Source organism: Silene latifolia, chromosome 9 (genome assembly GCF_048544455.1).
Source record: "Silene latifolia isolate original U9 population chromosome 9, ASM4854445v1, whole genome shotgun sequence".
Lineage (NCBI taxonomy): Eukaryota > Viridiplantae > Streptophyta > Magnoliopsida > Caryophyllales > Caryophyllaceae > Silene > Silene latifolia.
The window spans coordinates 224,115,520-224,187,608 of record NC_133534.1 but is presented as its reverse complement, the minus strand read 5'-3'; the positions used below and the strand labels follow the sequence as shown (position 1 = coordinate 224,187,608).

At 39.6% G+C, this 72,089-nt stretch overlaps 2 protein-coding genes and 1 non-coding gene across 3 annotated transcripts; 1 reads left to right on the top strand and 2 right to left on the bottom strand.

Annotated features, from left to right (window-relative positions):
- Positions 1-9,850: 9,850 nt before the first annotated feature.
- On the bottom strand, positions 9,851-13,396 carry LOC141602296 (protein SRG1-like). The gene is made up of 4 exons (XM_074422598.1): positions 13,166-13,396; positions 12,215-12,486; positions 10,546-10,873; positions 9,851-10,123 (listed from the first exon to the last, which is right to left on the bottom strand). Exons 1-4 carry the CDS (start codon positions 13,394-13,396, stop codon positions 9,851-9,853), a joined length of 1,104 nt encoding a protein of 367 aa, XP_074278699.1.
- Positions 13,397-26,949: 13,553 nt separating this feature from the next.
- On the top strand, positions 26,950-27,056 carry LOC141602902 (small nucleolar RNA R71). Its single transcript, XR_012524809.1, has one exon. It is a non-coding gene; the product is annotated as a small nucleolar RNA R71 (small nucleolar RNA).
- Positions 27,057-60,893: 33,837 nt separating this feature from the next.
- LOC141602295 (uncharacterized) lies at positions 60,894-61,538 on the bottom strand. Its single transcript, XM_074422597.1, has one exon. It carries the CDS (start codon positions 61,536-61,538, stop codon positions 60,894-60,896), a length of 645 nt encoding a protein of 214 aa, XP_074278698.1.
- Positions 61,539-72,089: the final 10,551 nt, after the last annotated feature.

Genomic DNA, 72,089 nt, shown 5'->3' with positions numbered 1-72,089 from the left:
GGTTCTTTATCTTGAAAGAACTTTCTGGTTGTTTATCACACAACCAACGAATTTGTGGTGGATGATATAACTTGCACTGGTCAAGTGTTCTACCAACTCACAATGCACTAGGTATATGTTTTGTAGAGTCTTGCAACAATTGTCAAGATGATTAGCCTAGCACTTCTCACAAGTCCTAGCATATTAGAAAATATTAGTTTTGAGTAACTTCTTACTTCAACTAAGTATCTTTCCAAACTTCTTATTTCTCCTTTTAGCTTGAAAATCTTAGGATTTTCATAAATCCTTACGCGTGTTCGAACTTTAATATGTGCAACCTCTTGACACATAACAGAGTGTTCTGTCCAACACTGAAATCGCTCATCGGATTCTCCTCGAGAATTCATGACGATTCTTCTATGGCTTGCCAATGATTCATCATGCTCTTATGCATATGATTCATTATTGGACATGTGCATGATTATTGTAATGGCGGAAACATTAGTAAATAATAATCATGTGATCAACCATTCTTAGGTTCAATGAACGAGCATGACTGCTAATGGCAATTCCATTTTCATTGACATGAATAACCTACGTTTCTCGTTGATTCGATGTGTATATCTCAATACCTATCCAACATCTCATGATGTGATTGGATTCATCATAGTCCATTTTCATCCAGAATTGAAAACTCAAATACTTCTTTGTGAAAGAAAGTATTAGCTCGTCATTCTCAATGAGTAATGAGTTATAAACTTTTACAAGATGATTGCTCCCACTAAATTCCATGTCTTCACATGATAATTTCCAACTCCCACTTAATTCCACATGTTTCGCAATTGACTGCTCAATCGAAACATTTCAAGAATTGAAATATATTTTGCTTTGCTAAATTATTAAGATAAAACCATATATGTTCCCATCATATCCTTTCAAAATACCTATTTTGAAAAGGTTTCAATCTTAACCTTACGGAAAGAGATTTTAATCTCTAACTCATTCATTTTATAATGATGCGTAGCAATGTCATTATTTAAATGTGAATTATATCAAATATACGTCCTTCTCAAAATACTCTTTTCGGAAGGAGGTTTAACCATTTCATTTTCATAATGAGGTTAAGTAATGACATTAGCGTGGTTAATACATAACTTAGCTCTTGTGGATATCGGCATATCAATCTTTGCCACTTTTAGTCATAAATCTCATTTATTTTCTAGGATGCAACTTTGATTCATTTAGACTCTTAAGTAAATATCAATATTGAAACTATTGGTCAAATGTTATCATAAACTAGTCAAATCTATTGATAAGACTTTACATTTCCTTTTGGTCTCCTCGTATAGTTATCTGGAGAACATATTCTTTTGATTACTTCACTTGGTCTCTTTTGACATGTAGATTTCATCTATTCGAGACCATAGATCTCATCTATTCATGTATACTATCTGTATAGTCATACAAATCATTCTTTCTTGCGTAGATCTCATTTACACAAGTACACAAATTTTGCTTGGTGTTCTTTGTGTCTTCATTTTCTCCCACTCTATCTTTAGAATGAATACACTAGTGATTCAAAGATAGCATATAAGACACAAATAATGATTTATGAAGTATAAGGAGGACTATCTCATAGGTTGACTAATTGTTTTAGATTTGATGAGTGTACTTGGTGATAGACATTCCTTTAAGAGAGTTCATCAACTCAATATCACTTTATAATTGATCATACACAAGCCTTAAGCTTGTGGACATATAATGAATCCCATCATTATAGTTGTCCATTAGATCACTTTAAGTGAATGATCATATGTTTCTATGAGCAAGCATATAAAGACGAATTTTTAGAACAAGGATAAAATACGATAAAACGGGTGACTTGGGTTGCAAACCAAGCCACCATAATCCAAAATACAACAATTGTTTTAGAAAGGATCAAACATTTCCATGTCGAACACGGAAATCAAAAGGTTCTAAAAATCCGAAACATAAATTAAAATAAGACAATAAATAGCCAAGCTTCATGGAAGCTACTCCTAGCTTCTTGATGGTTTCTCAAGCTTGCTTTTCCTTTCCCTTGTCCTTTCTTGGTGGAGGCCCTATTTACAATAAAAAGGGGATACATTATCACAACTTTGTATCACAATACCATATTTGAATTAGAAACATAAAAGAAAGGATAGTCAATTACCTACCGGAGTGATCTTTCCAGCTTTAATGTCACCAAGATATTTGGAACAATTTCTTTTCCAATGTCCAACACCATTACAATAATGACATTTATCAAGAGGATCCTTCTTGATCTTGGAAGTGCTAGCTTCATAAGTCTTAGCTTTGGTGAAAGTGGGAGCTTGCTTCTTACCCCTCTTCCCATTCTTCTTGAACTTCCCCTTGCTTTTGGTGCTTATGTTAAGCACATCCTTAGGTGGGTTAACATTTAACCCCATGTCTCTTTCGGCTTGCACAAGTAACTTGCGCAACTTTTCAAGAGACACGTCCTTGTCTTGCATGTTAAAATTCACCCGGAATTGAACATATGCCTTGACTTTGGATAAGGAGTGTAGAATCCTATATACAATGAGTTCTTTGGGGATTTCAACCTTTTGAATCTTCAAAGTCTCGACTAGCTCCATTAGTTTGAGCACGTGAGGGCTAACCTTTTGGCCCTCTTTGAAGTCGAGATCCAAGAATGCCGCGGCCGCCTCATATTGGACGATCCGCGGAGTTTGTGAAAACATTGTCACAAGCTTGTAATAGATTTCATTAGCGGTGCCCATCTTAAAGGCTCTCCTTTGGAGATCCGCCTCCATCGCAAAGATCAACACATTTTTCATTGCGGCGGACTCCTTGTGGTAAGCCTCATATGCTTCCCTAGTAGCGGCACTCGACCTAGAATTAGGTTCGGGTGGAGAGGCCTCGGTGAGGTAACGAAACTTGTCGTCACCTTGGGCGGTTAATTTGAGTTGGGCATCCCAATCGGAGAAATTTGACCCATTCTTTTCAAGTTTACAACGATCCATGAAGGATCGGAGCCATGAAGTATTAGTGAGAGGTGTGGCGTTGGTGTTTGGAGTGGCCATTTGTTATGAGAAATAGATGTGATCTACAAAAACGAATATTAAAGGAATAAAACATATGTCGTTTTCAAAAATAATAATACTCGTAAAAATTAATTTAAACAAGTTTTATTGCATTTATCTAGTGACCTCTACCCAACTTTGATAAATGATTCCAAGACCCAAATTCATATTAATTTAGGCATCGGTAAAGCCGAAAAACAACCCTTATCAATATAACTCGGTGGATTAACCTTTTAATCGATTCTACTTTTAGAACTCTTGGTCGATAAATTTACATTAAAATTTATCTTTAGCCCGAAACACATCCGGCAACCGCCGAGAATACTTTCGTTGAGTTCAACCCAAATTTCGAATAAACGTGTCCATGATCTAAATTTACATCAATTTAGGCATCGGTAAAGCCGAAAACAACCCTCATCTTTATAAATTCGATGGGTAGACATTTATCACCCACTTCCCCTACGTAACAAGGTTTGTACCACGGTAAAGCCGAGTGCACTCCCTCACGAAATAGGTTTTCATTGTTTCTACTTTTTGGTAAGGCTATGTCTCAATTGATTATTTTAGCGAGAGGTCATGTCAATTTATTATCTATCACGTTTTAAGTGAACTAAAGCGGTGAACTACGATAATTATAATTGACACGGTCGATAAACTCGATTAAAAAGACAATGCATGTTTTAGTTATAGCGATTTAGCGATGCATGTAACATATAAATAAAATGCAAAGCATAAAATAAATCCTAGTATGGCCTTCCTAAAATAGAAAATCTAATTAACTATTACATATTCGGAAACCAACTCCATTGGTCCCTTGAACTTCGGTTTTGGCACGCATCTCGAGGTAACACCGTCTTTATGTATCGCCTTCTTGAGTGACACCGTCTTCAAGGAACTCAGGAATAAATAAATTACATAACAAATTACATAATTTCCTATTATACATTTGTAATTAAAATAAAATAAATCTATTAAATTACAAAACGGTGATACGAGATCACAATAAATTACAACCGAATCGATATTCCCATACATTTCGGGTAATACCAATTAAAAACTAAGGCCATACTAAGTAAAAATTACATAATTCAAAAATTACATAAAATAAAAATATGACAATCATAAATAAAATGCAGCATTATAATATGTATGAACATGCCCAATTTTATGCTAAATCGCCTTTAAGGAGCCAATATCGTATATTAAACGGTTTTTACGGATTTGTGTGATTCAACTTTTTAAAATCACACTAAATTACATAAAATCATATTTATGCACAAGTTAATTACCTTAACCAACTTAGGACTCAAAATTAGTTTCCACTAACATATTGACAATAATTAACTTATATTTCTCAAAATTTGTTCATTAATGGACTCAAAATTACAATAAAATGCCATAAACTCCAAATAAATCATAAAAATTTCAAATAAATTTGAAATTTGAAATTTAAACTCATGAACATTCTGAAAAAATACCATGACAATCATAATGTTCAAAAAACTTAGGTTAAAAATTTCGAAATTTATCGGGAAAAACAATGTTGCGGTTTATCGGATTTAACAAATATAATCATAAAAATATGAGAAAAATTATACTTATCAACTTTTCAATTTTAGATCTGAAATATATGATAAAATGGAAGGTGTGACGTTTTTCCTTAGTCATGACGTATGTTTTAGCAATTATTCACTAATTAAAGTCACTATTTATGCTATTTTTCATCAAAAATTCATAAATCATGCATAAAGACTTCATTATAGCCTATTATTTTAAAAAGATATTGTAAAATTGCATGTGACCACATACTAAATTTATATGACCAGATTCAAAATATTTCTCATATTAACCCATTTTATATTTATATTCGATTTTTATCATGAAAAATCCATATTTCGAGCATAAAACTCCAAAAATTATGAAAATGTACAGATCATCTTAGAATAATATATGTGAAAACATATCCAAAAACCACTGAAAAATTCGAAGTTTAGCTAATTTTAGTCCGAAAATGACATTTTTATCATAAAATCACATTTTAATGTCATTATTATATAAAATGAACAATAAAAATCCATAAATTAACCAAAATATCCTAAATACATTTTAGGACCAGAAAATTTAACATGCATAATGATTTCGTGATATATCATAATAAACACAAATTTATAAGTTTTATATGTTAATCGTATAACTCGGAAAAACTATAACCGATTTGCATGCAAACAACCTAAGGCTCATGATACCGCTTGTAAGAAATCTATATCTCATTTACATTACATATTCATATATGTTTCAAATTAATTTAGTCATAAAATTAAATGTTGATCTTATGCATGCAAACAATAATAAGAATAAGGAAGAAATCTTCATTCTTACATTGGATATTTCGGATTAATGGGTACAAGTGAGTTCTCCTACTCACTTGTTCTTGAGCTCTCCAAATATTGGATGAACAAGGATTCAAGTATAGAATCCCTCCCAAAGAATAATACCCAAGGTAACTCTAAATAAAATTAATATTATTGATTCTAGAACAATATTAATTTGAATAAAATTGACCCAAAAATATTATTTTGTTCTCTTAATTTTCGGCTAAGAGAAGGGGAGAAGGAAGAAGTTTTTATCTCTCTAAAACTCTTATTTTAGATGGTTGAATGAATGAATAATGCACTAGTATTCAAGTAGTGTATAAGGTAAAAATTGTAGAGAAAAATCCATGGTTTTCTCTTAATAAAACCGGGTAGGGGGAGAGGTTAAGAGGGCCAATGCATGAACAAGGTGTTCGTCACAAGAGGCACTAGGTATGCATGGCTAGTTTTAGGAAGAATGATTATGTTTTCCACTTAATTAATCAACATAATTTTTATCCTAATGCTCCCACTAATTCGGTCCATATAAGATAAAATAGACTCCATTTTATCTTTTTCAATTTATCAATTTGTCACATGTCACATGTCATGTAAAATTGTTATGTATTTTTAACATATTAAAAATCAACGCATTAATAAAAATACGTCATATACAAAATTGACTTAGTAATTCGTAATTACTTGTACCAAAATATTTTACCAATTATAAATCACAACATCTTGTATTTATAATAAATTATTTATTCAAATGCAATTGTTTCCTTAAACAATAATTTCATCTAAGTAACAAAACAATTCGATCACTTAGACCGTATCTTATTTAATCAAATTATAATGAGATACGTAAATATTACTTCTAAAATCGTCCGTCAATTTTAAGTAATTTAATTAACCCGTATCGTCATACGATCAATTAAATAATCAATTAAGAGTGTTACCCTTTAGGTATGACCTAAGGGGATCAACTGATCACCACCGTCGCACGACAGTAATGTCAAACTCTAGTCAGCCAATCATTACCGATATGTGTGGACCAAATTGACAAGAAAAATATTACTTCTCAATTGTATTCTTTAAAATGAGACTTAAACATGTGATCATCATGATCGGCCGTTGTGATCGCATTATTGTCGGAGGACACATTTCCAACAATTACTTATAGTAATGTATAGTGGTTATCAGATTTATTCTGGCCGACGATTATAATCGTGAATTCTTGAGGCAGGCCCCAGGCTGGTTCTGCAGACCGTCTGGTGGATATTTATAAACAGTGTGTTGAGGCAGACATTACTTTATAGTAATGTAGTGTGTTTTCTCACCTTCGGGTTGAGGCTGCTCCGACCACGGATTGGCGGGATGAATAGTGTTGCGAGTGATAAACTCGGCTGGATGGTTCTATAAAGTCTTATCTTGCATATTCATATTATTGTTGTCATCTACTATTGTTAGTTATTCTACTCAACCTCGTGGTTGACAGTGTATTCGTGAACACCTTTGATGAACCATAATGGGGAGCAGATTTGACAGGTACTAAAGATTAGCTGACTTGGGAGCATTTGGACGTGAGCTCGACTTGGGACCATAGTTGCTGTCTAGATCACTTAGTTGACTTATACAACTTTATTTATGTAATTTCCGTTTCATAGTGAATTGTAATGTAAAGGTTTAAATTTAATCGGTTGACAATGTAATAAAACCGTTATTTCAGTTAATGTTATTAAAGTACTTTGGTTTGTTTTAATTTGTATCATTTACCTCGGAAAACCGAGATGGTAACAGTCTTATTTATTGGGAATGTCTTGCTAAAGGCTCCTAAATAAATGGGGGTGTTACAATTATTCACAATAATTAATAAAAGTAATTATTTCTAATTAACTAGTAAATGAGCTATTAATCGATTAAAGCATACAAAATCAAGTCAAATATAAGATAAAAGCATGGATAAAACAACACTAAAATATTACTTATCAATAGCTCGGATTGAAGTGTAAAATATCTGATCTCACCACTAGGTTTGATCGCACCAATACTCATATTTTCGAATTCCTCTCTCAATTTCATCCTCGAAGTAGCCTCACAAAGTGAATGCGCACAATTCCTACTCAAAGTATCGACAACTACATTCGTTTTTCCTTCATGGTATTGTATCTCCATGTCGTAGTCGCTAATCAACTCTAATCACTTCCTTTATGTCATGTTTACCTCATTCTTAGTGAAGATATACTTCAAACTCTATGGTCAGATACTATCTTAATGGTGACTCCATAGAGATAGTGTCGCCATATCTTGAGTTCGAACACAATTGCTCCTAGATTTAAGTCATGGGTCGGATAGTTCACTTCATAACGTTTCAACTGTCTAGGGGCATATGCTATCACTTTCCTATTTTGCATAAGCACGCAACCTTATAAAAGAATCCTAATGGTTTTGTAGTTTAGTTGGTATTTATATGGTGAGTTTAATTGATTCTTAGCTGCAGTTTTTATGATTGTTAGAGCATTTTTTAGCTCTTAGGGCAAGAGAAATAGAAGAAATTTTTATAAAGATCTTCTTTTGCCATGTCATATTTTGTCAATCTCAAACATTAACAACTTTTTGTCATAATGGAAAGACTTTAAATAAAGTTCTTTTATGAGACCCATAATTAATTTGGTATGTCTACCAAGTTTCTTGTTTTTTGGAAGAACTTGTTCATCTTTTCAAACTTAGTTTTTTTATTTAAGAATAATCGTTTTTTTGCAACGAGACCAATTTTTTTAGAGGATCTTATTTACAACCTTAATAAAAGAACATGCCATTGCAATTGTTCTAGGGGTTCTTCTCTCACACTATAAAAACACTTTTACACATATAAAAAAGGAAAAATTGACATGAACAGTCTGACCTTTTACCTCTCTTTCGAAAACAGTCCCACCTTTGATTTCTCCTAATAATCTCATCTTTATATCATATCTTCTTTAAATGAGTCATGTGACTGGTTACCTAGTAAGCCAGTTATTTTTTTTCTTCTATATTTCTTGTTTGTTTTTTTTCCCTAATTCAGTCATACTCCATCCCCCTCATGCTCCTCTAATATTTACCTGTCGTCATTTTTATTTTCTGGTTTTAACTCCCCATCACTAACACCACTATATATCCCTTTGTAGTCCCTCCACCATTACCACCGTCATTTATCCCTCTTTTCCGCTTATTCTCTCTTTCATGTAGAATATTAAAAAATAATAATAATTTTTCACAATTTTTAATTGAAGAGGATATTTACTTACAATTAAAAGAAAAGATGATTAAATTAGAGAGAAGATGACATGAAGCTAAGCATATTGGACTTTTGGTTTTACCCCCAAAATCACAGGGTAGAAACATGAAGTTCTATAGATTTCGAGACTCAATGCCCATTACACCATTGCCGAAGATGAGGAAAGAATACATGTTTATGGGTCATTTGTGGTAAAAATGCACTAATCCGAGCAAGAGTTCTAAATAATTCAGTGTTGTTGTTTATGTTGGGATAATTTTATACTTCTAATAAGATTGGATTACTACTCGGCATACCTAGTGATCTAAACTGGGTTTTCTTAAATTGAATGAACAATGAAAGTATTAATAACACAAAAACCAAAGTATTTATAATAAAACAATCCATGTTGTTGGTGATTGTGTTAATGCTACTACAAACGATGGTTATGTTGTTGGTGATAATATAATACTCCATATTAGAGAAACTAAAATGGAGGATACTTTTTTTGTCTTCCGAGCTCGATTCTAGTAGGCGTTGACCGGACGTTAGCATGGAGATTTGATGGTAATGATGGAGGTGTCAAAATGGCGGATTAATTGAGGTGGGGGATGATGAAACAGGAAAAGGGGAGTGACTAATATGCATTTGACCCGGTATTGTAGTTAAAATTTTCATATCGGTTGTTTTAGGAAGACATTGTATAAAGGTTGAACTATTTTCAGATCAATGATAGGTGGGATTATTATAGGAAAGGGAGTGAAAGATAGGATTATTCCTGTCAATTCTTCCTATAAAAAAATGATGTTATTTTCGTTTACATATGTTTTCATAAAATATATGGAGCACGAAAGCAGTTGTACCGTATACACAGGCTTGTCAGAAATCGTCCCTTAGGACAGTGCTAATTTAGGACGCAACAATTCCATACTATTTTTCCAAATAAGTTTGTTCTAACATAATTTCGCTAAGATTATCTAATTGTCATCATGTGGACTCATTTTGCGTAATTTGTTTCATATATACCTAATTTTTTCAATTTCATTGACGTTAAACACCATTTAAAAGAATAAAAGTTATCTTTTAATGTAGATCCTCATACATGTAAAACAAACAATCAAACCACCATAAAAATGTGAAAAGACAGCTATTGTGAATATGAGACGTCATCATTTATTATTTCATGATGCAAATTGTTGAGACAAGATATTTGGTCCATACTTTCGGACTTCTCTCATGAATATTTTGCCTGCTGCGTAATAATTGGCAGTTACATCTGCAGAGTTTTTAAGATAAGGGTAAAGTTGTGGTCTCTCTTCAGTAATAAACTCCTTTAATGGCCCTATTTCAGTGTTTGGGGGTGCACCGATTCCAGTGGCTATTGATATCCGACCTTTCTCTGAATTTGTCGCTACCCTGTGAACTGGGCTCTTTACTCTTCCATTTGTCATTATCTGCATCATGCAAATGTAGCTTTCAACTCGCTTTCAATTTGTCATTATCTACATCATGCTGATGATTCATATTTAGACATGTTTTAACTTCTACAAGAGTTGTTGGGTAAAAAATCATAGATTTAAATTCGACTTATTAATACTTAGTTGAACTTATATAAAGCTAGTTGTGATTACTATCATAGAAATGGTTTTGTCATCTTCAAAAATAAGTGTAAAATTTTGTTGGAAAAGTCGAACAACATTTATTTTTTGGGATTGATATATAAAGAATAATAAATTTGGAATGCATAAAAAAACCATCCAGGTAAGTAATACAAGCATAGTTTTAAAAAGAGTAAAATTTTAATCGATAAAATTTAACGCGAAAAACAAATATTTCATATTAAAAAATTTCAAATAAAAGGTGAAATAAGAACTACCTCCAACATATCAGCAACATTGACAATTAGCGCATAAGGGATAATTGGTACTTTAAACCATTGACCATCTTTCTCAAATTGGAGACCTTCAACCTCATTGTCTGGCAGCACAGTGGTAAACATGTTTGTATCTGTATGTGGACTTGACCCAAGCATTCTATCTGGGTATGGAGATGCTGGATAGTAAGTGATTCTTGAAATCATTGTTCCGTCATTTGCATACTTATTTAGCAAGTTATCTTCTGGCAACTTCAATATTTTTGAAAGTGCTTTAAATAACACCTCTTTGATTCTTTTTGTCTCCGATGCATACTCTTCAAACACTTTCCTGCTTATATGAAATATTAGAATTATATAGGATAATTTTTTGTCTGACCATAAGTGGCCTAATAAAAAATAAAAAATTAAAGAAAACTGCCTTTATGAAACAATGTAAAAAGAAAAATAAATAAACAAAACTATCGTGATAATAATAATAATGATATTATTTTTCTAAAAACTTTATAATAATGAGATTTTTTTTCTAAACACTAAATGTATGTGTAATTTTTATAAAACAGTGATGGTTAACAGCAATTATAGGATATTAAATGACCAACCAAGATATTTTTACAATTTTGTTGTCAAATAAATCACACGGGAAAAGATAATAAATGGAGACGTGAAATTCTAACATGTAACGTATTTTCTATAACGTCTTCATTTTAAATTTTTAATTACTTAACTAAGACTAGACTGACACGCTAAATTGGCCAAGTTTGAATAATCCGGCTTGGATAACCTGATACTCGAACTCAGAACCTGAGCGTGACCCGCCCAATATCACCTGAACCAAATGTTTATTGTTACACACTAACGGTCATCCCTATATAATATGATAATAATTGACCCAAATTAACCTAAACCCGAAGTGACCTGACGCTTCCTGTTCTGACCAGAATTCTAGCAATCTCAAATTTGATCTGAATTAGACTGTCAAAACCTTACCAAATCCAAAAACCTACCGTAACCTAACCCGGAATAAACCGATGTTTTTTACCTGAAATCGAACAGAAATGATCCAAACCTAAAATGATATGTAAACAGCATGTTCAAATCCGGCGGAAGATCTATATTACTCAAAATATATCAAAAACTGTTTCAAAACTCCAACTTAAGTGACTTATTCATCTATTTTCTTTTTTTTTTAACTCTCCCTCAATTTTTCTACATAATTAAAACTTTCACAGGATAAATTGGCTAAGCCACAAACAAAATAAGTTCAAAAACCGACGGAATAAGTTACTTAAATTGAAGTTTGAAAGTAATTTTTGATAAAAGTGTATTTTAAAGGAGTAATTTTAGAAAAAAAAAAAGTTATATAAGGAAGTAATTTTAAAAAAACTAAATTTTAAAAGGGAGTAATTTTTAAATTACTCAAAAAAAAATAAGATTTCGTAGTTCTCGCCAATAATTTGGTCAAAAATTATAATTCCAGCTTGTCTACACCGGAATGTTGACCAAATTTGTCGAAAATCTGCAGTTGGTAGTGTGTGACAAAGAAAGCGAAAAAAAGTGTTAGGTAGTGTATTTTGAATTGAGATAAAAGTTAAGTAGTTTTTGACAAAAAAAAAAGAAAAGAAAGAAAACTCAAATAAATATGATGTTCTCTCATTATATAAATGTTTACCTGAAATTTGGTACGCTTTCAGAGGGCCAATACTTGAAATTACGAAATTGAATAGGGTACATGGTAAGCATCAGCCTATCATTCCAATTGAATGCTTGAGTCTCAACCATTTGGTCAGTTCCCCAACCTTGCAGTTTATCATGTTTCCACCCTCCTAACATTGATACAGATCTCGCATATTTTTGTTTCTCTTCTATTGGAAGAGAAAAAAATTGTTTGCTAATGTTCAGTACTTGATCAAATTTAAAGCTTTCTATGCCGTGATTAATAAGCTGCATTGCCAAATCATAAAGAAAACATAAACATTAGTCATTGCACGAAATGTGGTTTACTATTTTTAAAATTTCCATAAATTTTGTAAAAGCAAATAGAATGTGTTATTTATGCTATAACTTTCATGATTTCTTGATTCTATAAAAGAAAATATTATTTTCCGAAGTTGTGTCTTGTTTATTTGTTTAAAGTTATGGATTTGCAATATTTGTCACAATTGTTTAAAAAATAACTAGAAGGGGATTAATAACAGTTATATATTTATCAAGTATGACGAATGTTGATTTTAGTACATTGATTAACATATTGTAACCCGCACATTTTTTTAATTGAAATTTTTGTTTCTTCTATAAGATTTATCAAATAGTGAAATGTAAGAGAATAGATATGAATGACAAAAAAAAAAGTTACCTACGTACAGAGAGAGTATAGTATGGTGTCATTGCCACATTTGATGCAATAAATATTTTGAGAATCATGCTCATACACTACTAAGCTTAGCTAATCATAATTGAACCTTCAAAGGAAAAATGAAAAATCTATACAAAGATAAAAGGAAAATAAAGCCATACAAAATATTTTTTAACCCCAAAAGCTTATTATATAATTAGAAAATCATGAATAATTGATAGGAACATCAAGAATCCATCCATAAATCATAATCATGTTAAAACAAACCTGAAAAGCTCCTAAAGAGCTAAGAGCATGATCAAACTTTTGTAATTCTTCATCCGAGTCTAGGAGTCGTTGAAGATCAATGGTGGGAAACTCTATGTATGGAAGTGAGGAACTAACGTAATCTTCAGTTGATTTGACAATGTATTTTTTTATCATGTTTTTATCTTTACTTTTGCTTATCACCTCAACTGGAAATTGTGCGATAACAAATTTGGATGCAAGGTCTGACATGTTTAGAGTAATGTTTTGTTGGTAAAAACAAGTCAAGTGGGCATTTGAGAGATGATGTTGTATGTGTTTTGTGTGAGTGTCATATTTATATTTGAGTCTTTTTCGTAAATTAATGTTTAGGGGAGCGTGTCTTGTATTAGAAAATAAGATTGAAATATAATTTTCTTTTTATAAAGATTTATTTGGATAAGATCTTTGATTCACATTGATTTATAATTAAAAAAGTTTGAAATCTAAAATTCAGAAATGACATTAAATCATTCAAATATGAAAACAAACTAGCAATGCTATGTTCCCATATAAAGAAAACACTTAAATAATATAATTTGTTTCATATTTGTATCAAGCACTTTAATAATTTGATTAGTGCATAAACATCAACCAATACCATTATCTTTTAAGGAAATTGTTTTTCTTACGTAAGATTAAATTTATAAATAATTTGAAAGACATCGTTTAAAAAATCCCCAAATACGATTAAATATATATGTACAAAATTTAAAATACAAAGTGGAAACAAAAATACATTAAGGCTGTAACACTCGCGAATTTTTAGTTTAAATAGTTTTTTGTATTATTTTATTATTTTGTTAACCTTATTTTATTAGAACCATGTTTTTAATACGCATGGGTAAAAACCACTATCAAATTTCACAAATAGAGCTTAGAATCTGATTTTACGCTAAATTTGAGTTGAACCGAGTCGATTGGGTCATGGACCAAGCTAAGTCATATTGGGCTATTGTTCTAGGTTTTATTCTCATTTCCTCACAACTCACTTCATCCCCTACCTTCTCTAATTTCATATGTTTCCCATAAAACCCTCCAATAAACCCCTCTCTTTGAAATCTTAAAACTTACATATCTCCGTCATTCCTCAACCAAATCAATCTGTAACACCCCCTTCTTACCCGGCCAAGGTAATTGGGAGATGTTACCATCTCAGTTTCCCGGGGCGGTAATCGGAGATACAATCAAGAAACTTTTATTATAAATGATAAGTTTAGGAATTACATTGTAGATACCCAGTATCTGTTGAATCTCCAATAAACACCCGATGATTATCGGACTACAACATGCTTAGGAATCGCTGCGTTTAATCGACAATTTTGTATAACTATACGTCGGAAAACTCAAAACGATTTCGAAAACAAAACATTTTCAAAACTTTTCAAAAGTACCTGAAGTGTTTTATGCACGACGACGGGGTCGCAATGACACTAATCAGAGTCAAAACTGACCCCGGACCAAAAACCGACTCAAAATTCAAATCCCGACTCTAACAACGAGTCAAACCGAGCCAAACACAAAAAAACAAATATTACAAAGCTTCCATGTTAAGTGTACCCGGTATACTTAAATGGTCAAGTACTACAATCATGACATCCAAAACCTAGGATAGAACAAATCATAATTTCAAGTGCGTGATAGTGACAAGACAGCTCGAAGACCCGCGAAATGGCTCGCGCCTCTTCGAGTAGCCCATGCGGCCACGTCGCTCAAAACCCACACAACTACTCAAGCCTCTATAAATACCCCTCAAATGCCACCATTTGAAAGTACGCGAGTGTCCGCCCTTCATTTCTCCCTTAAAATTCCAGACTCGACTTCTTAAGTCACAAACCGACACATATCTTTAACCTACCGATCGGAAATACAAGCCATACACATTGTTTGGTACCGTCATCGTGCATTAAATCACTTGACCGACCACTTCGACAAACTACAAAATCACTAAATAAAACAAACACTCTTTACATTGCTAAAACAGTTTTTAACTGAGTTTTCCGACCAAATAAGTTTTTACACTTCCGTCGATTTCTCGTCTTTCAACCTAGCATGTAAGTATGAGGGTGTAACTAATCCTCTTTTATCTGTTTTTATGACTTTTATATGCTAAAACATGGATAACATGGTCCAAAATACGGATCGAATGAGCCAAAACCAAGTTTTGACCTGGAACAGAAGCCCCTAGTGACAACTAGGTGGCTTGCGCCTCAATGGGCTATCCATGTCAGAACTCAAACGTGTTTGAGTTCATTATTTCCATTTTCATTTAATTTTGCAACTGGTTTTACCATTTTAAATCATTTTTATGATGAAATCTTTTTAACCATAAACATGTTCACCCTGGGTTCCTCATACCATGACGGTTTAATCCGTGTTTCGGTGATAATATTTGGTTAATTACATTTTAAAAGGTATTTTAAAACGTTTTATTCATTTGTTTGCATTTTAAAAACAACCATATTAGTAACACATGCATAATCATCCTTGGTTCCACATACCATGTTAGTTTAAACCCGAGTACGATGATGAACATTGGCTAATTCCAAAACAATGAACTTAACATAATTAGTTCATAATAAATGTTTTTCAAAACTATTCATGTCAAGCTTGAAAAACCGAACCTGACATCGAATATCATCAATTCAATGATGATTATTCAAGTCCCGTTCTTCATATTGGCACAAAATCGGTCTAAACGACATTTTCAACAAAGACGGGTTCATATACCCTTTTAGAAACCATTTCACAAACGCTTTGAACAACCAGGAGACAACCCTTTGGGTCATCTGCTGCTTCACGCCTAAACAGGACAACTGATTTCCAGTTTTCAAACCAGGACAGGGCCCTATGCATCAACCTAAGGCTCGCGCCTCAATAGGCTGCCTGATGCAGGTTCTGCTTCCTTTCCAACACTCGTCTAGGAGGATCCCAACTTTGATTAACCCGAATACAGGACGGATCAGATTGACAAGTCCACATTTTATTTTGTATTTGCAAAACGCCTTTCTAAGACGAATGGATCACGTTATGCCCTAGAAACCTAACTCGGTAAATGGATGTTTAATTTCCGTCTTGCATGCAAATCAACACTAAATCCAACTTGACATCAATTACTTGATATTTGGGTAAACAACCGACATAAAAAGCTCACATGTTAGGTTTAAACTTGTGGATGCGCATTCATGCATTTACCCGTTTTATCAACTTTTGCATTCAACCAACCAAGATCGATCAGTAGAGGCCGCTACCGTGGGCGGGATTGGGTGTCCGATTAAAGGGCTTCCCAATACGTACCTTCACCTGTTACTCAAAAACTTTGGTTAGTGGACGACCTTATCCAGGGCGAACGAGAGTCATTCTAGAGATAGGATGCTAAAGAGGGACGACTCCCTATGTAAACCCCCATTTATTCAGAGCTTTTAGCAAGACATTTCCAAGTACATAAGAGCGATACCATCTTGGTTTCACGAGGTCGTGAATAACAAAGTCCAACTCTCCAAAAGTACTTTAATAACTTTAACTGAATTAATGGTTTTAATACATTGCCAACCGATTAAATTTAAACCTTAACATTACAATTTACTACGCAGCGAAAATTACATAAATACAGTTCTATACGTCAACTAAGTGATCTAGACAACAACTATGGTCCAAGTCGAGCTCGCATCCCAATGCTCCCAAATAAGATAATCTGTAGTACCTGTCAAATCCGCTCTCCATTATGGTTCATCAAAGGTGTTCACGAATACATGGTCAACCATGTGGTTGAGTAGGATAAAATACATTATAGCAACCAATCTATAATAATCTCACAACTGTCAATATGCCAAATTCTAATCTCAACTGTCCACATGTCATATCTCGACATCAACTGTCCACGTTATCGACCAGCGACTAAGCCTGGGGCCTTCCAATCATTCACACACGTTATCCACCAGAGACTAAGCATGAGGCCTTCCAATTATTCACACACGTTATCCACCAGAGACTAAGCCTGGGGCAGTCCAATAACCATACACATTATCCACCAGAGACTATGTTTGGAGCCGTCCAATTATCATAAACCATTCCACAATATAATCGTATAATATATGCACAACTCCAACAACTAACAACATTAATTACTCAATTAACTTAATTAAACAAGTAGTCATAAACCAATCATCCCTCCAATAACATCCATGTATTAAACAAGGAAAATAGATATAGTTGAGTAGATTATCCTACCTGGCAAGCAATATCCAATTATGAAGCTCAAGCAATCCAAATAATTAAACCAACCGAACCCGATTATAAATTCTTCACAAATCTTCACCTAACATAATATTATAATTTTCCATCAATTATTAATTATTATCCTCCATTATTATTTACTAATTTATAAATTATCCTCATTATTCAAATTAATTAATTATTATTATTGTTAAAGGTCCACGATATTGAAATTAGACTCAAATATAATCCCTAGTCACCCAAGCATAAACCCGTCTTAAACAAACAAGTCAACCCAACTACCTAAACCCCCAAAACACGTGAAACAACCCCCACACCCATACAACATTCAAGGTTTTAAAATCGTGATCAATGCCTCACCAAAATCTGCCTACCACGACACCCCTAGCCACCGTCAGCACCACCCAATCCTGCCATTCACTAGCCCGCACCACGGCGCGTCCTAACGACCACTAACGACACCCTGAACCGTCCTAACCAGACCATAAAACCACGCCTTAAACAGCCCCTCAAAAACCCGACACAAACACCTCAACACAGCCACTCATCACCTTGCACCACCCCACGACCACCAGTAGCCACCGCCGTGGTCTCCCTTGACCCACGTTTGTCCCACCACTGGCCACGACCCCTCCCGACAACCCACAACACCAAAACCGACACCAACAACCACTATATCACCATTCTCTTGTTTTCGCGTTTTCCGACTGCCACCACAACAAACCACCACTTGCAACTGCCAAAACACATCCAACATTGTTGACTCAACCACCCGGTTCTATCCCCGTCATAACAAGGTCAAGACAACGAGTATCCAAATGGTTTCATCGTGTTTAAACACAATCTGCCCTAGGTCGTAATTCCGGCAACCACCGCGCAAAACACCACCAATAACCACCCACGACACCTCCCTCATGGTCGACTCTCACCCCTTATCTCAGCCCAAGCCCCGGTCAGGTCTGGGTCACGCGAAACAAGGGTCTAAACCGATTCCCATGAATTATTTACCCAAACAAACACCACTATAAAACGCCGGTCAAACACTGCCTCCCTGATGGTCAACTTGTCCGTGTTCCCTCGTGGGGTTTAGTTTTTCAGTACTTGTCGTTAGGAGCACCTAGACCAAAACACAATTTATAACTTCACCAACAACTCTACAATTAGTAAAGAGGCAAGTAAAGGTCGGATCCCAAGGGACGGGAATTGAGATGAGATTTCTATTGCAACTAGTGGTGTCTAAGGGGTGTCACAATTGGGGGTTGAAGTAGAAGTTCACTAAACTAAATAGTAATGAAAGTAAATAAGCAAGATGAATTAAAAGGGATGTAAACAATTGATAAAAGGCACTAGGGTGTCATGGGGTCATAGGGGATTCATGGGAATTGATCATACAAACATATTCTCAAGTTATAAGCAAGCAATTATTGTTGTGATGGATAGAGTTGGTTTATATCTTACAATCCTAGGAAAGTTTGGGTCCCGGAGCCGAATCGATTAGATTGTACAACACCTACAAGTCGACTTAATCTTCCCTACTCAACAATATGCATGGTCTAATGAGACTCGAGTTGGTTTATGTCTTACAAGTCTCATTGAAAAGATAGGTGATGCGTAAAAAATGCAAGGATTCATAGGCTCACATTTCATCAAACATAACATGTGCATAAGTTGAGATCACAACAAGCAAGCAAATAAACTATGAAAGCATATTAATTTAAGCATGAATCATTCCCCATGTTGGTTTCCCCTAATTACCCATTAATCCTAGCTAAGGAAACTACTCACTCATTATCATGTTGAACATGCTAGCAAGGTTGTCAATCATACCAACAAAGTGAAACATGATGAATTAATAAAAGTAATTAACAATAATTAAAAAGGGATTAAGAGAATTATACCTACTAATGATTCCAATAATAAAGCAAAGAATAAAAGATGTACTTGATGCTTGATTAGAAGGTTGTCAATCTCCCAATAATAACCCAAATAATCTTCAATTACCTAAAATAAAGGATGAACAAGAGAGAGATTAAGGAAATAAAACTTGTATTAAAACTTGATTCAATGTTGATTATAAGATTAAAGAGAGATTTTATTGATATTAACTACTCTAAAGATTGCTAAGAAGAACATGCTCTTCTAATTAGACTAATGGGGTATTTATAGTGGGGATTAAGTGCATGAATTAGGGTTAACTAAGGGCTTAAATGACGATTAAGTCCCTTGTTGAGGAATCGCCGGTCTCTTATTGAGACTCCGGTCTCTAGAAAAAGATGTGCATCCTTCCTTGAAGCTTGTAGAAGACGAAATGAGACTGTCTGGGAATCCGAGCGTCTTTAGCACGGGACGGGCGGATTTGGCAGCTTCTGGACGGGCGTCCAGAAGGGAAAGACAGGCGTCTTCTGGAGCTTTTGCCCGGGCGTCTTCTGGAGCAAGACGCACGGGTTGTGGGTGAGGGACGGGCGTCTTGAGGGGAAGACGTACGGATTGTCAGGCAGTTTCTTTCCTTCTTCTTTTCTTCCTTTTTCTTCATAAAATCCTTGAGGATTTCCTCGGGGATGCAAGGATCTTTTCTCATCATTGCCCATCTACTATAGTATGTAAAAAGGCCTTCTAATCTTGTCTCTCCTTGATGCTTGGTCATTGAATTCAATCAATTTAGCCTCATTTTGCCATGAAAATGCAAGGTTTGCACTCCTTTCCTACCAAGGACACAAAACCTCAAAGAATATGCAAAACAAAGAACTAAAGACAATAAATGACCCAAATATGCACTAAAAAGCATGGGAACAAGGCTAATTCGGGGACTAAATATGCTCTAATTATGGTCACATCAAATATCCCCAAACCGAACCTTTGCTCGTCCCGAGTAAAGAGGTGACAAAGACTAGGACCATTATTTAAACTAACCTAATAACATATCCGATATGAGACAATTAGCGGGTCTCACTCCGCCCTTCAACTCACAACAAGACAACCATGAGGTAGGATGCCTTCTTGCAAGGCAAGGTGGGTCTTGCCTAAATGGCGACACATCCAAACATTAAGCACACAAAATCAAGTAATGGATGCATCTACAAAAGAACAGCCACTTTCCTCATCTAAGTGGCGGAAATTATCTACAAGGGAAGTAATTCAAGGGTACACACTCCTTCATAGATGCAATTTCTTCAAACTACTAAGCCTAGAAGGATACCAATAAATCATCTCCAAATTGTGTCAAGCTAGGGTACCTTTGTCCTTAATCGTTAAATGCTTTTGTCAAGAGTAGACTCCCTATGGTGTTAGAAACACTGGAGGATCGCGGAATTCCCCCTCTTGCCTAGAGAAGAAGAAGGGTCGTCCCCTCTCTACTATGCACAAAAATGGATACGATGGATAAAGGGATCGATAGTATTTGAGTTTCACTTTGGGAGTTTGCTTTGTTTTTGTTTTTCCCCCCAATTTCTTGTGGCATATAACATTTTGAGAACACATTCTTTTGCCATTTCTTTTTTATTTTTGGCATTTCAACACTTGACAACTTTCAACTTTTTGCATTTCTTTTTGAACATTTTCAAAGTCACCCCATATGCAGTGAGGATGCCTTATATTTGAAGCTTTAGGAGTTCTATTTTTGCTCCTCTTTGCATTTGATGCAATTTTTGCAAACTTTCTTTCACTTTTCATTTTATTGAACTCAAATTGATTTCTTTTTGTGCCCATTCCCTTTGATGACAAAAATGTGGTAAAACATGGATGATGGATGGATGCATGGTTTCAAGGGTCACCTTGGAATAAACGGTACCTAAGGAGTTATCACACCACAAGGTACTCTTGACTAGGCCTTAATCCATGGGTCAAAGGATACTAGCATGACACATCCTAGGGTGTTTTACAAGTATTCTAATAAGCAAAGTCTTAAGAAGAAAAAGCATCTACTAGGGCCTATATACACTTGTCAAACTTCCCAAGTAGACGGTTTCGCAAAATTTTTTTCTAACATGCAACTATATGCCATGATGTAACTAGCATTTATACATCCTAATGCAAATGATTCTAACAACTAATATGACATATAAACTAAATGAAAGTCCTAAGTTCACATTGTTATACCGCATCAATCAAAATAAAACCACATAGTCATTAACATAAAGAGAAAAAAGGAGATTGGAAAGATCATACCATGCGGTCTTCAATATCCTCATGTCTCGGATGTGGCGTAGTCAATCAATGTGAACAAGGATAAAACAAACACAATATATAAAACAATATATACATGACAACACTACAAAGGAAATGAACTTGTTTTTGGTTTTTCAAATTTTCAAATTTTTATGGTTTTTCGAATTTTTTTGATTTTTTTGGATTTTTGAATAAAATATAAGTTAGAATTCCCCATCCCCACACTAATATGGGCATTGTCTTCAATGGCCAAAATGATGGGAAATCATGCAAGCATGATGCATGAATTCTACACTAAATGCAAGCTATACTAATCTACACTAAATGATGCATGGTTTTTTTGTTTATGACGGAGAGCGTAATTTAGATTACCTCCCGTTGCGTATGCATGTACTTCCCCAAACCGAGATAGACATTACTTCTAATGTCCTAAAGTTGGGGTAGTTCATGCACACAAGATGCAATGTATGAAACTAAATTGTTATTTTGGATTTTCAAAAGTGGGAACAATGAAATAAGAACACCTCAATGGGGTTGAGGTGTTAGTCCTCTATGTTGCTAGGACTCTCCAACCATGATCAAGATAAATAAATAAAACAAAGAAAGAAGTAGACAAACCTCATGAGGGTAGGAGCCTCCAAAGCTTGCTAGTCTTCCACCATATAATCATTGTCATCATCTTCCTCAATAGAAGTGGACTCAGCACCACTTCCCTCTTCACTTCCGTGCTCACTTCCTTCATCATCCTCTTCTTCTTCTTCATTAGTCTCTTCATCAATGCTATCATCAACAACCTCATCACCGATAACCTCATCGTCACCCGGAATCTCACCCCTAGATGCACTTGGAAAGAAGACTTCCCTATCCACCCAACTAGGCAAAGGAGATGAAGGATCAAGTAGTCCTTGCCTAGCTAAATGAAGGAGGGGTGGATATTGGGCTAAGTATGCATCTTCCCAATCCTTAAAAGCTTGTTTGTGCATCTCTTGCATAAGTAGAGTCATGTAGTCTTTGCTTGCTTTAACACCTTCGGGTTTGAACTCTTGATACTTGAAAGGATAGGGTGGTGTGACAATGGAGGAGGAGGGCATTTCAATTTCACCCCTTTGTTGACGGATGATGTATTCGGGTTCTTTTGAGAGGGGAAGAAGGTAGTTGGTCTGATGGACACTCAAACGGCATATCTTGGAAGGCAAAGTAAAAGATCTAGCCTCATTGGTGAGCCACCCATATTTGGTGTCAAGAGGGTTATGAGTGACCCACTTTTACTTGTTAATCATGGCATCCATGTCAATGAGATGACCCCCTTTTTTCGCCACATACTTGCTATCCTTGTTGAAATTAGGATCAAAGTACTTAGCCAAAAGAGTGACTAGACCTCCATTTACAATAAAAGTGGTGCCTTGCTTTCCACAATCAACATTGAGCTATCTTTCCACCAAAAGCCTTAGAGAATTGTAAGGCTTGGTGAATTCCCTTCCACTATTTAAGGTCGACTCAAGTAGAACACAATCGAGCTTGGTAAAGTGGTTAGTGTCTTTTCTTGCAATGATAGTATTCCCGATGACCTTGTGCCACACTCAAATGCCCGGATGGTGGACTAATAGAGCGCGACTAGCATGATAGTTCTCAAATTTCCTCCTGGAAATTGCCTCCAAAAGAGGAGCGGGGTCATACTTTTCGGGATTCTTGTAATAACTAGGTGAATCACTAAGACCCAATGCTTTACCCAATTCATCAAAGGTGATGCGCCTACTCACATTAGCAAGGCGGAACTCGATGTTTTCTCTAGTCTCTACCTTAGTAACTTTCAAATAACTCAAGAATTCTAAGGTAAGGGAGGGGTATGTCAATTCTCTTGTAGCAAATAATTTTCCCAACCCCATGGCTTTAAAGAAGGCTTTCATTTGTTCAAGGCATCTTCACATATGAATTTGGTGGATATAAAGGATTTTCTAGCATACTTGGCAAATGTATCCCTATGGGAGTTAGAAATGAAAATTACCTCCGGATAGTTTGATAATTGAGCAATTACCGGAGTTGTTGATGTTGTTGTTTCCAAGGGAGGTTGTTGTTGTTGAACTTCCAAGTTTGTACTAGCTACCACCATAGCCAATGAGGCTTTGTTTGCTTGAAGACATTTTTGTCTTGTTGAGAGTGCCTTTGCCTTAGGTGCCTTTGTTGATCCTTTTGTCCTTGCCATTGATGATTATACCAAGAAAAGAGTGAAAATCTTCAATTTCCAAGTATACCCAAATCGATTTTAAGATGAAAGGCTTTGCCTTTATAATTTCAAAAATTGACTCAAAGGTTGAAGATTTTGGTGCTTGGTTTGATTTTTGTTGGAAGATGAGTGATTAATTGTTGTTAAAAGGAAGTTTGGATTTGATTTTGTTGAATTTGGTTGAGAAAATCTTGTTTTGGTGATGGAGAGGATGAGGGTTTTGAGTTTTGGGGTTTATGGGTAGTGATTTGAATGAGTGAATGAAGAAATGAATGTGGGAGGGGTATTTAAAATACCCGAAAATTTCAAAATCGCAGGGGAAGATGGGGCGTCTTTCCTTCGGACGCTCGGATTACGCCTTTTTTTTGGTTCGGGATGCTCGCCTAAAGACGGGCGTCTTTCAAAAAAGACGCTCGGATTTATCGATCGAGAGGGCGTCTTCTCAAGACGGGCGGATTCTCGAGACAGTGAGCTATTCTTGTTTTACACGAGCAAAAAGACGGCGTCTTTCCTTCCAAGACGGGCGGATTTATGAAGACGAGCGTCTTCTCTACCAGGACGCTCAGATTCTTTAACAGTCCCAAAATTTCAAATTTTCAGCTCAGATGAACGGGAGGATTTTGACAAAGACGTCCGGATTGCCTGAAGACGGGCGGATTCCCATGAAGACGCTCGGATTCTCCCTGTTTTACCCGGATTCAGTTCCATCCGTGCACTTGCATATCCCTTGTCATTTTTCATTCTTCAAATCCCGTGTTCTTCATTGTAGGGGCACTACTAAGGCATGAATAGCCTAGGCAATTGCTATCCCCACACTAAACTAAAGCACTACACATCAATTAAATCATTAGTCCCTCCCTCACTTCTCTCAAAAATGATAATTATCTTGATCAAAGCATAAAAATCCAACAATGACAAAAATGCAATGTAAGAATTAAAATGCGAGTTAGGGAGTTAGAAATATTTACAAATGGTGGTTTAGGGAGGACTCCACCAAACTCTCATCCTTAGTGAGATGTCATGGAGGCATGTCCAAGGTGTTGTTGATGTTGCTCAACACCTTGAAAAAGTAGTCAAAAGCTTGTTCATTATCATGATAAAGATCTTCAATAGACCTTTGCCCTTGTTGTGCTTCATGTCGGTCTTTATCGATAGCATTGCCAATATAGGGATTGAAAATCCCTTCAAACTCATCGTCCCAAAGACCACAAACTTCATCTACTTGATCACTAAAGATCTCTTGAGTTGATAGAGACAACTCTCCCACTTTCTTATCTTGGCCAATGAGGCCATCCTCTTCATTGCTTGACTTTGGTGAGCTTTTCAAGCTCTCTTTGTTACAATTCACTTGCTCTTTGAATGGAGCATCTTCAATTTTCTTCTTCCATTGGAATTCTGACTTCTTTCTATCATCCTTCCGGCTATAATGATCAACCATAAAACATGGTTCATGCAAACAGGTAGCTCTCATCGTCTTGTCAAGATTGAAAGTTATGCTCTCATCTCCCACTTCTAGAGTGAGCTCTCCATGCTTCACATCAATCACCGCACCCGCGGTGTGTAAGAAAGGTCTTCCTAGAATGATTGGAATGTTAAAATCTTCTTCCATGTCAACAATGACAAAGTCCACCGGGATGAAAAATTTCCCAACTCTTACGGGAACATCTTCCCATATCCCTAATGGTGTCTTCGTCGATCTATCGGCCATTTGGAGTGTGATATTGGTGCATTTTAGCTCTCCCATCCCCAATCTTTTACTCACCGAGTATGGCATAACACTCACACTAGCCCCTAGATCACATAAGGCTTTGTTGATCGTGGTGTCGCCAATGGTACACGGTATTGAGAAGCTTCCCGGATCTTTGAGGTTTGGAGGTGAACTCCCTTGAAGTATTGCACTACTCACCTTAGTGAAGGCGATAGTCTCAAGCTTCCGGATCGACTTCTTCTTTGTGAGGACGTCCTTCATGTAGTTTGCATAGGCCGGCACGTGATTGATTAATTCCGTGAAAGGAATCGAGACTTCCAAATTCTTCACAATTTCCATAAATTTTCCAAGTTGATCATCAAATTTGGGCTTGGCTTGACGACTCGGAAAAGGAAGTCTAATCACAATGGGCTCCTTCTCCTTGACCTTGTCTTCATTTTTCTTTGAAATTTCTTCTTTTGATGGTTCTCCATCCTTGGAGTTTTGCACAATTTCTTCTTTGTCACTAGCTTCTACAACTTCATCCTCAACTTGCTTCTTCGGTGCTTCATTCCTTGTACCACTCCTCAAGTGAATGGCACTAACCGTTTCATGTCTTGAGGGATTACTTTGTGGTGGTAATTGCCCCTTTTGTCTTTGTGACTTGAAGATGTTAGTTGAGTCAATTGGATTTCCAACATTTTGGTGTGAGCTAGGATGTTGTTGATGGTGATTTCCTTTGCTTGACTATCTTTTTGCATTTGAGTGAAAAACTCTTGTTGATTCTTTTGCATTTGGAGGACCGCTTTTTGAACATCAAAACCTTGGTCATTTTATTGATTGTATGGAGTTTGATTTTGGTAACCTTGGTTTTGGTTGTAAAAGGGTCTTTGATTTTGGTTTCTCATGGGAGGTGGGGTGTATGTTGGTTGAGGGTTTTGAACATTTTGGCTTTTGTATGAGAGATTTGGATGGAATTTGGTGTTTTCATTGTAATAGTTTGAATAAGGGGTACCACTCTTGTATGCTTGGAAAGCATTCACTTGTTCATTTGTTCCCCTACATTCACTTTGGTCATGTCCCAAAGTTCCACAATTCTCACATATCCCACTTGGGATTGATGAAGATGCCGTCATGGCATTAACATGATGCTTTGGTGATTTTGAGGCTTGTTCAAGTCTAGCCATAGCTTTTTGAAACTTCAAATTGATGGTATCAATGTGAGCACTAAGTTGAGCACCCAATTGAGTAATGGAGTCCACTTCATGCTTTCCTCTTCTAGTAGCCTTGCGAGGTCTACTATATTGTGAGTTATGGACCGCCATTTCCTCAATTTTGTTCCAAGTTTGATTGTCATCAACTTCGGTGAACATTCCATTTGATCCCATGTTGAGAATGTTCCTTGAATCTTCATAAAGACCGTTCCAAAATTGTTGTACCAAGAACCACTCGCTAAGTCCATGGTGAGGACATGAGCGACAAATTCCCTTGAATCGCTCCCAAGCTTCATACAAAGATTCTTCATCCCTTTGCTTAAAGCCCGTAATTTGAGCTCTTAGCATGTTAGTCTTTTTCAGTGGATAGAACTTTTTGTAGAAAGCTAGAGCCAACTTTTTTCCAAGAATCAATTCCGAGAGTAGCCTTATCAAGGCCTTTCAACCATTGTTTCGCGGTACCAATTAGAGAAAAAGGAAATAAGACCCATCGAATTTGGTCTTGAGTTACACCGGTTTGAGAAATTGCATCACAATAGTCACAAAAAGTCTCCATATGAGAATGAGGGTCTTCACTAGGCATCCCCTCAAATTGGCTTCTTTCGACTAATTGGATAAATGCGGATTTGGCAATAAAATTTCCGGTTAAGTGTTGTGGTGTGGGAGTACCATTGGGTAGGTTCTCCTCGGTGGGTACGGAATGTGATGAAAACTTAGGCATTGTGGGTTGATTTTGTGTTGGATTTTGTGTTGGGTTCTCCTCACCTTCTTTTGCAAAAGGGTTGATGAACTCAATAGTATTTGGTTGAATATCTACAACCTCACCAATACCACTCAAAGTTCTCCTAGCAAGTCTTCTATTGGTTGTCAAAGTTCTTTCAATTTCGTGATCAAAGGGTAACAAGTCACCTTGTGACCTTCTAGACATGCAAAATATCAAACAACTCGAAAATAATTAGAACAAACCTTGAGGAGTTTTACTTCCCCAAGGCAAAGAAAGACACAACTAATAACAATATAAGAAAATCTAAATCAAGTTAACACCGTCCTCGGCAACGGCGCCATTTTTGGTCCGTGTTCTCTCATGGGGTTTAGTTTTTCAGTACTTGTCGTTAGGAGCACCTAGACCAAAACACAATTTATAACTTCACCAACAACTCTACAATTAGTAAAGAGGCAAGTAAAGGTCGGATCCCAAGGGACGGGAATTGAGATGAGATTTCTATTGCAACTAGTGGTGTCTAAGGGGTGTCACAATTGGGGTTTGAAGTAGAAGATCACTAAACTAAATAGTAATGAAAGTAAACAAGCAAGATGAATTAAAAGGGATGTAAACAATTGATAAAAGGCACTAGGGTGTCATGGGGTCATAGGTGATTCATGGGAATTGATCATACAAACATATTCTCAAGTTATAAGCAAGCAATTATTGTTGTGATGGATCGAGTTGGTTTATATCTTACAATCCTAAGAAAGTTTGGGTCCCGGAGCCGAATCGATTAGATTGTACAACACCTACAAGTCGACTTAATCTTCCCTACTCAACAATATGCATGGTCTAATGAGACTCGAGTTGGTTTATGTCTTACAAGTCTCATTGAAAAGATAAGTGATGGGTAAAAAATGTAAGGATTCATAGGCTCACATTTCATCAAACATAACATGTGCATAAGTTGAGATCACAACAAGCAAGCAAATAAACTATGAAAGCATATTAATTTACGCATGAATCATTCCCCATGTTGGTTTCCCCTAATTACCCATTAACACTAGTTAGGGAAACTACTCATTCATTATCATGTTGAACATGCTAGCAAGGTTGTCAATCATACCAACAAAGTGAAACATGATGAATAAATGAAAGTAATTAGCAATAATTAAAAAGGGATTAAGAGAATTATACCTACTAATGATTCCAATAATAAAGAAAAGAATAAAAGAAGTACTTGATGCTTGATTGGAAGGTTGTCAATCTCCCAACAATAACCCAAATAATCTTCAATTACCCAAAATAAAGGATGAACAAGAGAAAGATTAAGGAAATAAAACTTGTATTAAAACTTGACTCAATGTTGATTACAAGATTAAAGAGAAATTTTATTGATTTAACTACTCTAAAGATTTCTAAGAAGAACATGCTCTTCTAATTAGACTAATGGGGTATTTATAGTGGAGATTAGGTGCATGAATTAGGGTTAACTAAGGGCTTAAATGACGATTAAGTCCTTTGTTGAGGAATCGCCGGTCTCTTAGGGAGACTCTGGTCTCTAGGGAGACTCCGTCTCTAGAAAAAGATGTGCATCCTTCCTTGATGCTTGTAGAAGAGGAAATGGGACTGTCTGGGAATCCGGGCGTCTTTAGCATGGGACGAGCGGATTTGGCAGCTTCTGGATGGGCGTCTTCTGGAGCTTTTGCCCGGGCGTCTTGTGGAGGAAGACGAACGGGTTGTGGGTGAGGGACGGGCGTCTTCAGGGGAAGACGCACGGATTGTCAGATAGTTTCTTTCCTTCTTTTTTTCTTCCTTTTTCTTCATAAAATCCTTGAGGATTTCCTCGGGGATGCAAGGATCTTTTCTCATCATTGCCCATCTACTATAGTATGTACAAAGGCCTTCTAATCTTGTCTCTCCTTGATGCTTGGTCATTGAATTCAATCAATTTAGCCTCATTTTGCCATGAAAATGCAAGGTTTGCACTACTTTCCTACCAAGGACACAAAACCTCAAAGAATATGCAAAACAAAGAACTAAAGAAAATAAATGACCCAAATATGCACTAAAAAGCATGGGAACAAGGCTAATTCGGGGACTAAATATGCTCTAATTATGGTCACATCATCAACGACGGCCCAAAGTGGGTCCGGTCATCCCCTGGTGTGCCATGGTCAAGGTCACGGTCCTAGCTAGTCTAGAGGCGGTCTAAATTACGAGTTATATAAGTTATAAAATCGATACATTATATTATAAGACGGTCTTACCTTTTATCGCTAATTACTCCTTTCCTCTTTTAAATCTCCTTCTTCTTTCTTTGTGAATTATTTTCAGATATCATGGTATTTATAGTCTAAGTTTAGAGAATATATGAGGCTAATTAGGAAACTTTTGCCTTAATCCGATTATTATTAGGAAATACCATAATATTATTACACTTATTATATTATTATTATTAAATTCCCGTTTCAAATCCCGACCACTACTCATACTAGGCCTAATATAATCAGGCCAATTATCTACATCACACGGCCTAAGGCAACTGGCTCTAAGTCCAATTCCCGACTCGCTTACTTACTTTATTATTTAATTATTTAACGTCTTATTTGGAATTATTATTAGAAATGCCATTAATTATTTAAATTACATAAATTATTCTTATAAATTATTATTAAATTACGGGTATTACACCCTCCCTTTAGTACCTATGTCAAATGCCACTTTTTGCCTTGAGTGACCTAGGTATAAAGTAGATTCGAACGATTTCCATGCATCCCACAATTGCTTGGTGGCGACTCCGAACATCTCTAACATCATTTCGAAACCCTTGTCGAGACGAAACTGACTGATCTAAAGCCATCTGGTCGAAAGCATTTTTAGGCCACCAGGCGTGGCTTTCAGACTGCCGCATGTCCACGGATTGGCTTAGTGTTGCGGGTGGCCTATGCCCACAGACTGGTGACTCCACTGGGGAAAACTAGGACACTTGTGTCTTTGTGATTCCTAGATACCGAGACTCAAACGAGGTCTTGGTTGAAATGCATTAATTGATATTACGGTCATAAGTGGGATTCCTTGTCCGGGCCCAAAATCTAAGCTTTATCGACCAATTGGCTCGTCCAATCGGCGTGAGTTTTCTGATCCCCGCGTTTCGAATCCCGATTGAGTCAAGCATACCATTGACGTTACATATTTCTGTTTCGTCAAAGAAATTTCATTTCCTTCGTGCACGAGGCTAGGGCACCCTCCTTACACATTTTGTTTGGATTGGTATCTCTCTCAAAAATCGGGGATTGATCGCTTGGTGTGTAACCCACGCTTTTAAGCCAAAACCCGTGTCAGCATTACACATAATATAATGAACTACGAGTGCTTATTTGCTATGTGATCATAAGTCCTTCCATGTCATTTCAAACCTTTCAAAACACCCCTTTTGCGTTGTTATAATGGCTATTTTAAACCTCGATCTTTTGCCGACCGTTGCACGCCTTTTTAGGCCATCGTAATGACGTTTTTAAACCCGGTTGTCTACAACCATTTCAAAAGCACGTCTTTTTAGGCCGTCGTAATGACGATTTTCAAATCCGATTTTCTACAACCATTTCAAAAACGCCTTTTTAGGCCGTCGTAATGACGATTTTCAAACCTGGTTTTCGACAACCATTTCAAAAGCACACCTTTTTAGGCCGTCGTAATGACGATTTTCAAACCCGGTTTTCTACAACCATTTCAAAAGCACGCCTTTTTAGGCCATCGTAATGACGGATTTTAAACACGGTTATCTACAACCGTTTAAAAAACACCTTTTTACGCCGTTAAAATCGCCGTATCAAGATACGAATTTTAACCCATCTCTTTCCGACACAATGGCTCTTTCAAAACCCGAAAATGACACACACCCTTTTTCGAGGCTTTTCAAACCCCGAGGACCATACACCGCTCTCGGGACTACAACCTTTTCAACCTTTCAAAACTCGATTTTCAAAACACACGATTTTAAGTTTCAAAAGCCGTCTTCGGAAACAACACATTGTTTCAGAGCCGCCCCAACTGACCAACGTTTTGAAGATCCCTACTCTTCGAAAGCCATCCATAAAGCGACAAATGATCTTTCTGAAAATTATTATTTTTGATAATTTTAGTCCACCATTCCAATTCTGCCTCGTGTCTATCGAGTCAAAGCAAATGTAATTATGGGTCTTTACTTATAAGTCGTCTCACCTCGAGACTCGTTCAACGGCGTTATGCCCTTACATTGAACGCTAGTTGGAGTCCGGTCAACACCGTCATACCATAAATTGAGTTTGCACCGAGGCACCACACACGGTTTCCCTCGTCTCGTTAAGTCTAAAGTGTCTTTATGACTTTTGCGTTGTCTGTGTTTGGTCGTTAAAACCGTTTTCGGATGGAGATGTAACGTGAGTCATTTTTGGCCTCAGATCCTTGGTCCTATCTTCAGCTTCGTCCAACAACAACGATGAAAACAGAGATCTCACAACTACTCAACTAGCCAGCCTGCTCACAGCCCTTAAGGTCACCCTAGACCGTGTCGAGACCCGTATCAACACCCCAGAAAACAAGGAAATCAGAGAATACAACACTCCGCCTTTGACCGAAACTGAGAAGAAACTCAAGCTCTTGGAAGAGCAACTCCTAGCCCGTAGTAACAACATCCACCTTGAGAACAATCGAAGATTCGAACCCGTCAGGGATCAACTGCCCGACAACTTTACCTTAACTGATGTGCCCATGTTGAAGGGAGTGGAGGACCCACTCAATCACATTCAGGCCTTTAAGGATTACATGTCCATCAAGGGACATAAATATGAACTTTTCACCCGGATCTTTTCGTCATCCCTGGAACCAATTCCCCGCCAATGGTACTATTCCCTCGACTCAAAGAGGATTAACACTTGGGACGAAGTCGCTGTTGAATTTGCTAAATAGTACGCCAGTACGCCGACAACGTTGAAATCCAAGCCAACACCCGCACTCTTGAGGTTCTGACTAAGAATGACAAGGAAGGGTTCACCGAATTCTTAACCCGTTGGAGGAGGGTAAGCACCCAATTGGTCAGCAAGCCGAGTGAGTCAATTCTAGCGGAGACGTTTTTCAACAACCTCCGTCTAATTTATGCCAACCTGCTGAGATATCAAAACATCAAAACCTTCCAGGATCTACAAATCCTCGGAACCCGCATTGAAGATGACCTGCGCAAGGGAGTTCTAGCCAAAACCACATGTAAAGGCTACCAGGGATCTACATCAACTGGATCTCGCGTCTATGGTCTGACAAACAAAATCGATGAGTTCAACCTCCTCGAACCAACCACGAAGAAAACTGAGCGTCCTCAAAGGGTATTCACCAACTTGGGAACAACCTATGCCAGCGCCTTAAAAAGGCTCATGGACCAGGGGAAAATATAGCCGATTGGGCCCACTCCGGACCGTCCGAGGCCAAGAAAACCTGCTTCTGGAATCCTAACGCCTACTGCCAATATCACCAGGGCAAAGGTCATGACACGGAAACCTGCTTCAAGCTAAAGCACGCCATTCAAAATATGATTGAGAAAGGGGAATTACCTTTACCTCCGCCAACAACACCAAATAACAAGACAAACTCCTTGGGAATCCATGCCATCTCCGATGACGAACCAACCCTGGATTGCTCAAACCTGATCCTACCTAATGAGGATGAGGTGAACGCCTCGGAAAAGGACACCCCGGACGGGATGTTCGTACTCAGCGCCGCAACCATGCTCACTATGTTCCAGCAGGTTGAAGAAGCCGTAACCAGTGTCTCAGAAAGGATCACCCGACTTGAGGAGGCCTACCACCGGCTGGTATTCAACCCGCCAACACCAACACCACGCCCAAGGGAGGGTCCTCCAAGCACCCAAAAGTCACAGTTCCAGAAAGGATTGCTCCCGCGACCATTCTGGCATGCACCCCACAGTAATCAAACCCATAATAATCAACTCCACAAAAACTACCCCCATAAAAACATCCCCTACAAAAATTATCCACCTAGGAATACCCCTCCAAGGTATCCTCGCGATCCCGAAATCTATGGTATCTCGAGAGACGACGCATAGGATGTCAACATTGTTTTGGGAAAAGGCAAACGGGCGAAATAGATCGGTCACCTTACCCGGTCCAGACGCCCCTACCAGAATCCAAACAATTCAACAGCCATTCCAACATCGAATGACCAAATCGTCCCAGATGTGGACACTAAACCCAGGGTTTCCGAGAACTCGATCCTTAAGCAACTGTAAAAGGCCAAGGCCGAAATATCCATCCCAAGAACGATTGCCACATCTTTTGAACATCGGCGATGCTTTGCTACAAGCCTTGGGAAAGTTGACAGTTCCTTTACCTCATCTCCTGGAAAAGTGGTGGCACCATAACCGGGTGTCCCTCACCCGAACAACCCGATCATCTTCTCCGACGAAGATATCCCTCCGTTCGGAGCCAATTATAACTTGGCCATGTATATCAATGTAAAGTGCCTGAAAAGGAACGTGCCTATGGTCCTAGTGGATGACGGATCTGCGGTCAACTTCATTCCCCTCAAGACAACTCATAAATTGGGTATCAAGGAAGCTGACTTGGTCCCGACTAATCAGGGAGTACGCGCTTATGATGACACTCGTCGTAAAGTTGCAGGGCTCATCACCTTGACCATTGCAACATGACTTCCAGAAAGACAAGCCAATTTTCAAGTGGTCGGCATCAACGCCTCTTTCAACATGCTCCTACGGCACCCCTGGATTCATGCCGCCAAGGCCGACACCCCAACCCATCATCATAAAATCAGGGTCCCTTTCAACGGGAAAACAATCACAATTCCTACATCCCCGATCAAGGCTATCATGAAAAAGGGAATAGCATCTCAGGTCATTGAAGAGGAAGATATTGAAATGTGGGGCTTCCTAGCTTTGAATTCCCTAACAGATGAATCAACGCCCTTTGATTGTGACCTGTTCTCGAACCTCACAGTCAACCGCATCTTGATGCGCCAAGGATATTTCCCGGGCCTACCTCTCAACCCACTGAAGAGCACCTTGCATCCCATAAAACAGGCTAAGGTCCCCAACATCCCATTTGGGCTAGGCTATGAGCCGACCGATGAAGACATCCAGGAAATGGGTCTCTTAGTACGGAAGCGTAAAAAGCATGGATTCATCCTCCGACCCTATCATTTGACTCTTAATGGCTACTTCATCCCCGAGGGAGAGTCCGAGCTCTAGAACGGCTTTCCTGAGCCAATATACTACCCCGCAGCAATGGTCAAACAGGCGTAGAGGTCTTTGAAGACTGCTACTTCATCCCCGACAACATCAAAGCTACATCAACCAAATCTGTATTAATCCCTTGCCTTAGACGGACAAGCCCTGAGTCTCATTTTCGGAGAAGACAATATCAAGCACCTCGACTATGAGGAAATCATCAACATCTCTCTCAAAGACAACAAGTTTGATCCCACTGCCTTAATCTCTGATGCTGACCCAGAGAAAGCTACACAAGGCTGTAGGAAGACTATCAAATGGACCGATCGTCAAGGCCGCATTCTCAAGATCACAACTGGAGAAGGCCCCATGTTCAAAGAGGGTAGTGAAGAAGAGAAGGAGTCTGAGTCTGAGTTAGAGTCAGAGTCTGTCTTAGCTCCTAGCACTCCTGATGTTACGGTCAAAATCCCATTTCCACTGTTTTATCATAAACTTGTGGCTGCCTCAGAGGCTGGGCGAATTAGGGTCATCCCCACTCCCGCAGAAGGTAGCAACCTGGAGCTTTTTCCAGGGGCCACCTCCTCTACTGTGTCGCCTCTAACTGCCCATGAGATATCTGTCCTATCCGAACTTTTTGCTCAGGTCGACTTAAAGAACACTAAGTTTGCTTACGACTCGTCTAAATTTAACTGCAATGCAATTCTGAACGAATATGAGGAATTTGACTTGAGTGACTATCAACCTCACCTAGCCAAAGAACTTGACAAACGAGAAGATAGGATACCCATCATTGAGGAGACCGAACTCATCAACGTAGGGACCGACAATACACCTCAAGAACTTAGGATATGGACCACCCTTGACCCCTCGGAAAGACATCAGTTCATCGACCACTTAAATGAATAAAAGGACGTATTCGCATGGTCCTATAGAGACATGCCTGGGATCGACAGAGAGATCGTGGAGCACATGATACCCATTAAACCCGGAGCTAAACCCGTGAAGCAAAAGTTGCACCGTATGCGCCCTAAAAACCAAGGAAGAGGTAGACAAACAATTCAAAGCTGTATTCATCAAATTTTCCGAATACTCTGACTGGGTGTCCAACATAGTCCCCGTGCCCAAGAAAGACGGAGGAATTCGGGTTTGCGTCGACTTCAGAGATCTAAACAAAGCAAGTCCAAAAGACGACTTCCCTCTGCTACATGTTGACATCTTGGTCGACAATACCGCCGAGAGCACACCCTTTTATCATTCATACACGGGTATGCTGAGTAAAACCAAATCAAGATGGCTGAGGAAGACATGCACAAGACTGCATTCACTACATAGTGGGGTACATACTGCTACACTGTCATGCCCTTCGGTCTTATCAACGCCGGAGCAACCTATCAAAGAACCGACACCACTCTCCTACACAACATGATGCACAAGGAAGTGGAGGTATATGCCGACGACATTATCGTCAAATCAAAAGAGCGGGACGACCACATCAGCGCCTTTGTAAATTCTTCGATCGCCTTCGAAAATACAACATGAGACTAAATCCTCAGAAGTGTGCATTCGGGGTCACCTCCGGAAAACTCTTGGGATACTTCGTCAGCAAAAGAGACATCGAAATTGATCCTACCAAAATCAAAGCTCTCTAGCATATGCTTTGGCCTAAGAACGAGAAGGAGATTCGGGGATTTCTCGGTCAAGTCCAATACATCAGCCGCTTTATAGCCAAGCTCACAATGATTTATGAACCAATCTTCAAGAAGCTTCGCGTCTTCGATCACACTGATTGGGACGACGATTGTCAAAAGGCCTTCAACAGGATAAAGGAAATCCTATCCAAACCTCCCGTCCTCATGCCACCTCAGCAAGGAATTCCCTTATCTTGATACCTGACTGTCACCGACACAACCATGGGAGCAATGCTAGCACAAACAGTCGACGACGACGAACAAGCCATCTTCTACATCAGCAAAAAGTTCATCGAATACGAAACAAGATACACCAAACTGCAAAAGACATGCCTTGCCCTGGTTTTGTGAAAGAAGAAGCTGCGACAATATATGCTCAGCCACACGGTTCACATCAACTCCAAGATGGACCGCGTCAAATACATTTCCAAAAGCCTGTGCTAAATGGAAGGTTGTCCAGGTGGACACTCATGCTATCTGAATTTGACCTCAAATTCGTACCCCTCAAGGTTATCAAGGGAAGGGCAGTCGCCGATTTCCTAGCAGAAAACCCCGTCAACGAGGATCCAACGACCGACACACGGTCACTCCTTGACGTAGACATCCTTTGTGCCGACACCGATGCATGGGATTTATACTTCGACGGTGCATCAAACCTGAGAGGCTTCGAGGTAAGAGACCTTCTAATATCACCAGAAGGGTAACATTTTCCGATCTCAGTCAAACTAGACTTCGCCGTCACAACCAATGCCGCCGAATATGAAGCATGCCTCATCGGCCTTTAAGTAGCCATAACATTTGGCATCAATAAGTTAGGGTCCACGATGATTCCTCAATCATCATCAATCAAGTGTCCAGATCATGGAAAATCCGAAGCGACAGCTTGGCACCCTATTAAGCAAAGATCAATCAAGAGGCTAAACTCTTCGACTAAGTCGACTACTTCCACTTGCCACGAGAGGAAAATCAATTTGCTGATGCCTTAGAAAACTTTTCGCGCTCGTCAACATAGCCTACGACATGACATCGATGCCCCTACGTGTCGAAAGAAGGAGCGAACCAGCTCACACCTGTGCCATCAACAACGGCGAGGAAAGCCATGTCGAAACTTGGTACTAAGCCATCCTCAACTAAAAAACAAAAAAAGAATTCCCTTTCAACTCTGATACAAGAGGACGAAGAGCCATCCGTTTACTTGCATCACAATTCATGATAAACCAAGAACAACTATACAAAAGAACACCCCTAGGGATCCTTCTTCATTGCATCGATCACCACAAAGCCAAGGAAGTCATGGGCGAGATCCATCATGGAGAATGCGGCCCTCACATGAGCGCAATGATGCTAGCCCCAAAAGTCATGCGGTTAGGCTACTATTGGACCACTATGGTAGCCGATTGCAGAAACTACGTCAAACATTCCCAAATCTTCGCCAACATACAACACATACCATCATCCCTTCTATACACCATGACATCGCCCTGGCCTTTTTAGACCTGGGGCATCGACATCATCGGAAAAGTCAACCAGATAGGCGCCAAAGGGCATTGCTTCGTCCTCGTCGCAATCGACTACTTCACCAAATGGGTGTAAGCACAGTCCTATGCAGTCTTGACCGCCAAACAAGTGGCCAAGTTCATCCAGGACAACATCATCTGTAGGTATTGGGTACCCCATGAAATCATCAGCGACCAAGGATCCCACTTCCGGGCGGAAACACAAGCCTTGCTGAACAAGTACAAAATCAAACGACATCGATCATCCCCCTATCGTCCCCAAACCAACGGAACGGTAGAGGCAACACACAAAACTCCTGTCACCATCATAAAAAAAGATGCAAGACAATTACCGCGATTGGCTGAGCAAACTCCCATTCCCACTTTGGGGATATCGAACCTTCATTCGAACTCCAACAGGAGCAACGACCTTCTATCTAGCATACGGTATAGAGGCAGTACAACTAGTGGAGTTGGAAGTCCCATCTCTACGCTTTCTACTGGAAAGCCAAGTTCTTGAGGTGGAATGGACCCGTCAAAGGTTCGAACAACTCATGCTTCTAGACGAACGACAACTCAACACTTTGCACAACGTCTAGCTATTCAAACGACATATACAATGGGCATTCATCAAAAAAATCAAACCCAGAAACATCAAAGAAGGCGACTTGGTCCTCAAGTCGGTTCGAGCACCGTTACCCGTCTATCCGAAGGGGAAATTCAAACCCAATTGAGCGGGGCCATACCTGGTTAAGAAAATACTTTCGGGGGCGCTGTGAGATTGAGTGACCTAGACGGGGAGGATTTCACAAACCCAACCAACCTAAACAAACTCAAGAAATAAAACCCTTGAACCTTAGCGACCAACAAACCTTTCCCTAGCTTCACAACTAGTGACCACAATTTCCCTTTCAAGTCAATTTATCAAAAGCGTTCTGATTTAAAATTTCATGTTTTATTGAGTCTAAGTTACGACACCATGCCATGTCTCAAACAGCCTTTGATCTGTCTAAGGCAATATCCACTTGCACTCAAACAAAACACCTGAACTACGAGCATGGTTTGATTTCACCTCTTCAGGTGGATACGTAGACAATCCTTTCTTACACATGAAGGATACAACCATCCCCACAAAAAAAAACAATCACCTATACAAACTTCAAAAAAGAAGGGTAAGACATTCCCTTTTCTCAAAACAAAAGAGAAAGAGCCTTTCTCTCTTCCCACAAGAATCCCCTTTTCACAGGTGCAACGTTTAGGATAATTCAAACCGAGTTGCCTTTACGAAATAGATGGAAGAAACAACAAGCGTTCACAACTTCTTTTAACAGAAGTAATCCTCTTGTTTAATTAATAATAAGGATTACAAAGTTGACAACAAGTAAAGCTAAGCAAGCCCACAACTTGCCAAGCTAGAATGTCGACTAAGACATCTTACATAGTAATACTAGCTCACAAAATACACAATACATAGCTAGTGCAACATAATAAAAACACACACACTATTACAACATAATAGTATAACGGGTAATGAATGTCTTCACTCTTCCATTCTACCCTTGCCTTTTCCTTCGGGGTACATCTTCCCCTGGTCATTCTTGCTAGCTCGCCTAGCACGGACTTCGTCTTCGGAACGGATCCTCAACGGATCTACAACGGCAACGACATCCGGTCTCCTGCAAGACCCCATACTCGGCCCAAGCCGAGCCCACCCACTGCCCACCATCTCTTTCGGACCCAAGCTCCCCCTCTTCGGTGGCCTCACTACATCCATGCTAACGTCATCGGAAAAGTTGTCAAAGAAGGCACGGTTGGCCTTGCCAACTTCCCTATACTTCAAGTCGCCAACTTCGTCTTTACGGAACTTGACCACTTGACATAAGCGGGAGTCACCCATGTCGTTGCAACGGGGTTTGGTACCTCCCAAGTCGGCCGAGTGGCCCACCACCTCTTGAACACCTCCACAAGCTCGGAGTTCCGGAAAACACTCTCTTGGACGAGAGTATCTTGATCGGGGACCTTTTTTTGGCGGCCCATTTGCCTCATAAGCCTTTCGGGATAAATGAAGGAAGCAACCTTCAAGCCCACCACCATCAAAGAACAAGCGGCCGGAGTGGGCAACCCAGTGAAGGACCTCAAGTGCCACCACGGCACCACCCAACGGATATGAGGGCCACCCTCCTCTACCAATTTCGAGGTCCAATAGGCCTTGGTGGATGCAAAACTATCCGAATACAACTTCTTTCTCATAGTAAGGTGACGGAAGGAGTAAGAAGAAGCATCAACCGGAGACTCTACATATCTTAGTCTCTCCATGAGCCACACTTGGAGATCAAAACGAAGGAGCTTCTCCACAAGAACTCTTCTTGTCTAAAGCTTGGATGATGTCGCCAAGCACCAACCACGATGGATTCCACCCGTGCTCAATTTGCTCAACCACATGCACAAGGGTCATGCTACCACACCATCTTGACCCCTCCTTCTTCAAGGCATCGACAAGGAGGTACGCATGCACTAGACAAAAGGAAAGAGCCCTTCTCCTATCCACCTCCGAGACATTCACATCCAACCGATTTTAGAAGATGTTGATAAGAGCCAACATGTAAACACCATGGGGAGCAAGGAGGAAGTTCACTTGGCTCTTCGACAAGCCCAACATTGAATGAAACTACTCTTAGTAAAACAACCGAGTCGGAGGAAGCACCGAAGTACAACCCAGCCACCCTCCAATGGCGCCCACTTCTTCGGTAAGAGGGCAAATTTCACCTTTCGGGAAAATGAAAATATGATGTTTCGAATCCCAAAACCGAGAGCATACTTCAAGAAACGAGGATTGCACCTTGACTTGACGAAGCACAGACAATTGACCAACTCCCATTACAACGAGTTGATACTTCTCGGGAGGCGACAAATCCCGATACCAATTCAATGTCGCAACCTATTTTCGAAAGTATCCATGAATTATTTTGTCGAAGAAGAAGAAAGTTTTTCGTAGAGATGTTTTTCGTATTTCGGATGATAAAAAAATGAAGCACAAACATTCATACTCCCTCCTATTCTACATAACTCTCCCCTTTTATGGAGGGCACGAGAATTAAGGGAGGGGAGTATTATATGATAAAGTATTGGAGTTGGGTAGGAGATTGGAGAGAGGGAAGGTATTGTGTGATTAAAATAAGTATTGTTGTGGGGTAAGATGATTAAAATAAAGATTGTTATGGGGTAAAGTGATTAAAATAAGATAAAGTATGAGTATTGTGTGGTATTGTTGTGGGGTGAGGTGATTAAAATAAGTATAAATGTTTGCCAAATAAGGAAATAGGGAGAGTATTGTGAATAGATGAAAAAGGAAATAGAGAGAGTTATTTAGAATAGGAGGGAGTATTATACAAAACAATCAGTGCCATTTTTATGAAAAAAGGGAAAGCTCCCTTGCATCGCCCAAGGGCTCGCGCCTCTTTGGGCTGATTCTCGGGATCCGTACCTTAACTTGTCCCAGTTAAGTTGTGCTTTTTTCTGACGCATAGATTTTTTCTCCTTAAGGCTCGCGCCTTTTCAGGCCTATCCGGAAATTTTTTGTGTTTTCTCGCACTCACATTTCCTTGATTTCGCGTTTTACGAAATCCGACACTATTTCCATAACGCAGCTCTAAACATACGGATTTTATTTTCTTTCCTTTTTTAAGGGGGAAGGGCTAGTCACCCCGATCCGCAACGGATCTCTTCCATATCAGTCGAAAATTTCTAAAATTTTTCGTTTTCGCATTTTCCACAAAGATCAAGATTGATAACACGAAGTCAATTTTTCTCAAAATACAAACTCTTGTAAATACGAGTTTTGATCTCGCAAAGAAAAAATCAAAACACACTCGCAAAATCTCTTTTGAAATTCATCCATGATGGTTTGAGTTTAAGTTTTCGAGTTGCAAATCAATTTTAGCAAAATTCGATGCAATATAATTCAAACACGAATTAATTTCTCGAAATTTCAAAATGATTTTACTTGAATAATCCAAACGTGAAGGCTGGTCGCGGAATTTTAAAAATTTCTTTTCGATTTCAATTTTCACTTCGAGTCATCGTCGTTATTTATGTTTTCATCAATTGGTTTTGCGTGTTTACGTGTATGCGTTTGTGCTAACTGTTGCCTGTTTTCTACACTAACGATGCATGAATATGCCGAAACAAATGGGGAATCAGCCGTTGACCGTGCATCTCTGAAACAAAACAAAAAAAGCCAAACACAAACAAACTACAAACCAAAAACATATACAAACTGCCTCACGAAAAATACATCAACACACGTTTGATACAAACGATTGACCATACAAACAAGGTCTAGTACAAGTATTTATCATACAAACACTGGCCTAAAACAATGAACTGGGGGCTATCCGCCACCTACCGAACGAAGCACTCTCTATCCTTCTAACCAGGAAAGAAAGGGAACAACATGGAAAAGAAAGGAGTAACAGCGGAAGCAGAGGTGGTTACCATGACGGTAATCACTCTTTCCTACTCCGTAACAAAAAAAGGAAAAAGTGTCTGGCAGACTTTGGACGACATGATGAACAGGAATTGTGACACAGTGCAACACCCCGACATTAACCCCTAATGTTCGGAATTCAGCGATAACAAAGAGCCACGACATAGGGTGCCACCCTGATGTTGACCCCCATTCATCAGAATTCAGCAACGATCATGGATGAATTCTGATGAATTTTTCCCAACGAAGGTCCAACATGGCAAAGACGTTTTTCCCCGACTACAATGCAACCTAGTGGGGCACGCAACTCAAAAAAACAAACACAACATCGCGAAATACGACGATCTCTCGTCTACTCGCGTTTTTTGTTCCTAGAGAGCGGGAGTGGGGACCAAAATGCAAAATAAAAGCACCTCTATACTCCTAAACAGGTTTCTAACCTAATGCAATCACCAATTTTACCCGAAAATGGGACAAACAAAAACGCCCAATTCAATTTCGAGAAGGTTAGGGTTTATCCCTAATTCAATTAACAAAAAGACAAACAAATTAAGAGGATTTACATACCTTAAGATGACATGATGTTTGAGGCACGAAAACAAGCAAAGAACGAAGTCGAAAATGGCGATTTTGTTGGATTTTTGCGAGTTTGGTCGAGGAAGACGAAGATAATGAGGAGCAACGCCCCCTCGTGTCTTTTTACAGAAAAAAAGGGAGGCCCCTTACATCGCAAGATGGCTTGCGCCTCTTTGGGGTGTTCGTTGCTTGTTCAGCGAAATTTTCCAATTTCCACACAAATTTCCTAATCAACCAGCGGAATTAAAAACCTTCATTTTCAAACAAGTACAAATAGTGAAATTCAAATTCGCTATTTTCACAAACTTCAAACGACGGAATTAAAAACCGTCATTTTCCAAACACAAAATACAAAATAGTGAAATTCAAATTCGCTATTTTCACAAATTTCAAACGGCGAAATTAAAAACCGCCGCCTGTCAAGAAAATGAAATATCGTCATTCAAGTTTGTTATTTCCACAATTTTAAACAACGGCATTAAAAGCCATCGCCTTTTCAAACAACAATTGTGAAATTCTAATTACCTATTTTCTCAAATTTCAAGTCACAGGATGACGGAATTAAAAACCGTTAGCATCCCAAACCAACAGCAATTGGCGGATTTTCACATTCGCTATTTTTACAAACTCCGAGCAACGGTAGTAAAAACCGTTACCTCTTCGAAATTCGAAACTACGAACGAGTATAACAGAGACCGCCGTCCACAGGAGCCAGGTTCGAACTACAAAAATCCTACCTCTCCGGCGCCACAAACATCCAATATAAACACCGAAAATCCCCAGCAGGATACCAGAGATCTCCCCACGGAGCCCACTAACTCAATAACCTCTCAAAATAAGCCCGCCCAACACGGCTATTTTTTGTAGTCGATCATTTTGACCTTCAACATGGCTGGCGAGCCTCAAAATGCGCCTTCAACATGGCTGGAGCCTCAAAACGCGCCTTCAACATGGCTGGCAAGCCTCAAAAAGCGCCTTCAACATGGATGGTGAGCCTCAATACGCACCTTCAACATGGTTGGAGAGTCTCAAAACGCACCTTCAACCTGGCTGGCAAGCCTCAAAACGCACCTTCAACACGGCTGGCGAGCCTTTGTACGTAGTCTAACGAACTCTAAATGACCCACACGAACAAATGGGACTCTAAACTGTTCCCGATGGCTGGCAAACAAGGAATAATTCAAGGACATATCCCAAAGATACCTCAGGTATGACTCCTTCTTATGGTTGGCGAGCCTTTATACGTAGTCTAACGAACTCTAAATGACCCACAGAACAGTCGACAGACTCTAAACTGTTCCCGATGACGGGTCTTTGAATCGTATCCCCGAGTCGCCTTGGGGTCACCCTTCCCGACGGCAGGTCATTGGCCCGGTTGTAATCTTCGATTGACTTGGGGCTATACTTTGACTTTCGCCATGTACAAGCCTCAGTCAAAGTGGGGGCTCTATAGATACCCATTATCTGTTGAATCCCCAACAAACACCGGATGATTATCGGACTACAACATGCTTAGGAATCACTACGTTTAATCGACAATTTTGTATAACTATACGTCGGAAAACTCAAAACGATTTCGAAAACAAAACATTTTCAAAGCTTTTCAAAAAGTACCTGGAGTGTCTATGCATGATGACGGGGTCAGAATGACACTACTAGAGTCAAAACGGCCAGTCGACCAAAAATTAACTCAAAATTCCAATCCAACTCCAACAACGAGTCAAACCGAGTCAAACACAATAAACAAACATCACAAAGCTTCCATGTTAAGTATACCCGGTATACTTGAATGGTCAAGTACTACAATCATGACATCCAAAACCTAGGATAGAACAAATTATTATTTCAAGTACGTGATAGTGACAAGATAGCTCGAAGACCCTAGAAATGGCTTGCGCCTCTTCGAGTAGCCCATGTGGCCACGTCGCTCAAAATGCACACAACCACTCAATCCTCTATAAATACCCCTCAAATGCCACCATTTCAAGTACGCGAGTGTCCGCCCCCTCATTTCTCCCTTAAAGTTCTAGACTCGACTTCTTAAGTCACAAACCGACACGTATCTTCGACCTACCGATTAGAAATACAAGCCATACACATTGTTTGGTACCGTCATTGTGCATTAAATCACTTGACTGACCACTTCGACCAACTACACAATCACTTAACAAAACAAACACTCTTTACATTGCAAAAACGGTTTTCAACCGAGTTTTCCGACCTAACAAGTTTTTACACTTCTGTCGATTTCTCGTCTTCAACTTAACATGTAAGTATGAGGGTGTAACTAATCCTCTTTTATCTGTTTTTATGACTTTAATATGCTAAAACATGAATAACATAGTCCAAAATATAGATCGAATGAGCCAAAACTGAGTTTTGACCTGGAACAGAAGCCCCTAGTCACAACTAGGTGGTTCGCGCCTCAATGGCCTATCCAGATCAGAACTCAAACGTGTTTGAGTTTATTCTTTCCATTTTCATTTCATTTTGCAACCGGTTTTTACCATTTAAAATCATTTTTATGATGAAATCTTTTTAATCATAATCATGTTCACCCTTGGTTCCTCATACCATGACCGTTTAATCCGTGTTTCGATGATAATATTTGGTTAATTACATTTTAAAAGGTATATTAAAATCTTTTATTCATTTGTTTACATTTAAAAAACAACCATATTAGTCATACATGCATAATCATTCTTGGTTCCACATACCATGTCGGTTTAAACCCGATTACGATGATGAACATTGGCTAATTACAAAACAATGAACTTAAAACAATTAGTTCATAATAAATGTTATTCAAAACTATTCATGTCAAGCTTGCAAAGCCGAACCCGACATCGAATATCATAAACTCAATGATGATTATTCAAGTCTTGTTCTTCATATTGACACAAAGCGGACTAAACGACCTTTTCAACAAAGACGGGTTCAAATACCCTTTTACAAACCATTTCACAAACGCTTTCAACAACCAGGAGACACCCCTTTGGGTCGTCTGCCACCTCGCGCCTAAACAGGCCAACCGATTTACAGTTTTCAAACCTGGACAGGGCCTTATGTATTGCCCTAAGGCTCGCGCCTCAATAGGCTGCCGGATGCAGGTTCTGCTTCCTTTCCAGCACTCGTCTTCGACGATCCTGACTGCGGTTAACCCGAATACAGGACGGACCAGATTGATAAGTCCGCAGTTTATTGTATTTGCAAAACGCCTTTTTAAAACGAATGGATCACGTTATGCACCATAAACCTAACTCGGTAAATGGATGTTTAATTTCCTTCTTGCATGCAAATCAACACTAAATCCAAATTGAGATCAATTACTTGATATTTTGGATAAAAAATCGACATAGAAAGCTCACATGTTAGGTTTAAACTTGTGGATGCGCATTTAGGCATTTACCCGTTTTATCAACTTTTGCATTTAACCAACCAAGATCGATCAGTAGAGGCCGCTATCGCGGGCGGGATTGGGTGTCCGATTAAAGGGCTTCCAAATACTTATCTTCACCTCTTACTCAGAAACTCTGGATAGTGGACGACCTTATCTAAGGCGAACGAGAGTCATTCTAGAGATAGGATGCTAAAGAATGGCGACTCCTTATCTTTAGTACCTATGTCAAACGCCGCTTTTTGCCTTGATTGACCTAGGTATAAAGTGGATTCGAACGGTTTCCAAGCATCCCACAATTGCTTGGTGGCGACTCCGAACATCTCTAACATCATTTCGAAACCCTTGCCGATACGAAACCGACCGATCTAAAGCGATCCGTTCAAAAGCATTTTTACGTCACCGAGCGTAGCTTTCAGACTGTCGCATGTCCACGGATTGGCTTGGCGTTAGGGGTGGCCTATGTCCACATACATAACCATAAACAAATGAATAAATGTGAGCAATACAAATTACAAGTCGACTACCATCCAAATCCCGTTCACGTCAACAAGTAAAACCTGTACTTAACCTGCTCCCCATGTGATCGGAAATATCATATGGATTGACACAGGACACCCATGAAATAAGTGACAATTATGCGGACACAACACTTGTGAGTATCAATAAATAAAGTGTGACACGACACAGGTGTGTGAATATGCAACATGACTATGATATAATGACATGCTATCAAACGACTAGTACCGGGACACGCCCATACATACCAACAACCACAAACAGTGCCGAGACACGCCCCAGACGTCGGGGTGCTGGAAGCCAACCGGATACCCTATTTACTAAATGAATAGGCATCCTCACAAATTTTTCATCCAAAAAGCATCTTTCTAAATAAGGTAGCTAATAACAATTATGTATACATTAACTAAGTAAGGTAACTATAATTTATTTCATTAACTTATTATCTTGGATTGTTTTATAGGAATAATCCAAACTATTAGCCTCCTTCTTATATTACTCCGACCTTTAATTTAACTCAGAATACACCATACTATTGCATCTGTTCTCTTGTATTAAACTCGGTAACCAACTACCTATTTATCAAGTTACCTTCCTTAATTCATTTAACCATATCACCTCAAAGTACAAAAACCATCCACCTACCCATCTCTAATTCCTTATCATGTCACAAACACAGTAACCTCCCCCATCCAACCGCTGCCAATGCCTCCACCATCCACCTGCCGACAACACCACAACCATCTACATCCCCCATAACGACACGTCGACACTACATCATGAGCAATCTCATCGTTTTCAGACCCTCTAAACCATCGTCCCAACTCCAAAGTCATAAGCGTTCTTCCATTTTGCACAAAAAACAAGCTCAAAAATTTAAATGTTTTCTCATAATCTACAACCTAGACTATCTAATCATCAAAAAATTTCAACTTTCTGTTAGTAACCTTCACACTTTCACTTATGCGGCAAATTGATTGACAAAAAACCCACTTATGAGATAAGTTTATGTCCGTGGGCATCCTTTATATCTCTACACATATTGAATGCTCAACGCAACAGCCAATCATTTGACTATGTAAGCCACCTAATCTTCCGCTTATCTCCAACAAATTGATTAACAAAAAAACCCAATTACAGGCAAGCGTTTTACATAAGCAGAAAAATTACAGATAAAGAATGGGTAAATGGGTGATTGACGATGAAGGTGGTTCCATTCTGGAGGCAACGGTGGCTGTTATGGTGTGGTGGTTGGCGGGGTTGAGGTTTCTTCAGTGGTGATGGACTGCTGGTTGACTGGTTGGTGATGGGAGTGTTAATGGAGGAGGATGAAGGACACTTGTAAAAATAATAATAAAAAATCTACCGGATGATAGACTGGTTTTTACCGGTAAAAAATGAGCTCGGTACAATATGAGAAGAGAATGGTAATACTATGGTGTAATTTGAGTTAAATTAAAGTGCGGATTATTACAAGAAGACGGTTAATAGTCTGGATTATTGTTATGAAATAATCATATTATCTTTTCTTTAAGTTTAATTTTTTCATCAAATTATCTTTTAATTAAAATATTTTAATAAAAAAATTGTATCAAACTATGATTTATTAATTATTTTACTAATTCTTTTATTCGAGAATGACTAAGGTTGGTACTATGTATGAAACAAAATTATAAACCGTTTTAATTACTTTCGAGACACAAAATTGAGAAAATTTATAAATTGGAATCATTATGTTTCCGTTATAAAAAATATTATTTATAAAAATACATTTCAACATGCTACTCAATTCTTTTAATTAATTTTCGATTTCAACTTTTTATTTCTCAAGGCAAAATGCAAGGATGACAAAAATGAACAACTAATGAAATACCATTATTATATATGTAATTTAGTAGAAATAAAAAAAAAACTTGATAAGCCATGCATTTAATGCACGGGGTCTAACCTAGTTACTAACTAATCTAATTCAAATACCATTATATAATTATATAATTAAATTCAAATCCCGACTCGCATAACCCGTTAAACAAGGTTCAACCCGACTCACTCACACCCGTTATTTAATAATTAAATCCCGTCTTAAAATCTACCCAAATCACGCTAACGCCCACTCAAACACCCCCCACGATACACTGTGTAACTGTGATGGACAACCGCCGAAACACCCTCAAAACAGTCCCCGAAACATCCCCTACAACTGCCACATTCATGACCAACACCACCACCCATAACCACCCTCTCCTTAGCTACCACTCACGCCCACCAATAGCCACCAATGAGCCTCAAAACGGCAGCCAACAATAGCAACAAACAGCAGCACAACTGACTACATACACATAACAAACACCACCCAAAACACCACATATGCCGCTACCAACGGCCACCCATGCCCACCATTCGACTCTCCTCACCACGGTGGACCCACAACGACCCTACAGACCCTACCACGACACACACAGCAGCAATAACGACCGACAACAACACAGTCGACATCAACAACACCCAATCCCGTATGCCCCTATTCAATCCCATTTTCTACCACCCATTCTGCCCCCATGACCACCACTACAACCCCTCTCTCAACCCATGAGAAGGACCACCCAACATCAGTCCAAAATAATCACAAAAGGTGGGTCAAAAATCCGTCTTAAGACGGTCACACAATAACAACATATACCCGTAAAACAAGTTGGTCAAACTCGGTTTTTGGTGGTCAATGGTGGTCAACGGAGTGGTCAAAGACGGCCAGGGGCGAGTCGGAGTGAAGGCGGGTCAACGGTATAAATTAAATAATATATAAACAAGTTTAAGTCGATTTTATCTTACGATCTCGAGGCGGAGGAACCTCCATTTTCTTCTAATCTCTCTTTCTCTCTAAAATTTTGGTGGTGGATAAGGGAATGAGATAAGGATGAGTGGTGTGAGTGGAGATTGTGTTGAGATATGGAATGGATAAGATGAATGGATAAGGTGGGGGTATATATATATATACAAGGTAGTATACGTATATGTATTCATGTATCGGATTATGTATTATTATTATTATTATTATCATTACAACTTATTATTATTATTATTATTATTATTATTATTATTATTATTATTATTATTATTATTATTATTATTATTATTATTATTATTATTATTATTATTATCATTACCACTTATAATAATTTTTATTATTATTTTATTATTTCGTCTCATACATAATTTGTAGAAACAATATAAAATATATAATTATAAAATACGGGGTATTATAGTCTTCACCCCTTAAAATGAACTTCGTCCCCGAAGTTCGCCCCACTCTCTACTCTCTACTCTCATGCACTCTCTCTCGCCTTACATGCTTATCAACCATATACGTTATTTATAATTATCACTCTCACGTCAAGGTTCTTTGTTCCACTCTCATTACTTTCTCACATTCCGTACTTTCTCTTTCCTTAATTTCCAAATTGTTACATTCACTCTCCCTAAAAGAGAACATCGTCCCGAAGTTCAACTATCAACCCTTATAAAGTGTTCTCATACATTTATTACCAAACTCCACAAATGGCTATGTTCCAGGTTCAACACTCTCCCTTACTCATTGTAATTCCATAATAAAACCGTATGTAGTTATAATTCCATTGATCTAATCCCCCATCTACAAGTCTCCCAAAGGTCAAGTGTCAGGTCAAACCCACTGTTCCCACTCTATAATCCCATAACTAACTCCCATTCATGTTGGTTATGAATACATATCTATCACGGGGTATAACTCGATTATTATTACGTATCTATATCACTTTATTTATCTTACATTCAGACGTATACACATCAATCACCAATATGCGGACTCTAAGAAACAATCAATTAATGCAAAAATTACTCATAATGTGACTCAACCATAAACAACACTTCCATTTCCACACACCATGCCACGCATGTACCGCGTCCAATCCACCACATGATCACACATGTGTTTCCATATCCTTTCACATCCATCATCAACACTTTAACTCATACGGAAGACCACAATACACAACCATGAAAATGATCACTATTCAACACATAATTTGCATATTTCTTCTTACTTTTACACATTCAATCACGTCGAATAACATATATCAAACAAGATTATCACATTATTTCCGTCATAAATCCATTCATGTCGAATCATCAATTTCAGCGTAAACTATTCACACATATCACCTATGCGAGGTCAACATGCTTATCCAAGCACAAGTCAACTAATATAAACCGCGAAATAAGGGTACATGCTCAATATTCGGTAAAATATCAACCAACAAGGGTTAATGCAGACCATGCACTCGGTCGAGTGCATGGTGCACTCGGTAAAGTGTCACCTGGGGCAGATTGTCTTTATTCTCAACTCGGTTCCAAACTTCCTTATTTCATCGCACAAATGCGAATAGGCTCCGATGGTGACTAATACGTCATCAAATAACCCAATTAAAGCAAACCCACGGCCTATTGCCATTATTTCAACTCAACTTAAAACAAAACATGATACAACATGATATTTCAAAATTTATTTCCTAAGCATTGCATTCCCAATACACCCGATGATGGCATCACGCTACCGTCACCAATAAACGCACAATAGTGTCAAACACCCTAATCATATTAACACTCACCGCATCTACGCAATATCATAGACATCGTATTAATACCACCTAAGACAATAATAACATTTTAACTCAACAAAATACTATAACAAGCTCACGATGTATACCACGGCGCTTTACTTGACGATTGGGAGGCAATTTTACAAACATCTAAACCGCCACTCATAGGGTCAAAGTCTCACATAACTATTTTCACACTTATACTCACCTACTTAAATCAAACGGTCATACGATATAATACAAGTGATCAAAATATCCTAACCACACAATTGGCCCACATGTATCACATATCGCATTCTAAATTCATAACCATGGTGACCAATTTGGTAGTGCTACATCTACAACTCTTTCTCGCAAAATAACATTTCCCGAAAACCGACTCTCAACGGACAACCTCGTCTTTTATTTCACAAAGTAATGCTCCCCGAAGAACCGACGTTGGTATAATAATATAACCATCAATTACCATATCATGCATGTACAATAACTTTCTACTAGTTTCACCATTAATTTCTTACTACGACTTTTACTAGACATCTCTCACCGTCCAGTCTCATTGATCACCTCCAAGTTCCACCTAGTACTCCCTTATATTCTTATTTCATAAATTCTTGTGCCATATTTCAATTCTCATCAATCCTGAAATTCCATTTACACATTCCTACAACTATTAACGACCCAAGTTATCATCCTATTTAACGCTTAGGTACCTCAATTACTTTCTCACTCTTCCACTAAAATTTTCAAGTCATGTTCAACAATAATATTCCTTAATATACAACCCAAACCCCATTCAGTATCCATAAGTTCAAACACTCAACAAATACTCACCTTAGATCACTCATCACTCGTTATCCACAATCACCTCATACAATTATCTTACTCAATTCCAAAACACCTTACGCAAGCTAAAGTCACTTCCTACTACTCCTACTTTCCAAACATGAATCATACACCTACCTACTTACAAGATTTAAATCGAACTCAAATGAAACTTACATTAATCCCAAAAACACACATCTTGCACACTCATAGCCCTCAAATACAGCACCATTCATCACAAATTATTAACATTTGCCCAACTAGCCTCATCAAAGCTATCACTCAACAATTTATCTACACGTCTTTACTCTTCAAAACTATACGACCCATCCATATAGAAGCAAAACAACACATTATTAACAAACATTCCAACACTACGAAACAATGAAACTACGTCTCAAATACCAAATTCAAAACTTAATCTTATATACCATGGTATGTATATAAAAAAAATGTTGGGCAAAATTTTAAGGTGATATTCTCGATCTAAGACCATCCATAGCATTATTAAACAACATTTGAATCTTTATGACATAGTTAGACAAAAATAAATGGAGTATAAAAATCGAATTCGTCCGTAAAACTAACAGAAATGCCAAATCTTGAAACATTTTTTATGGCAAAATTGCTAGTTTATTACAACACAACACAACGTCCATAAGCACTAAATACCAAGAAACAATTGGATAAAGTCTCGAGTGCAAATATCAAAATCATTCATTTTACAATGAAACTTCAAAAGACGTGGACAACATTTTAAGGTGAAATTTTGATTCACAATAATACATGCCGTTACCAACAGAGAAAATCAAAACTTAACCATGAATGTTAATGTTTCAAATTTTTCGGAACAAAATTTTCAAGACAAGATTTCAAACATATGACAAGAGTTAGCAATGACAACTGTTTCGGTAATATTTTGCCGACTAAAGATTTGTGAGTCAATGCGGCTATTCCAATTCAAATATGATATTAAAGACTTAAGCATATCAGTAGTAAGAACATAACGAGAATGAAAGTAAACAACTAGTACGAGAGAAAAGCAAACGAAAAAGAAAGAGAGACAAATGACACAAGCAAAATGATGACGCGAGAAACCCAAAATGTGGGAAAAACCGCGGGGGGAATGGTATCCCGCCAATGATCCACTAGTAATAATAGTATTCGAGGATAAACCTAGCTGGAACAATCAGGAGGAACAATAGAAAAACTCCAAATGGCAAAGTACAAATGATACAAATGGTGTATATGATCCTAAGTGTGTTAATTATTGAGTGTTGCAGGTTGGTGAATGATGTTTCTTCGAGTCAAGTGAATGAGGAATGAAGAATGCCTTGAATTCGATGTTTGTTGCTCTTTTATAGCCTTTCTTGGAGTGGTTGCACGTGCTCCCTACATATGCTCAACCATATGCTCCACTCCCTATGAAATAGGAAGTGGTTGCTGGCTTGGTCAAAGCTCCTGCTGATAACCGCAATGTTCCTGCTGACCATTTCAACATTCCTGCTGGCTGTTTGCTATTTAGTTCAACCGTGGCTTTCGTATTACTTGAATGTCCAGGTTCATCCTCCCTTATTCTTCCTTGCGTCTAGCAGCCTACTGCCTTGTCATTGATCCGTGTGCCTTTGTTTTTACCAATAGCGAGTTGCCATGTCATGATGAAAATGAGAGGGTTTTTTTACCCATACAATTACCCCCAAGCAACTGCCAGGTTCTATTCTTGCTCGATGGATGCTGGGAGTTGCTTCCCTCATGGACGCTGCATGTAGAGGTGATGTCATAGCGTGACATCAGTCCACTTGCATTATTATCCTCTGAGTCTGACCGTTAGAGGTCCAATCAGTCTCAGTAACTCCCCACCTCCCCCACGTCTCCTTTCCCTCGATTCCCCCCAGCCTAATTCCCTCCCTTAACTCCCTTCTTTTAACTCCCTCCCTTAACTCGGTTCGGTTATAAATACACCCCTCCCCCTCCCACTTCCTTTATTCCCGTCTTTATTAACCTCTCTCCCTAAAACCCTTTACTCTCCCTCCCTTCTTATAAGATCGCCCTATCCACAAGGTAAACCCCTTATTTTCTTCCCTCTCTCTTAATTATTTTGCCTCTAAACAATGCAATCATGGTAAAAAAGGTTATCCGCTGCACCTCTCCTTCTCCTCCTCCTTCTCCCCGTGGGGGTCCACCTGCTGCTGCTCTCTCTCCCTTCCGATCCTCTGGGATCCTCACAGATCACTATCTGTACGATTCCAGCTTTGCTGACATCCCCCTCGAGGAGGTGAGAGAGAGGTTTGGCCTTGGGCAGGAGGTCGAGATTCACATTCCTCAGCCTGGGGAGGCGCCGGATGCCCATAATCCCGGTTGGGTATGCGCTAATATAGGTTGGCTATCTGCCAGCTTGCGCCTCATGCATAGCGTGTTCTGGTCTCGCTCTATATCCTTGCTGAGGATCACGATCTAGGGATTGGACTGGGTGACCTCGTCCTGCTCTATACTTTCAGGCCCTTTGTTGTCGGGCTTATCACCTTGAGGTCCTACGACCGCAGTAACCCTAGCGTTATCCTTCCTCTCAAAGTGAGGGATGAAGGCTGGAATACAAAATTCATTTTTGTTAAGATTGATTGTCTTACCCCTACCCACGAGTACTTATTTGATAAATGGGGGGCCTCTAAAGGTAATTTTGGCTTCTGGGCGTCTGTTGTTTTTCTTTTACCTTAATGTTCTTACTGGTGTACTGATGTAGGTTTGAATCAGCCAGTTCCCTCAAGAGATTATAGCGTGGTTAGCCGTTTATTTGCTCTCCCTATTGCAACTCGTTCTTACCCTAGTGTACTTTCTTCCCCTGTTGGTGCATCTGCATCCGTGCCTCTTGACATTAGTGAAGAAGAGCAAGAGGAGAAAGAGGAGAGAGAAGAAGATAAGGAAGGAGAGGAAGAGGAAGAGGTGGAAGAGGAAGTTGGCACCTCCACCATTCAGCAAGAACCCCCAGCTGCCGAATTCCAGATGTCGTCTGGTATGGCTTTATTTTTTATGGGTTTTCATTCTTGCTATATGATCATTTGTGCTTATGTTCTAACTGTGTTCCTGTAAAGAGGAAGCAAGTTGCTTCTGCCTCCTCCGGTCCTTCTCCCAGGAAGAGGTCATCGCTCCCTGCTGAAAAGGAGACGGTTAGCACGCCTGTCCCTATTGAGGTTGCTCCTCTGGCTGCAGTGGCTCCTAGGTCACCCCCGCCCAATACTTCCACTGTAATCCGCCTTCCTAAGGGGTATGGCTCCAGCGGGGTGCCTCTCTGGCCTCACATGGAATAGTTCCTGCTCCCTGCTGCTGTTCATTCTCTGGGAAATACCCCTCTTCCTGTTGTACTAGATGAGGCTCCTGGACGCACCCTATAGGTACCTTTTTTAATTCCCTTTATGTTTCACTAGTCCATTCTGTTCGTGCTGCTGACTGTTCCTCTTGCAGGTTTTGCAGGATGGCCTGTTCCTGTGTAGGGAGGTTGCCAGATTGATGGGGGAGGTGAACAATCTTAACGTCAACCTGGGAATGGTGGAAGTAGATCCGGCTAGGAGAGAGAGAAGGGGCTGCCTAGAAGAAGGCGATCGAGGAGAAGGCACTGCTAGAAGCAAAATGGATCTTTGAGAGGAGGGTGGCAGAAGTGCGCATGAAAGAGCCTCACAAGGAGGTGGAGCTACTGAAGCACCTGCTCTTGGACTCTACATTGGTTTCCGCATGGGAAAAAAGATCAAATGCATCAAGGAGTTTGAGGCGGGTGAGCACTCCAACTGGGACCTTGCTGAGGAGGAACGGCTATTCAATGTTGCATATCTAGTCAAGCCGGACTTCAGCCTCATCAATGACTTTCTGGGTGGTGATGATGGAGAGACCAGTGCTAGGACTAAACAACCAGCTGTCACGTCAGTTGAGGAGGTCAAGAACGAAGCTCGTTGCCCGAGAAGGGGAAGGTCCATCCGGGGAGAGGCTCTTTGGGAGCCTAACATCCCTGTGGATGTTCCTGCTGATGCCGCCCCAGATTCTGCTGCTGCTGCCTAGTTTAGGCATTTAAATTTTAGTTTTTTTTTATCTTGATGTTTTGTTGGGCACCCTGTGTGGTGGCCCATTGTAATCTAACTCTTGGTGCCTGGTGGTTTTGGGCACCTTTAAGTACTCTTTTGTTTTTGCCTCGTAGGAGGGGCAACAAATATTTTCTTTTCAAGTTCCCCCTGCTGAGGGGTGTTTATGAAAATTTCGTTTTGTTCCTTCTATTGTTTTGCTAGCAATTTTTCGTTCTTTCTGTTTGTGTGCTTGGCCGTACTTGTTGAGGTGTCTATGATGGTTCAGGGAGCTTTCGTCCATCAAGATGCTCGAATCCCTCTGTTTCGACCACGCGCACATTGGGTACTTCCTGCAGGAGGAACATTCTGCTAGTTCCTGTTCATCAGTTAGGCTACTAGGACATTGCCTTAATATTCAACATACCATATCCACATTCAATCCAAAAACAATGATACAATTAAAAATGGAAGCAATTTCATAAATCCAAAATAGTTTAGGGAGCACAAAGTGTGTTCCCCCAGAATTTTTACAACAACTTAAAAGAAAGAGAGTTTCATTTTGGCCGTTTGAAATTCTAAGTACGCTACTTCCACATTTTGCTCGTTGTGACACCTGTGAAGTTGACACCAAGTAAAATAAGAAAAAGGGTTTTGACTCAAAGGATTTGAAAGATACGTTGTAAGTTGTCATTTTCTTAGTAGTACCTGCTGAATCAAGGGGACTTAGCACGTGCGTACTGAACGAAAGACCTTGCCTGGTGACTTAGTTGTTCCTGCTGTCAAAAGAGATGTTACTGCTAGACCAATGCAGGTGGTACAGTCAGGGCGATGACGAAATAAAATGATTAGTTCTTTGCGTATGTACCTTGTGAGAGAGTGAGTCGGCTCCATCAAGTGGATTCTGGGTTGTTCCCCTTCGGGTGATAGTTTGCTTAATCAAAGACACTTTTAGCAAGTTAGTTCATATTTCAAGGTTTAAGTGCGAATGCTAGCATTCAAGGGTCTGGGATGTACCTTTTGGAGGTGGAACTTCTGGATACTGCACCTGGAACCTCAGACATAATACTTTTTAAGGTGAATGATGTTCCAGGATCTAGGGACAGCTTCCCCATCCATAGTCTCCAACTTCTATGCCCCATTACCCATGATGCCTTCTATGCGGTAGGGACCTTCCCAGTTGTAGACGAATATACCTGCACTCTGACTCTTGGTGTTTGGGAATACCTTCCCCGTACCAGGTCCCCTACTTGCGGCGTTCTCGTAGTACATTTTTGTTGTAACTCGGTCGTTGTCTCGCTTGTAAGTCGCCATCCCGATTTGAGCGGGTTCTTGGCTCATCAATGGTATCAAGTGCCGGCCATTTCTATCTTGTTCCTCTCTTCGGTGGCATTGGCATATCGATGCGTCGGTATTTAGACCTCGGAGGGAATAACGCCTCGCCCCATATACCGGATCAATGGTGTTTGACATGTTGCCACTTTGAGGTTAGTTCTATCGGACCATAGCACGAAGGGGAGCTCATCGGCCCGCTTGGCTCATATCTCCTCTAGCCTTCTTTTCAGTTGTTCATGATTATCTTGTTGCTGGATTTTACCCGACCGTTGGGCTGCGGATTCCTAGGAGCGGACTTAAACAACTTGATGTTCCACCGCGCGATAGTCTTCCGTTACTGTTGGATATGAATTGTGACTGTTGGCACATATGATTTCGAAGGGATGCCATATCTGCATGACTATGTTCCTCTTGATGAAAGATATCACATGCTTCTCCGGGATCGAGGAAAATCTTACGCCTCTATCCATTTAGAGAAGTATTCCGTCATTGCCAGCATGTACGTCCTTTTTTCCCACAATGTCCATTCCCCATTTCATAAAAGGCCATGGCGAGATGATTGGATGCATATGTTATGTTATGTTGGTGGTGGTCGACAGAGCGTGCCTTTGGCATTCCTCGCTTTTCTCGATGTAATTTATGGCGTCCTTCCTCATGGTAGGCCGAAGTAACCGTGCCTTAGTGTCTTGTTGGACGGGCTCCTACCCCCGCTGTGCGATTTCCACAATCACCACCGTGAATATCACACATCACACGCCCGTGCCTTCGTATGCTCAAGCACCTCGGATAGGGTCCTGCCAAGGACTTCCTAAATAGGATACCATAAATAAGTACGAATGCGGAGGATTTCATTTTGAAGCTCCTAGCGTCTTTACGGTCGGTGGTAATACCTCATCACGTAGCCAACTAATGTAAGGCTTGCGTCAATCATCATTTTCTTCCGGGGTGTGGCAATACATGATGATCCGTATTTCGTATGTCCATTGGGTGGTTGCAGCCTTACTGGCGTTCTGTTGTTCATTATGGCGTATGGCAGGTTTCATGACATGTATGAATGGCATAGAACCCACTGCCCCTTGGTATCTGCTGGATGTGGAAGGACGCAAAGTGGAGTTTGAGCTCCTTCGCCACTTCCAGGTAGGCTACCATTTTAGGATCACTGGCCGTGTACACGTTATTCACGTGGTTAACAATCAGTTGGGAGTCACGATACACCTTGATGTAGTTGATTTGCATTTCTAAGGCTAATTGGAGTCCTAAGATTAGGGCCTCGTATTCAGCCTCGTTATTCATTGCTTTGAACTCGCATCGTACTGCCTGTATTATCTGTTCCCCCTGAGGTAATTTCAAGACTAGCCCTACTCCTGATCCCTTTGTGTTGGATGCCCCCATCAACTTTTAATTCCAAAACCTGCTCCCCTTTAGCCTCACTTAGGGTCAATATTTCACTTTTCGGCTTGTTCTTGAATGGTGGGACTAAAGTCGACACAAAGTCGGCTAGGGTTTGGGACTTTATGGTCTGTTCGGGTTCAAATTTCAGGTCGTACCCACTTAGGTGGACAGACCACTTAACCATTCTCCCCGACGATTCGGGTTTCCTCATTATGGTTCTCGGGGGTAGTTGGTCACGATCGAAATTCTATCCGACTCAAAATAGGGACGCAATTTGTACGAAGCGATAATAAGTGCTAAAACGAGTTTTTATAGAGATGTGTACCTGGTCTCTGTAAGTAACGAGACTTGCTTATATAGTATATTGGTTTCTCGCACCTTCGTGCTCTCATACCAAGATAGCGCTTACAGTAGCCTCTATTGACAGATACAAATACGGTGGGTCTCCTGCTGTTACGGCTTGTAGAGAAGAGGAAGGGTGCTTAGGTGCTGGCTGAGCTCCCCCAAACGCCGTTTTTTGCTCCTGCGTCCATTCAAACTTCTGGCTCTTCCTCAGGATGTTATAGAACAATCGACACCTGTCTGAGGACCTTGATATGAACTAGTTTAGGGTTGCTACCCGTCTTGTGAGCCTATGTACGTTCTTTGGCTTCTGAGGAGATTCTAACTGGAGTACTGCTTTGATTTGCTCTGTGTTGGCCTCTATCCCTCTTTGCGTCACCAAGTACCCCAGGAATTTCCCTGAGGAGACTCCAAAAGTACATTTCAGGGGTTCAGCTTCATATGGTATTTTCTGAGGATCGAGAAGGTATTTTCCAGGTGGGACATGTGTTGTTCTACCTTATCGAATTTGACTACCATATCGTCAATCTAGACTTCCATTGTTCTCCCTATCTCCTCCTTGAACATTCTGTTCACCAGGCGCTGATAGGTGGAACCGTCATTCTTGAGGCCAAAGGGCATCACATTGTAGCAGTACAATCCTCTGTCAGATCTGAAGGCTGTTTTCTCCTGATCCTTAGGGTCCATTTTTATCTGGTTGTACCCACTCCAAGCGTCAAGGAAGGTCAGTAGCTCTTGCCCTGCTGTAGCGTCTACCATGGAATCAATGTGCGGCAGAGGGAACGGGTCTTTTAGGCAAGCTTTGTTAAGATTTGTGAAATCGACACATGCTCTCCACTTGTTGTTCTTCTTGGGTACAACCACAACATTCGAGAGCCATTCTGGGTAGTTAACTTCCCTGATCTTGCCTGCTGCCAGGAGGTTGTCTACCTCCTGGTTTATCACCTCGTTCCTTTCAGGAGCAAATTTCCGCCTTTTCTGCTGGACTGGAGGAAAGCTGGGGTCTACGTTTAACCGGTGTGTAATTACACTTGAATCTATGCCAATCATGTCGCTATGGGACCAGGCGAAACAATCCATGTTAGTACGTAGAAATTGAATTATTTGCTCACGGATGTTGTCTGCACAATCAGCTCCTATCAAGATCGTTCTTACGAAAACAGGTCCAGGATTACTTCGTCGAGTTCCTCCTGGGGAGGTGCGATATACTCCCTCTAAACACACAGTTTCTGTAACTGCTATGTAGGACCAGCTGCAGTGGGTTTTAAAGCGTTCTTGTAGCAATCCCGAGCTTCATTTTGATCTCCCCGTATCTCATGTACCCCCAGGGTGTAGGGAACTTCAGGCTCTGATGGTACGTTGATGGTACCGCTTTCATTTCATGGATCCAAGGCCTGCCAAGTATCACGTTATAAGTTGACGGACCATCAATGACCAAGTACCGTACCGTACCTGTTTGTTTATACCCCCTGCAAACGTAGGTACCATTATTTCTCTAAGGGACTGTTTGGTTTATCCGCTGAAACCTACCAAGGGTACTGCCTTCTTCACCAGGTCTTTCTCGCTAAACCCCATATTCTTCAAGGTTTCCGGCATTATTAGATTCACGGAGATTCCTGTATCTACCAATATCTTTTTAACAAGGTAATTCCCTATAGAAAGGCTAATGATCAAGGCGTCATGGTGGTGTTCTGCCTCATCGGGTATGTCTGCCTCGTCGTATGAGATTGATGGTAGATCCTGTCTCCCAACCCTAAGGGAGAACTCTGGTTTATCTTCTTTAGTCTCAGTTACATGGCGCTTTGCTGCTGAATAAGTGAGACCACATATCTCCGACCCTCCTGTGATGACGCTCACGACCTTTGAGTAAGGTGGAGGTGGGGATGGTTGGGCCTGGTTAGCAGTATTGACCTTTCTGTTTCGCTCCCTTGGGGAGCGGGTGATCCAAGCATCCAAGATCTTTGTAAGGTGCTTCACTTCCTTTCGTAGTACTACACAATCTTCTGTATTGTGGACAATATCATTGTGGTATTCACACCTTTTGCTGGCATCTCTTCTGTCGTTCTCCATGGAGGTAGGCTTCTTGGGCCACCTGGCCCTCTGCCTTAGTTCCGTGATTGCCTTCAATACCCCAAGCAAGTCCAGTGGTGAACCCATACTCGCTGAGCTAAGATGGAGCCTCAGTGCTCTCTGTTTCTCCTGAGACTTTGTTCACTCTGTTCTTGCTGTAGGGTTTGGCTCTTTCGTTCTTCTTCTCAGTTGTGATTTTTCTGCTGGACGACTATGTTTTGTACAGGTCCCTTCTATCCTCATCCTCCTCTAGGCGATAAGTAGCCTTTGTCATTTGTTTGACTTCCTCAAAAGTGGCACATGGGTGCTTGGTGAGATCCTTCTACAAATCAGAGTCGCGATGCAGTCCCCTTCTGAAGGCATTGACTGCTGTTGTAGTGTCGCACCTAGGGATAGATATTTTTTCCACATTGAATGTGGCAAGATAATCCCTGGTGGACTCCTCGAACCTCTGGACGATCCGGTATAGATCACTGGATAATTTTTATGGCTTGCGGCTACTTGCGAACTGTTGATTGAAATCATTCACTAACCCCTCGAAGCTGGAAATAGACTTGTTGGGAAGGTTAATGAACCATTGGAGTGCAGCTCCTGACAAGGTGGAACCTAATCCTTTGCACATGCATGCCTCCTTTTCAGGCCCTGTTGCTGCAACCACCATCATTTTCTGTTTGTACTGGTTGATGTGCTCCAGCGGATCCTCCGTTCCGTCATACAATGTCATTGTTGGTGTGGTGAATCCCTTCGGCATGCTGACAAGGGCAATGCTATCCACGAAGGGGGAGTCCGCATAGCACTCCGAGGTTGCTACCTTCATGGGACGTGGTAACCCTGGAACCTTGCCGAGTAAAGACCTAATATCCTGCAACTGTTATTGTACATGGCTTCTTATCCCCATACTCTGGTTGTGGGATACTGAGTAGATCCCATATGGATTTGGTGTTCCTCCTGACATGTAAGGGGGTACCATGTAACTTCCAGGTAATGGTGCTGAGTTCACAATAGGCCCGAATCGATCGTCCGGAGTATATGGCATATAGGATCACATCCCGGAGATGTCGTTTTTCTGACGTTCCCCTGGATTACTCCCTGGTACCACTGGCGTACTGCTGGTTTTTGGTATGGGATCTGGAGTCAGTGCTCCTAATCCTACAGGATTGAGTACCATAGGGTACGTTTGCGGCATCCTTGGTGGTGGTAGGACCCCCGGTGGTTGAATCGCCGGGTGGCCTCCGTTCTCGCCGGATACACTCGCTCAGGTGGTGTGGTTACCCCTGGTGGCAGCATATCCATATCGAGTCTGGTTACTATATTTTGTGGCATTAGCCTCCCTGAGTACTCCTTGGCATTCCCCTGGTCGAGTGTTGACCTTGCCATCTGCTGGGGCATTCCCAGGGGTGACACTGTATCTATCTTTTCCTGCAAGGATGGGTTGTTCCTTTGTAACCCCATCACCGCCTGCTGCAAGGATCTCATCCCTTGGAGCAATTGTTGTCTTAGGATCCGGTTGTGATGCTCCTGGGAGACGGGCTCCTATCAGGTGTCTTGGTGATCCTGGGCGCTGCGGACACCCATCCTTATTAGGCTTTGGCATAGGATTAATAACTGGTGATTTTCCAGCCTTCCCTGCTCCCAGATCTGTGATTTTTGGGGAGTAAGGAGGCTTTGCTGATACTTGAGGCTGAGCCTGGCCTTCAGTCACTCTGGTGGTAGGGACCGCCGTTGTTGGAACATCGGAGGTTGCTAGCGTCGCCCCTACTACTTGAGTTCGCACTGATGTACTCGTCGGACCTGATGTGTGCTGATTGAATCCTGACATGACCAACTATAAAGATGTTAGGATATTTCGAAAAGAGGTATTTTAACCAAGATTTAACCACAATGCCCCACGGTGGGCGCCAAATTGTTTTGGTAAGATTTTACCGACTAAAGATTTGTGAGTCAATGCGGCTATTCAAATTAAAATACGATATTAAAGACTTAAGTACATCAGTAGTAAGAACATAATGAGAACGGAAGTAAACAACTAGTACGAGAGAAAAGCAAACCAAAAAGAAAGAGAGACAAATGACACAAGCAAAATGGTGACGCGGGAAACCCAAAATGTGGGAAAAACCGTGGGGGAATGGTATCCCGCCAATGATCCACTAGTAATAATAGTATTCATGGATAAACCTAGCTGGAACAGCATAAAAACTCCAAATGGCTAAGTACAAATGATACGAATGGTGTATATGATCCTAAGTGTGTTAATTATTGTGTGTTGCAGGTTGGTGAATGATATTTCTCCGAGTGAAGTGAATGAGGAATGAAGAATGCCTTGAATCCGATGTTTGTTCCTCTTTTATAGCCTTTCTTGGGGTGGTTGCACGTGCTCCCTACATATGCTCCACTCCTTACGAAATAGGAAATGGTTGCTGACTTTGTCAAAGCTCTTGCTGATAACCGCAATGTTCTTGCTGACCATTTCAACGTTCCTGCTGGCTGTTTTCTATTTAGTTCAGCCGTGGCTTTCGGATTACTTGAATGTCCAGTTTCATCCTCCCTTGTTCTTCCTTGCGTCTAGCAGCCTACTGCCTTGTCATTGATCCGTGTGCCTTTGTTTTTCCCAATAGCGAGTGGCCTTGTCATGATGAAAATGAGAGGGTATTTTTACCGATACAACAACCAAACTTTAGTTCTTGTTAAACAATCAACCATGCAACAAACATTAAATCAATTATTGGCTCGAGAATACATATTTCCGGATTCATAAAATTTTCGGGCCAACATTCAATATAAAATTTTATACTTGACATCATAAATGATGTAGAAAGATGATTAATGTTATGATTTAAACAAAACATGCAATTAACTGACGAAATTTGAAGGGGAATAGTGTGAATTTAAAATAAATCAAATTGGAACAATTAAGAGCAATGAGAAACCACTCACATTGTTTAATTAGCAAGAATTAAGAAAATACAATGGAATACAAAACTTAAGTCCAAGCAACAATCATCCACAATGGATTTTTAGAGAAAAGATTTAAAGATATTTTGCTATCTTGTTATGAGAAACGTTGAAGAAACGCAAGAATTAAAGTAATAATCACTACTACAGATACAGGCTATAACAACGGTTAAAAACCGATGTTATATAAAAAAGCGGACGTTGTTAAAGCGTCCGTTGTAAAAGGTTTTAACAACGGTTGGTTTTCTTAAGGAACCCGTTGTTAAAACTATTAACAACGGTTTTAAATATAAAAACCCGTTGTGGAAAGTGTGACTCAATTTTGGTGGGAAATTTATAACAACGGTTGTAATATACAAAACCGTTGTTATAACTAAAGACAACGGGTTGTTTCTCAATAACCGTTGTTGTTTGTTTTTAAAAAAAAAAAAAAAAAAAATTAAATATTACTAGATGCATGTAAATTTATGAAGGGAAGCATGAGGTGGATTCCATCACACAATTGGGTACTCAACTAAGTGCTCATATCGACACCATAGACTTGAAGTTTGAGAAGGCCATGGCCAAGCTTGATGAAGCTTACCAATCACCCAAACAACATGTCAATGCTATGAAGGCGACATCCTCAATCCCAAATGAAGTGTGTGAGAGTTGTGGAACCTTGGGACATGATCAACATGAATGTAGGGGAACAAATGAACAAGTAAATGCTTTCCAAGCATACAAAAATGGCCTCCCTTATTCCAACTACTACAATGAGAATACCAAATTTCATCAAAACCTCTCATACAAGAGCCAAAATATCCAAAATGCTCAACCCACATACACACCACCTCCAATGAGAAATCCTACTCAAATACCATACTACAATCAACCCAATGACCAAGCTTTTGATGTTCAAAAAGCGGTCCTCCAAATGCAAAAGAGCCAACAAGATTTCTTTGCTCAAATGCAAAGGGATAACCAAGCCAAAGACACTACCATCAACAATATCCTTGCTCACACCAAAATGTTGGAGACTCAATTGTATTAATTGGCCTCTTCTAGCTCCCAAAGACAAAAGGGATAATTACCTCCTCAAGGTAATCCTCCCACAAGACATGAGACCATTAATGCTATCCACTTGAGGAGCAAAGACAAAATATAAGGGACCAAAGATACCAATTGAAGAAGGTATTGTTGAGCAGAATGACAAGCAAAGTGATGTGATTGAACCACTAAGGAGAAATCCTAAGGTGGTAGAGACAACTACCAATGACTCATCAAAGAAGAGAAATGAACAGAATGCTAAAGAAATTGAGAAAGAGCCTATTGTGATTAGACTTCCATTCCCAAGTCGCCAAGCTAAGCCCAAGTTTGATGAGGAACTTGGAAATTTCATGGAGATTGTGAAGAACTTAGAGGTTTCTATACCATTCACGGAGCTAATGCACCATGTTCCTACCTATGCAAAGTACATGAAAGATATCCTTACCAAGAAGAAGTCCATAAGGGAGTTGGAAATCATTGCCTTCACAAAGATAAGTAGTGCAATTCTAAAAGGGAATTCCCCTCCAAAGCTCAAAGATCCGAGAAGTTTCTCCATTCCATGTACCATTGGTGATACCACAATCGACAAGGCACTATACGATCTAGGTGCAAGTGTGAGTGTCATGCCATATTCGGTATGTGAAAGACTAGGAGTGGGAGAGCTCAAGTGCACCAACATGACTTTACAAATGGCAGATCATTTAACAAAAAACCACTAGGGGTATGAGAAGATGTACCCGTGAGAGTTGGAAAGTTTTTCATACCGGTGGACTTTGTCATTGTTGATATGGAGGAATATTCCAACATTCCAATCATTCTAGAAAGACCATTCCTACACACCGCCAGAGTGATGATCGATGTGAAACATGGAGAGATCACCCTTGAAGTAGGTGATGAAACAATCACTTTCAACCTTGATAAGACTATGAGAGCTCCCAACTTGTTTGAGCCATGCTTTACGGTTGATCACTATACTCGGGAGGGTGACAAGAAGAAGATGGAATCTCCATTCAAAGAATAAGGGAAAGATAGAAATCTAAAAGAGAAGGTCAATGATACACCGCCCAATTGGAAGAAAGATATTGATGATGTTGAAATGGCTCTATTCGAGAGCATGGAATTTTTCACAACAAGAATGAGAGCTTGCAAAGCACACCACTGACAAGTATAGATGGAAGCCTCATTGGCCATGATAACAAATAAGGAGAGTTGCTCGTATCAACTCATGATCGACCCAATATAGGGGAGAAAGAAAATAAAGTGTATGGTCTATGGGACAATGAATTTGGGGGATTGGTTAATCCCTATATTACGAATGCTATGACTCTAGATCAAGGCTTGATGGATCCTTGTCACCACTTTGACTCAAATTACAAAAATGAAGACAACAATATTCAAGGGTCTATGCAAGACCTTTATCATGAAAATGAACAAGCCTTTGACTACTTCTACAAGGTGTTGAGCAACATCAACAACGCCTTGGCTTTGTCCCCTTGACACCTCTCAAAAAAGGAGAGTTTGGTGGAGTCCTCACTAAACCACCATTTGTAAATATTGTAACCTCTTAACTTGCATTTCATTTAACTTGTACATTGCTCAAATTTTGCATTGCATTTCACATGCTTTGTTTGACGAATTTGTGTAACATGAGAGCAAGTGAGGGAGGGATTTTAATGTGATTCAAATGTGTAGTGTTCGTTGATCAAGTGTGGGGAAGCACATACCTAGGCTAATCAAGTCTTTGTAATGCTACCCAAGAAGAAATGACGAAGAAAATAAGAAGAATTGTTGCGGGACGAATATCCCCATGAGCAGACCTGAGCTCGTGGTGACTGGGAAAGGGGCACAAAGTGAAGTTTTACTCTGGAAGGAAATCTGCCCGAGCCGACTTCAGCCCGAGCGACCCACTTCTCAAGTTGCTCGACCTCAGCTCAAGTCATGGGTCTTGAAGGAGCTCTCAAATGTTAAATTTTGTACTGGACAATAATCTGACTGTCTCAAACACAAGTCGAGCGAGCCAAGCAACAATCCGCCCGACTTGCCTTCAAGACGCCCGTCTCCAAAGCCAAGAAAATTGTTGATTTTTTAATGGATGAAAATCCGCCCGGCTCCACCCAAATCCGCCCGTCCTTACCTGGTACATCACCAAAACACGGGACCAAACCCTCTTCTTCATTTTGTTTCATTTCATTCAAACACAAAAACAATATTTTCCTTCACTTCAACCTTCAATCCCCTCATCCAAAAACAACAATCTCTCATCCAAATTCACCACAATCAAGTCCAAACTTGCTAAAAAAAACAAATCACTCCTTTGTCAACAGTAAGACCATTCAAACAACAATTTCTCCACAAAATCAATCAATTTCTCCAGGGTTGGGTGAAAATCCGAAAATCCTCAAATTGATTGGGTATTCAATTGAAACTTGAAGAAGAAAGGATCATTCAAGCAAAACCTTAGTTTGTTGATACAAATTTGAAAGGAGAATAGCTATGGAAAGGACAAAAGGAGGCAACAAAAACACCACTCTTATCCAAGAGACAACAAGCTCTTGCTTCAAAGGCATTGGTCTTGGTTCAACAAAGGGAGCAAGCACCGTCAACTGTCAATGCTATCGAGGAAGCTACTACTTCTATCCTGGAGGTGGAACAATTAAAGAATTATCCGGAGGTAACTTTCATATCCAATAAGCATAGGCTTGCATTCGAATCCCTACCCAAGAAAAAGAGTCTAGCTACTAAAACTGTATGTCAAGATGCTTTGGGTAAATTTGGTGTAGAGCAAACAAAGGCATTCTTCGAGTCTATGAGGTTATCAACCCTCTTTGAAATGAATGAATTGACATACCCCTCTTTGACATTGGAATTCATTAGTTCCTTGGGGGAGTACAAAATTGAGAGTCGAGAATATGTAGAATTCCGTCTCGAAAACAAGACTAGAACAATGCATAAGAGTGATTTTGGTAAAGTGTTTGGGCTTAAGAACCATGACTGATTTAGCAAGAAACCATTGGAATTTGATGCCGAACCACTTTGGCAAGCTATCTCCGGTCGTGAGTTCACCACTTTCAAGGAGTGCCATGCCTTGTACATTCATCATCCGTGTATAAGCTATTAGCACAAGTTCGTAGCTAACACTTTGATTGCTAGAAAAGAAGCCAATCACTTGACAGAATTAGACTTTGTTTACCAAGAGTCTTTTTGAATGTTGGTGGGAAGCCCCAAAGTGAGTACAATGTTATTCAACTATTGATCAAGAGATGGTTGGATATTGAGAATGGTAAAGATGGCGCGGCTTTCATTGTTAATGGAGGCTTGGTGACAAGATTGGCAAGACAATTTAACCTGGAGTTCAACAAAGACAACACTTACAAAGCGGTTAAAGGAAACCACCTTCTTGATATGAGTAATTTGATCCACAAAATTTCAATGGGTCGAGCATGATACCTTAGACCATACTTATGAGTGGCTTATCAAGAATGACAATTCCATTGTCTTACCAAGCAAGATTTGTCGCATCTCCACCCACCAAACCAACTACCTTATTCTTGTTTCCAAGAGAGCTGAGACCATCATCAAGCAACAACAAAATCCAAGAGAAGAGCCCTACTCCTCCATTGTTACACCACCATATCCCTTTTCCTACCACGAGTTCAAATCGAGTAATATTACGGCGGGAAATGACTACTTGACACAATTAAGGCAACATATTCATAAGGAAGCATAGAATGATTGGGTTAATGCCCACTACGCCCAATATACACCCCTCTAACATCTTGCTAGGCAAGTACTCCTTGATCCTTCGACTTCTTTACCAAATTGGGTGGATAGGAAAGTGTTCTTTCGTAATGCTTCTCAATATGAAGAAAAGGATGATCGGGAAACAAGGATAGAGGACGAAGTTGATGATGAGAGCGGGGGGGGGGGGGGGGTAGTGGGTCTTGCCAAGATGATGAGGAAGAAGATCAAAGTTCAAGTTCTAGTGAAGAAGATGATGGTAAAACCTCCGGTTCCATGGAGGTAGATGAAGATGATGTCACGATGAGTGAAAATTGATGGTTGACAAAGCTTGAAGGAGGGCATCACAATGCGGGGTGGATCACTTATACTAGTATTGACCTATTCCATTGTGAGTCTCCTACCCCTCTTTTCGCTTTGTTTTTGTCTCATGTTTCTATAACTTGTAGAACATTTAACTTGCATCACTTTAAGAGTCATTTCGGGCTCTTTGGTAGTTTTGAGTTTTTGAGTCGTAGCACCATTCAAAGGACTCACACCTTACCAACATTGAGGTGCCTATCTTTTTGCTCCCACTACAAAGAATCTAAAATGACAATCTTCATTCATGCATTGCATTTCATGTCTTGTGAATGAACTTTCTCCTTTTTGCACTAGAAATAGTGTTTTGTCCGGTTTGGGGAAGTTCACTCATAAGGAATGCGAGTTAATATAAATTAGCTCTCTGAACAATAGACTGCATGCATCATGTAGTATAGTTTAGATTGCATCACTTGTATATATCTATCACATGTAAATTTCTCACATATAGTTTGCATCTAGTGTAGAATCATGCATCATTCATTTTATTGCATCTGCACAATTCACTATTGTTTTGTCCATTCTAAGTGTGGATATGGGGAATTCTAACACTATCTAACTCAAAAATTCAAAAAGGATAAAAATTTTAAAAATCCAAAAACATGTTCGTCCCTTTGTAGTGTAGAAATGTATATTTTATATGTATTTGTTTGTGTTCACTCCTATCACTTGGGACCGACTACGCCACATTCAAGGTATGAGGAATATGAAGACCGCATGGTATGATCTTTCCAAATCTCCTTTTTCCTCTTATATGTTAATGACAATGTGGCTTCTTTTTGTTTGATGCGGTACAAACCAATGTGATTTTAGGAGTTGCATTTAGATTATATGGCATACTAGTGATAGTAGCATATGCATTAGATTGTATATATATTAGTTGCATCATGGCATGTAGTTGCATTTTAGGAAACTTTTTGTGAAAATGTCTAGTTGGGAAGCTTGGCAAGTGTATATAGGCCCCTGTAGATAATTTTTCTGCATGAGACTTTGTTTGCTAGAATACCTTCAAGACACCCTACGATATGTCATACTAGTATCTTTTGACCCATGGACTAAGGCCTAGTCAAGAGTACCTTGTGGTGTGATGACTCCTTGGCTACCGTTTATTCCAAGGTGACCCTTGATGCCATGCAAACGTTCTTTCATTTCTATCATCATATTTTGCCAATACAAAGGTAATGGGCACAATAAATCTCCATTTTGAGTTCAAGTACCAAAGTGAAAGCCAAAAAGTCTGCAAAAATTGCATCAATGAAAAGAGGAGCAAAAATAGACTACTATGCTTCAATAAAAGTAACCTTGCTACAAAATAGGGTTACTTTGAAAATGTTCAAAAAGAATGCAAAGAATTGCCAAGTATCAAATTGCCAAACATAAAAAATGGCAAAGAAATGTTTTCAAAAAGTCAAATGCCACAACAATTTGGGGGGAAAAACAAATCAAAATCAAACTACCATTGTGAAACTCAAAGAATTTTGATCCCTTTTATCCATTGATGATCCTTTCTTTGTTGCATGGTGGAGAGGGGACGACCCTTATTCTTGTCTAGGCAAGAGGGGGAATTCCCCGATCCTACAGTGTTTCTAACGCCATAAAGAGCCTACTCTTGACAAAAGCATTTAGCGATTGAGGATAAATTTACCCTAGTTTGACACAAGTTGGAGGTTGGTCGGATTATCATTTTTCGGTTACTTGTCGTTAGGAGTACCTAGACCAAAACAATATTTATAACTTCACTACTATTAGTAAAGAGGTAAGTAAAGGTCGGATCCCAAGGGACGGGTATTGATGTAGGATTTTCGATTGCAATGGTTGTGTCTCAGGGTGTCACAATTTGTATTGAGGTAGGAGATCAACTAAACTAAATAACAATGTAAATAAACAAGCAAGATGATTAAAATGAGATGTAAACAATTGATTAAAAGCACTAGGGTATCATGGGTTCATAAGGGATACATGGGAATTGATCAAACAAACATATTCTCAAATTATAAGCAAGCAAATATTGTTGTGATAGGATCGAGTTGGTTTATATCTTACAATCCTAGGAAGGTTTGGGTCCCGGAGCCGAATCGATTAGATTGTACAACACCTACAAGTCGACTTATTCCTCCCTATTCAACTATATGCATGGTCTAATGAGACTCGAGTTGGATTATGTCTTACAAGTCTCATTGAATAGATAAGTGATGGGGAAAAAATGCACGAATTAATAGGCTCGCATTTCATCAAACATAACATGTGCATAAGTTGATATCACAACAAGCAAGCAAATAAATTATGTGAACATATTAGATTAAGCATTAATCGTATCCCCTGTTGATTTCCCCTATCACCCAAAACCCTTGCTAAGAGACTACTCACTCATTCCAAAATTTAACATGCTAACAAGGTTGTCAATCATATTAACAAGGCAAAACATGATGAATGAATGGAAAGGATTAACAATAATTAAAGCAAGGATTAAGAAATTATACCTAAAGATGATTCCAAAATAATAAGCAAAGAATAATAGAAGTACTTGATGATTGATGGAAGGTTGTCAATCTCCCAATA

Coding starts and splice junctions, on each gene's coding strand:
- LOC141602296 (XM_074422598.1), bottom strand. CDS start 13,396: ATGTCAGACCTTGCATCCAAATTTGTTATCGCACAATTTCCAGTTGAG. Junction 10,874..12,214: donor GAAAGCGTACCAAATTTCAG/GTAAACATTTAT, acceptor TCATATAAGCAG/GAAAGTGTTTGAAGAGTATG. Junction 10,124..10,545: donor ATGTTGCTGATATGTTGGAG/GTAGTTCTTATT, acceptor TGCATGATGCAG/ATAATGACAAATGGAAGAGT.
- LOC141602295 (XM_074422597.1), bottom strand. CDS start 61,538: ATGGGTTCACCACTGGACTTGCTTGGGGTATTGAAGGCAATCACGGAA.